Below are 72,089 nucleotides of genomic sequence, written 5' to 3'. Positions count from 1 at the left end.
TTGAGAGTTTTCAACATGTTTAATTTTATAGAGAGCCTTTTCTACATCTATTGAGGATTTTGTCTTCAGTTCTGTTTATGTGATTAATCACATAATGATTTGTGTATTTTGAACCAACCTTGCATCCTGGGGAAAAAAGCCTGTTTGATCAATGATCATGGTGGATTAGCATTTTTATGTGCTGCTGGACTCAGTTTGCAAGTATTTTGTTGAGAATTTTTGCACCGACATTCATCAAGAACAGTGCCTGAAGTTTTCTTTTTTTGTTCTGTCTCTGTCAGGTTTTGGTATAAAATAATTCTGGCCTCATAGAAAGAGTTAAGAAGGACTTCCTTCTCCTTAATTTTTTGGTATTGTTTCTGAGGAATGGTACCAGCTCATCTTTGTATATCTGCTAGAATTTAGTTATGAACCCGTCAGGTCCTGGGCTTTTATTTTTTGGTTGGTAAGCTATTTATGATTGATTCAATTTCAGAGCTCATTATTGATCTGTTCAGGGAATCAATTTCTTCCTGACTTGGTATTGGAAGGGTGTATGTGTCTAGGGATTTATACATCTCATCTAGGTTTTCTAGTTTGTGTGCCTAGAGGTATTCATAGTCATTTCTGATAGTTGATCTTATTTCTGTGGGATCAGTATTAACACTCCCTTTGTCATTTCTAACTGTGTTTATTTGGCTCTTCTTTATTAGTTTAGCTAGTGGCCTATTTTATTCTTTTTTTCAAAAAAGCAACTCCGGGATTCATTGATCTTTTGAATGGCTTTTCATGTCTTGCATTCCTTCAGTTCACCTCTGATTTGGGATATTTCTAATCTTTTGTTAGCTTTGGGGTTGATTTGTTCTTGCTTTTCTAATTCTCTCACTTATGAATTTAGCTTGTTAATTTGAAATCTTTCTAACTTTTTGATGTGAGCATTTAGTGCTACTAATTTTCCTCTTAACACTGCTTTAGGTGTGTTCCAGAGATGCTGGTATGTTCTATCTTTGTTATCATTATTTTCAAAGAACTTCCTGATTTCTGTCATAATTTCATTATTTATCCAAAAGTCATTTAGGAGCATGTTGTTTAATTTCCATGTGACTGCATGGTTTTGGGTGATTTTCTTGGTCTTGGCTTCTATTGTTATTGCACTGTGGTCCAAGAGTGTGTTTGGTATCATTTTGGTTATATTACATTGCTTGAGGATTGTTTTATGTACAATTCTGTGGATGATTATAAAGTATGTGCATGTGGCAATAAGAAGAATGTATATCCTATTGCTTTTGGATAGACAGTTCTGTAAATGTCTATCAGATACATTTGGTCTAATGTTAAGTTTGGTCTTGAATATCTTTGTTAATTTTCTGCCTGGATGATCTGTCTCATAACATCAATGGAGTGTTAAGTCTCCCACTATTATTGTGTGGGACTTTATGTCTCTTTGTAGTTCTCTAAGAACTTGCTTTATGAATTCAGGTGCTCCTGCATTGGGTGAATATACATTTTGGATAGTTAGATCTTCTTCTTGAATTGAAACCTTTACTGTTCTTTGCCTTTTTTTTTTTTTTTCTTTGTTAGCTTAAAATATGTTTTATCTGGGGCCAGGTGCAGTGGCTCATGCCTGTAATCCCAGCACTTTGGGAGGCTGAGGAGGGCGGATCACAAGGTCAGGAGATCAAGACCATGGTGAAACCCCATCTCTACTGAAAATACAAAAAATTATCTGGACGCAGTGGCGGACGCCTGTAGTCCCAGCTACTCAGGAGGCTGAGGTGGGAGAAAGGCATGAACCTGGAAGGCGGAGCTTGCAGCGAGCCGAGAATACGCCACTGCACTTCAGGCTGGGCGACAGAGCAAGACGCCGTCTCAAAAAAAAAAAAAAAAAAAAAAAAAAAAAGTTTTATCTGAAATTAGGATTGCAATCACTGCTTTTCTGTTTTTCATTTGCTTGGTAGGTTTTTCCATCTGAAGAAAGGATACAATCGTGTCTTGCTTTTTTATTCACCTGCCACTCTGTGCCTTTTAAGTGGGTTAGCCAGTTTATACTTAAGGTTAGTATTTCTACATATGGTTTTGATCCTGTCATTGTGCTGTTAGCTGATATTATTATGTTGACTTTTTTGTGTGTGGTTGCTTTACAGTGACACTAGTCTGTGTGTGTAAGTGTGTTCTGTATTAGCTGACAGTGGACTTTCTGTATTTGGTGGTCCTTTCAAGATCTCTTATAAGGCAGGTCTGGTGGTAATAAATTATCTCAACATTTGCTTATCTGAAAAAGATTTTATGTCTTCTTCACTTAGGAAGCTTAATTTGGCTGGGTATGAAATTCTTGATTGAAGATTTATTTTTAAAAATGCTGGATATAGGACCCCAGTCTCTTCTAGTTGGCAGGGTTTCAGCTGAAAGGTCCACAATTAGCCTGATGGGGTTACCTTTGTAGGTGACCTGCCCTTTCTCTCTGGCTGCTTTTAATATTCTTTCTTTCATTTTGACTTTGGAAAATCTGACAATTATGTGTCTTGGGATAATCTTCTTGTGTAGAATCTTTCAGCAGTTGTATTTTGTGAATTTTGTTGTTGGGCTCTCAAGCAAGGATGGGGAAGATTTTACAAATGATATCCTTAAATGTGTTTTCCAAGTTGTTTGCTTTCTCCCCCTCCCTTTCAGGGATACCAATGACTCATAGATTTGGCCTCCTTACCTAATCCTATACTTTACTTCCAAGACGTTTTTTTCATTCCCTTTCATTATTTTTCTTCATTTTTTGTCTGTCTTACTTCAGAAAACCAATCTTCAAGTTCTGAGATTCTTTCCACAGCTTGATTTATTCTGATGTTAATACTTGTGGTTGCATTGTAAAATTACTGTATTGTGTTATGCAGCTTTGTTTGACCCGTTAGGTTCTTTTTTATGCTGCATATTTCATCCTTCAAATCCTGTATCACTTTATTGTAATTCTTATTTTCCTTGGATTGGGTTTTGCTGTTCTCCTGATGATCTTTGTTTCTATCCGTATTCTGAATTATCTTCCTGTCATTACAGCCAGTCCAGCCTGCTTAAGAATTCTTGTTAGAGAACTGGTATGGTTGGTTGTAGGCTAAGTTGGTTGTAGGCCGTAAAACACTCTGGCCATTTGAGTCATCAGAGTTCTTGCATTGGTTCTTTCTCATCTCTGCTTTTGGGTGTTCCTTTAGCTAAGTTGCTATTGGCTGGATAACTCTGGTGGAGTATGGTTGGGGCCCCATACTCCTGAAAGACCTGTCTGGTGAGGAGATATGGAAATAAGCACCCATGTAACAGTCTTGCCACTTTTCCATAGGGCTGTTGCAGTATGCTTGAGGCCCACTCCAGTCCCTAATCACCTTGGATTTTCCAGTATCCAGAGGTATTACCAGTGAAGGCTGCAAAATGCAAATATGGCAGCCTGCCTCTCCCTGTGGGTGCTTCTTCCCAGGGAGGTACAGGTCTGTTGCTAGCCCCAAAGCACCTGTAGGAGGTGACTGGAGACCCCAGTTAGGAGGTCGCATCCAGTGAGGAATAATGGGATTGGAGACCCACTTAAAAAAGGAGTCTGGCTATATTTTAGCAGAGCAGCCGTGCTGTGTTGTGGGTTTGCTTCAGCCCGTGGTTGCCTCAGACCCTCCACAGCCCAAATACTGGAATAGCTGAATTTCCCAAACAGCAAAGATGGTGGTCTGCCCTGTCCTCTGTGAGCTCCATCCCAGGAAGAATTCAAATCCCCGTTGGCCAGACAACACTGACAGGTGTGGCTGGCAGCCTGCTTGGGAAGTCCCACCCAGTGAAGGGGAATGGGATTGGGGACCTGCTTAAAGAAGCAGTCTGGCCACATTCTGATAGAGAACTGGGCTGTGCTGGGGGGGTCTGCTTCAGCACCCAGTCACCTCAGACACTCAGCACCCAGACACTCTGAAGTCAAACAGCTAAGCTAAGTCACCCAAGCGGCGAAGATGGTGGCATACCTGTCCCTCTGGGAGCTCCGTCCCAGGGAGAATTCAAATCTCTGTAGTCTGGAGAACACAGGCAGGGGTGGCTAGAGGCCATGGTTGGGAGGTCCCTCCCAGTGAGGAGGAATGGGATCAGGCACCTGTTTAAAGCAGCAGGCTGGCCACATTTTGGTAGAGCAGCTGTGCTATACTGGGGGATCGCTTCCAGTCAGCTTGGACTCTCCAAAGTCTGAAGGCTGAAACAACTAAGATACCCAAACAGCAAACATGGTGGCCCACCCATCCCCCTGGGAGCTCCTTTTTAGGGAGGTGTGATGCCACTACAGGTGGCTGGCTGGAATTTAAAGCCAGTGGGTTTTACCTGGTGAGTGGCTGTGGAATTGGGGCCTGCAGGCTGTTGCTGCTCAGCACCCTGGATTCAGCCTCTTTTCTGGGGTATGTATGGGAGTCTAACCTCCCACTTTGATAGAGCTGCAACTACTTTTGCTGGAAAGCCCCAGTTTCTAAGGCTCCAGGGTGTCCATGTATACCTGAGCTGCTGCTCTGCCGGGACTGCACGTATGTCTGTCTGTCAGAATGAAGACCCTGGTGAAGTGGGTTCATAAGGAGATCTCCTGACCTGAGGGTTGCAAAGATCCATGGGAGAAGCATGGTTTCCCAGGGTCACACATTCACTCACCACTTCCCTGGGTGAAGGAGGTTCCCCTGGCTCAGTGTTGCTCCCTGGTGGGCCATTATTCTGTCTTGCTTTTCTTTGTTCTTCGTGGGTCTAGTTGTTTCCTTGATAAGTTGCAATGCGAGTACCTGGGTATTTCAATTGAAGGTGTTGTATTTACTTGCCTCTTCGGTGCCTCTTCATTAGAGACACACACATTAGCTGCTTCTAAGCAGACATCTTGACCAATATGTTTTAAGTTTGGTGGAACATGTGTTCTATTGTGGCTCTTTATACATAATTTTCTTGCCTGCTTATTTTTCTTTTTTTTTTTTTAATTTATTTATTATTATTATACTTTAAGTTGTAGGGTACATGTGCATAACGTGCAGGTTTGTTACATATGTATACTTGTGCCATGTTGGTGTGCTGCACCCATCAACTCGTCATTTACATCAGGTATAACTCCCAATGCAATCCCTCCCCACTCCCCCCTCCCCATGATAGGCCCCGGTGTGTGATGTTCCCCTTCCTGAGTCCAAGTGATCTCATTGTTCAGTTCCCACCTATGAGTGAGAACATGCGGTGTTTGGTTTTCTGTTCTTGTGATAGTTTGCTAAGAATGATGGTTTCCAGCTGCATCCATGTCCCTACAAAGGACACAAACTCATCCTTTTTTATGGCTGCATAGTATTCCATGGTGTATATGTGCCACATTTTCTTAATCCAATCTGTCACTGATGGACATTTGGGTTGATTCCAAGTCTTTGCTATCGTGAATAGTGCCGCAATAAACATACGTGTGCATGTGTCTTTATAGCAGCATAATTTATAATCCTTTGGGTATATACCCAGTAATGGGATGGCTGGGTCATATGGTACATCTAGTTCTAGATCCTTGAGGAATCGCCATACTGTTTTCCATAATGGTTGAACTAGTTTACAATCCCACCAACAGTGTAAAAGTGTTCCTATTTCTCCACATCCTCTCCAGCACCTGTTGTTTCCTGACTTTTTAATGATCGCCATTCTAACTGGTGTGAGATGGTATCTCATTGTGGTTTTGATTTGCATTTCTCTGATGGCCAGTGATGATGAGCATTTTTTCATGTGTCTGTTGGCTGTATGAATGTCTTCTTTTGAGAAATGTCTGTTCATATCCTTTGCCCACTTTTTGATGGGGTTGTTTGTTTTTTTCTTGTAAATTTGTTTGAGTTCTTTGTAGGTTCTGGATATTAGCCCTTTGTCAGACGAGTAGATTGCAAAAATTTTCTCCCATTCTGTAGGTTGCCTGTTCACTCTGATGGTAGTTTCTTTTGCTGTGCAGAAGCTCTTTAGTTTAATTAGATCCCATTTGTCAATTTTGCCTTTTGCTGCTGTTGCTTTTGGTGTTTTAGACATGAAGTCTTTGCCCATGCCTATGTCCTGAATGGTACTACCTAGGTTTTCCTCTAGGGTTTTTATGGTATTAGGTCTAACATTTAAGTCTCTAATCCATCTTGAATTAATTTTCGTATAAGGAGTAAGGAAAGGATCCAGTTTCAGCTTTCTACTTATGGCTAGCCAATTTTCCCAGCACCATTTATTAAATAGGGAATCCTTTCCCCATTTCTTGTTTCTCTCAGGTTTGTCAAAGATCAAGATGGCTGTAGATGTGTGGTATTATTTCTGAGGACTCTGTTCTGTTCCATTGGTCTATATCTCTGTTTTGGTACCAGTACCATGCTGTTTTGGTTACTGTAGCCTTGTAGTAGAGTTTGAAGTCAGGTAGCGTGATGCCTCCAGCTTTGTTCTTTTGACTTAGGATTGTCTTGGAGATGCGGGCTCTTTTTTGGTTCCATATGAACTTTAAAGCAGTTTTTTCCAATTCTGTGAAGAAACTCATTGGTAGCTTGATGGGGATGGCATTGAATCTATAAATTACCTTGGGCAGTATGGCCATTTTCACGATATTGATTCTTCCTATCCATGAGCATGGTATGTTCTTCCATTTGTTTGTGTCCTCTTTTATTTCACTGAGCAGTGGTTTGTAGTTCTCCTCGAAGAGGTCCTTTACATCCCTTGTCAGTTGGATTCCTAGGTATTTGATTCTCTTTGAAGCAATTGTGAATGGAAGTTCATTCCTGATTTGGCTCTCTGTTTGTCTGTTACTGGTGTATAAGAATGCTTGTGATTTTTGCACATTAATTTTGTATCCTGAGACTTTGCTGAAGTTGCTTATCAGCTTAAGGAGATTTTGGGCTGAGACAATGGGATTTTCTAAATATACAATCATGTCATCTGAAATATTATAACAAAAATCTGGTTATTTCATGATGCTACACTGATCGAAAGCTATATGCAAACACTGAATTTAGAAAACATAAAATTGAGTAGAGTTAGAATTACTAACCTGTCTCAAAAATTTTTTTCTGAGGCCTAGGTTACATACTATATCATATCTCATAATATCTGCCTTGGGATGAATTCTTTCTGCTGTGAAAAAATTTAGGTGTTGTGGATGGTATTTATTTGATAACTAAACCACTCTTTGTACACATGCTCCCTGTTCTCTATGTAGATGTTCAGTATGATCCGGTGGATATAACTGAAATATTTTTTGTTACTTGGAAACAGTATTTTCTTCCTTTTTTCTACTTAATGCAATTGAAATAATTCAGTACTTAATATATTCTGTCACATTTTTAAAGTATCTCACACCAGAGAAAGAAAAGCCAAACACATCCCAAATACATCTCACACCCATAGAAGGGAGGATCATTTTGTAGTTGTTTTATTGTTTTTTTTTTACTCTGATTAAATGGAAGTATAATAGAGAATCTCTGAAAATTGAGAGGAAATAAAATTCTCATCCTTTGTGACAGAGCTCATTGTTAGATGTACTCATTACTGAAAAAACAGGTGAGAATTAATCAAATTCATGTTCACCAAACATCATTGCTTAAGATGAGGCAACAATTGTTTAAGACCTGCAGTGTATTATTTTCAAAAATCAAATAAATAAGAGGAGTAGATGGATAAGCAAAAAGATGTAACATTGAATAAAGATGACTAAATTTTTGCAACAATGTTAGTTAAATAGAGATCAATTTAATTTGAGACTGTATATTGCTAAAATAAAGTATATTTCCTACAGCTTAGAGCTCAATGAGTACTGATTATTCCATTATGTTTATTAATCAAATGAAGAAAAAAACCCTGACAGTTAAGGGAAAGATGTATTAGCTTAAGAAGCATCTAACTGTACAGATTACATTTGTTCTGTTACAGGATTTCACTACTTCTATTTGTGCTTTCTTAAATTCCCAAGATCAATGTTCATAGGTAGAAGCAGAAATGTAGTTTTGGAAGTCACAAAATATAGCTGGAATCAGAAACATCCAACTGAATTAAAATCTACTTCACAAAGGAAATGAAATTACCAGAAAAATAAAGATAAGAAAAGAAAAATGGGAGATTCTCTTTATTTTGTCTCTAGTCTACTTTGTTGACATTGGTAAATAGGATAAAATATAAGCACCAAAACCTCAAAGATTTTATTTTCACCTTGAAGTAAAAGTAAAAACAAGATAATGCTAGATATTTATTTGGTTACACCAGTAGAAAAATTGAATCCAAGGGACATTAAAAATTACAATTGTTGTGACAAATTAGCCTTGAACACAGATTTCCTAATAACAAATACAATAACCTTTTGACTATTATATTTTAGGTTATAAACAAGGAGGTGAAAATAATCTTTCAAAGCAAACATAGTTATTAAGAGTAGAGAATAAATTAGTACAAGTATAATAACCAACATTGGTTTAGTCATGAATTAATTATTTATGATAGTAAAGCTAAGGCAAGGCAGAAACAGATGTTTTTAAAACATAAACAAATGTTTTTAAATTTGAATGAAACATTAATGTACCTGTAAATCTATCATGTAAAGATTTTTAAAATTCATCATAAATACTCCTGCCAAAGAACCTAGTCCCAACTAAATGATCTTTAAGTACAGTTGCCCCATGAACATGACTGTTTAACTTGTCAGTTCCAATTATAACTTCTATAAACAGTCATAATTAAGTAAAATCAGATCAGGTGGCTTGCCTAGGTGCATTTTTTTTTTTTTTTTTTGTAAATGGATATGAGGCAAATAAGCAAAATAGAAACTCATTCTTATTTTGCATACATTGAGTTTTTTCAATAACAAGTTGTTATGAATCATCAATCTAAAATGAATTTTTTAATAAAATGAGTTTTGAGGAAACATCCTAAAAGCATAGCAACTATATTATAGACCATTTTCCCCACTGGTCAGTGCTATTCAACTGCTATTCAAATAGAATCCAGTCATGAGAAAATATTTGCTGGGCACACTATCTGAGGTACCTTTTAAATTATTTCTTGAAACTAGAGGCATGTATGCATTTTGTTTCAAACAGCTCTTTGAATCTGGTAAGTAAAACATACAAATATTATTTTTATGTCAGCTTGTTTTGGAGTATAGTCACTAGAGCTGTTTATATTTTAAGTATACCTCAATGGCATATAATTATGGTTTCATGGGATATTTGATATTTACAGGCAGATTGAGCTTTCCCCATAATAATGGCACTTTAATTATTAGTGTAACAAAACATTGAAAGAAAAAACACTCAGTTTCATCATTCCTTTGGCAACTGTCCTCAGAAATGAGCATCTTGTCAAGTTCCGTTCATGTCTCTTCAAATAAGGAAAGGTTTAAAACATTCCTCCCCTCATTCACAAAGAAGGAATCACTGCATTAAATCTACATTACTAAAAACTAACTAGTGACCTTGAAAACATGATATTTGCTTTTTACAATGGAAACTATAATGCTTCAGAAGAAAAGCAGCACAGCAACCTTTTTTTTTTTTTTTTTTTTTTTTTAATAAGCTTGAACCACAAAGCACTTAGCTTATTAGCATTCTGTTAGCAGTCTTTCAGTTACAACAAATCAGGAAAAGAGATAGAATATGGGCAGACAAAAGCATTTGACAAGCTAAATGGAGAGAAAGTTGAATCTGAATGTGAATCAAGGAAAATAAAATATTTCTCAACACTTATCATATTCTGAGGTTAACAGTCTCTTGTAAGAGCAGCCTTCCAGCACCTGTTTCTCTCCCAGTGTGACTTTCTTAACTCACAAAGAGAAATAGATGCTATAAAGGCAAATTGAGATACATTTTCAGTGGTTCCTTTGACTTCTATGAGCATTAAATGTATTTTGCTTTTCATTGAGCATGAAATGATTTTCATCACCTAATAGCCACAATTATTGAAAATTCAGAAAAAAGTACATTATGATATTAAAAGACTGTAAAACGAGAGCAATGCATTCAGTCTGTGAAAGTGATCATGATATTATTTACATTAGTCACTACAGAAGGAAAGTAGATTGGTTGTTTCCAGGGGATATTGTAGAGGGATGTGGAGTTACTGCTAATAGGAATGAGGTTTCTATTTGTGGTGATGAAAGTGTTGTGGGATTAGATAATGATGGTTACATAACCTTGTGAATATACTAATATTACTAAATTGTACACTTCGAAATATTAAATTTAATAGCATGTGAATTATATTTCAAAATAAATCTTTAGAAGACTTTCTGCCTAGCTGAAATTTTCTATGAGGCACCATAAATCTTTTTGAAGTACAGTTTTAGTATCCCTTATCCAAAATGCTTGGGACTGGAAGTGTTTTGGATTTCAGAATTTTCCAGATTTTGGAATATTTGCATATACACAATGAACTATCTTGAAGATAGGACCTGTGTCTGAAAATAAAATTTATGATTTATGTAGATATCATGCACATAGGCTAAAGATAATTTTATTTTTCTGGGGACACTGAACAAATTGTTTGTTGTGTGACTGCATTTTAACTGCTATGATCTGTCACGTGAGGCCAGGTGTAGAATTTTCCACTTGTGGCATCAAGTCAGCACTTATCCAGTCTCAGATGTTGGAAAATGTCTAATTTTGAATTTTTGGATTCGTAATGCTCAACCTATAGTAACAAAGGTGGGTCTTATAACTCCATCTGGGATTTGATCTTTGCCCTGAAGGCATTTCTTTTTTTGCTATCTTTTTATTCTTAATACATGATAATTGGTTTTTAAAAATATTTTAACTTTTAGTTTAGGCTCAGAGGTACATATACAGGTTTGTTATATAGGTAACTCATGACTAGGGGGTTTGGTGTACAGATTATTTCCTTCCTTACCCAGATATTAAGTATAGTACCTAACAGTTTTTCCTTCTTTCTTTTTTTTTTTTTTTTTTTTGCTAAACCTCTCCCTCCTCCAACCCTCTTCTTTCAAGGAGGATCCTGTCTGTTGTTCTCCTCTTTCTGTCCATGTGTTCTCATTATTTAGCTCCCATATACAAGTGAGAACATGCAGCATTTGGTTTTCTGTTCCTATGTTAGTTTGCTAAGGATAATGGCCTCCAGCTTTATCCATGTTCCTACAAAACACATGGTCTCATTCTTTTTTATGGTCGCATAGAATTCCATGGTATATATGTGTCACATTTTCTTTATCCAGTCCACTGTTGATGGGCATTTAGGTTCATTCCATGACTTTGCATGAAATAATGCTGTAATGAACATGTGTAGATGTGCCCTTATGGTAGAACAATTTATATTCCTTTGAGTGCATACCCAGTAGTGGAATTGCTAGGTTGAATGGTTGTTCTATTTATAGTTCTTTGAGGAATCGCCACACTGTTTTCCACAAGGGTTGCACACATGAGGGTATAAATTAGTGCAACTTTTGTGGAAAGCAGTGTGACGATTCCTCAAACAACTGTAAATAGAACTGGTGTGAGATAGTATCTGACTGGTGTGAGATGGTATCTGACTGTGGTTTTGATTTGACTGATATGAGGTGATATCACAATGTGGTTTTAATTTGCATTTCTCTAATGATTAGTGATATTGGGCATTTTATCATATGCTTCTTGGATGTATGTATGTCTTCTCTGGAAAAGTGTTCATTTCCTTTGCCCACGTTTTAATATGGTTGTTTGATTTTTTGCTTGTATGTTTGTTTGAGTTCCTTGTATATTCTGGATCTTAGGCCATTATCTAACGTAGAGCTTGCAAATATTTTTTCCCATTCTGTAGGTTATCTGTTTACTCTTTTGATAGTTTCTTTAGTTTAATTCAGTTTTATTTGTTTATTTTTACTTGTGTTGCAATTGATTTTGGCATTTTCATCATGAAATCTTAGCCAATTAGTAAGTCCAAAATTGTATTTCCAAGGTTATCTTCCAGGGATTTTATAGTTTTTGGTTTTACATTTAGATGTTTAATCCATCTTGAGTTGTTTTGAATATGGTGTAAGAAAGGAGTGCAGTTGATAACTTCTGCGTCTTCTTCATAGTTAACTAGTCAATTATTTGAGCATCATCTATTGAATAAGGAGTTGTTTCCCCATTGCTTGTTGCTGTCCACTTTGCTAAAGATCAGATGGTTGTAAGTGTATGCCTTTATTTCTGGGCTCTCTATTCTGTTTAATGGGTATATGTGTTTGTTTTGTAAACCAGTACCATGCTCTTTTGATTACTGTAGCCTTGTACAGTTTAAAGTCGGGCAATGGGATTCCTTCAACTTTCTTCTTTTTAGCCTCTTTTTTGGTTCTATATGAATTTTAGAATAATTTTTTTTTAGTTCTGTGAAGAGTGTCATTGGTAGTGTGATAGAAATAGCATTGAATCTGTAAATTGCTTTGGGCTGTATGGCCATTTTAACAACATTGAGTCTTCCTATCCATGATCATGGGATGCTTTTCAATTTGTTTGTGTCATCTCTGATTTCCTTGAGCACTGTTTTGTAGCTCTCTTTGTAGAGATCTTTCACATCCCTGGCTAACTGTATTTCTAGGTATTTTGTTGTTTTGTGGCTATTATGAAAGGCATTGTGTTCCTTAATTTGTTCTTGGCTTGAATGCTGTTAGTGTATAGGAATGCTATACACTGATTATTGTATATTGATTTTGTATCCTAAAACTTTGTTGAAGTTGCTTATCAGCTCAAGGAACTTTTGGGCAGAGACAATCGGGTTTCCAGATATAGAATCATGCTATCTGCAAACAGAGATAGTTTGACTTTCTGTCTTCCTATTTTGATGTCATTATTTCTTTCTCTTGCCTAATATCTCTGGCCAGAACTTCCAATACTATGTTAAATAGGAGTGGTGAGAGTTGGCATTCTTTTCTTGTTTTGGTTTTCAAAGGGAATGCTTTCAGCTTTTGTCCATTATGTATGAGGTTGGTTGTGAGTTCATCACATGTAGCTCTTGTTATATTGAAGTATGTTCTTTCACTGCCTAGTTCAATGAGAATTTTTCTTTCTTTTTGTTTTTGTTTTTGTTTTTGTTTTTCCCCCAGTCTTGCTCTGTCACCAGGCTGTAGTAGAGTGGCACAATCTCAGCTCACTGCAAACTCCACCTTCCAGGTTCCAGCTATTCCTCTGCCTCAGACTCACCAAGTAGCTGGGACTACAGGCATGAACCACCATGCCCAGCTAATTTTTTGTATTTCAGTAGAGACAGGGTTTCACCATGTTGGCCAGGATGGTCTCGATCTCCTTACCTTGTGATCCACCTGCCTCAGACTCCCAAAGTGCTGGGATTACGGGCATGAGCCACCTCGCCCGGCCTATTGTGGGTTTTTTTTTTTTTTTTTTTAATTATACTTTGAGTTCCAGGGTACATGTCCATAATGTGCAGGTTTGTTACATATGTATACTTGTGCCATGTTGGTGTGCTGCAGCCATCAACTCGTCAGCACCCATCAACTCGTCATTTACATCAGGTGTAACTCCCAATGCAATCCCTCCCCCCTCCCCCCCCCCTTCCCATGATAGGCCCCGGTGTGTGATGTTCCCCTTCCCGAGTCCAAGTGATCTCATTGTTCAGTTCCCACCTATGAGTGAGAACATGTGGTGTTTGGTTTTCTGTTCTTGTGATAGTTTGCTAAGAATGATGGTTTCCAGCTGCATCCATGTCCCTACAAAGGACACAAACTCATCCTTTTTTATGGCTGCATAGTATTCCATGGTGTATATGTGCCACATTTTCTTAATCCAGTCTGTCACTGATGGACATTTGGGTTGATTCCAAGTCTTTGCTATTGTGAATAGTGCCGCAATAAACATACGTGTGCATGTGTCTTTATAGCAGCATAATTTATAATCCTTTGGGTATATACCCAGTAATGGGATGGCTGGGTCATATGGTACATCTGGTTCTTGATCCTTGAGGAATCGCCATACTGTTTTCCAGAATGGTTGAACTAGTTTACAATCCCACCAACAGTGTTAAAGTGTTCCTGTTTCTCCACATCCTCTCCAGCACCTGTTGTTTCCTGACTTTTTAATGATCGCCATTCTAACTGGTGTGAGATGGTATCTCATTGTGGTTTTGATTTGCATTTCTCTGATGGCCAGTAATGATGAGCATTTTTTCATGTGCCTGTTGGCTGTATGAATGTCTTCTTTTGAGAAATGTCTGTTCATATCCTTTGCCCACTTTTTGATGGGGTTGTTTGTTTTTTTCTTGTAAATTTGTTTGAGTTCTTTGTAGGTTCTGGATATTAGCCCTTTGTCAGATGAGTAGATTGCAAAAATTTTCTCCCATTCTGTAGGTTGCCTGTTCACTCTGATGGTAGTTTCTTTTGCTGTGTAGAAGCTCTTTAGTTGAAAGAGATCCCATTTGTCAATTTTGGCTTTTGTTGCCATTGCTTTTGGTGTTTTAGACATGAAGTCTTTGCCCATGCCTATGTCCTGAATGGTACTACCTAGGTTTTCCTCTAGGGTTTTTATGGTATTAGGTCTAACATTTAAGTCTCTAATCCATCTTGAATTAATTTTCATATAAGGAGTAAGGAAAAGATCCAGTTTCAGCTTTCTACTTATGGCTAGCCAATTTTCCCAGCACCATTTATTAAATAGGGAATCCTTTCTCCATTTCTTGTTTCTCTCAGGTTTGTCAAAGATCAGATGGCTGTAGATATGTGGTATTATTTCTGAGGACTCTGTTCTGTTCCATTGGTCTATATCTCTGTTTTGGTACCAGTACCATGCTGTTTTGGTTACTGTAGCCTTGTAGTAGAGTTTGAAGTCAGGTAGCGTGATGCCTCCAGCTTTGTTCTTTTGACTTAGGATTGTCTTGGAGATGCGGGCTCTTTTTTGGTTCCATATGAACTTTAAAGCAGTTTTTTCCAATTCTGTGAAGAAACTCATTGGTAGCTTGATGGGGATGGCATTGAATCTATAAATTACCTTGGGCAGTATGGCCATTTTCACGATATTGATTCTTCCTATCCATGAGCATGGTATGTTCTTCCATTTGTTTGTGTCCTCTTTTATTTCACTGAGCAGTGGTTTGTAGTTCTCCTCGAAGAGGTCCTTTACATCCCTTGTCAGTTGGATTCCTAGGTATTTGATTCTCTTTGAAGCAATTGTGAATGGAAGTTCATTCCTGATTTGGCTCTCGGTTTGTCTGTTACTGGTGTATAAGAATGCTTGTGATTTTTGCACATTAATTTTGTATCCTGAGACTTTGCTGAAGTTGCTTATCAGCTTAAGGAGATTTTGGGCTGAGACAATGGGGTTTTCTAAATATACAATCATGTCATCTGCAAACAGGGACAATTTGACTTCTTCTTTTCCTAACTGAATACCCTTGATTTCTTTCTCTTGCCTGATTGCCCTAGCCAGAACTTCCAACACTATGTTGAATAGGAGTGGTGAGAGAGGGCATCCCTGTCTTGTGCCAGTTTTCAAAAGGAATTTTTCCAGTTTTTGCCCATTCAGTATGATATTGGCTGTGGGTTTGTCATAAATAGCTCTTATTATTTTGAGGTACGTTCCATCAATATCGAATTTATTGAGCATTTTTAGCATGAAGGGCTGTTGAATTTTGTCAAAAGCCTTTTCTGCATCTATTGAGATAATCATGTGGTTCTTGTCTTTGGTTCTGTTTATATGCTGGATTATGTTTATTGATTTGCGAATGTTGAACCAGCCTTGCATCACAGGGATGAAGCCCACTTGATCATGGTGGATAAGCTTTTTGATGTGTTGCTGAATCCGGTTTGCCAGTATTTTATTGAGGATTTTTGAATCGATGTTCATCAGGGATATTGGTCTAAAATTCTCTGTTTTTGTTGTGTCTCTGCCAGGCGTTGGTATCAGGATGATGTTGGCCTCATAAAATGAGTCAGGGAGGGTTCCCTCTTTTTCTATTGATTGGAATATTTTCAGAAGGAATGGTACCATCTCCTCCTTGTACCTCTGGTAGAATTCAGCTGTGAATCCATCTGGTCCTGGACTTTTTTTGGTTGGTAGGCTATTAATTATTGCCTCAATTTCAGAGCCTGCTATTGGTCTATTCAGGGATTCAACTTCTTCCTGGTTTAGTCTTGGAAGAGTGTAAGTGTCCAGGAAATTATCCATTTCTTCTAGATTTTCCAGTTTATTTGCGTAGAGGTGTTTATAGTATTCTCTGATGGTAGTTTGTATTTCTGTGGGGTCGGTGGTGATATCCCCTTTATCATTTATTATTGCGTCTATTTGATTCTTCTCTCTTTTCTTCTTTATTAGTCTTGCTAGCGGTCTGTCAATTTTGTTGATCTTTTCAAAAAACCAACTCCTGGATTTATTGATTTTTTGGAGGGTTTTTTGTGTTTCTATCTCCTTCAGTTCTGCTCTGATCTTAGTTATTTCTTGCCTTCTGCTAGCTTTCGAATGTGTTTGCTCTTGCTTCTCTAGTTCTTTTAATTGCGATGTTAGAGTGTCAATTTTAGATCTTTCCTGCTTTCTCTTGTGGGCATTTAGTGCTATAAATTTCCCTCTACACACTGCTTTAAATGTGTCCCAGAGATTCTGGTATGTTGTATCTTTGTTCTCATTGGTTTCAAAGAACATCTTTATTTCTGCCTTCATTTCGTTATGTACCCAGTAGTCATTCAGGAGCAGGTTGTTCAGTTTCCATGTAGTTGAGCGGTTTTGATTGAGTTTCTTAGTCCTGAGTTCTAGTTTGATTGCACTGTGGTCTGAGAGACAGTTTGTTATAATTTCTGTTCTTGTACATTTGCTGAGGAGTGCTTTACTTCCAATTATGTGGTCAATTTTGGAATAAGTGTGATGTGGTGCTGAGAAGAATGTATATTCTGTTGATTTGGGGTGGAGAGTTCTATAGATGTCTATTAGGTCTGCTTGCTGCAGAGATGAGTTCAATTCCTGGATATCCTTGTTAACTTTCTGTCTCGTTGATCTGTCTAATGTTGACAGTGGAGTTTTGAAGTCTCCCATTATTATTGTATGGGAGTCTAAGTCTCTTTGTAAGTCTCTAAGGACTTGCTTTATGAATCTGGGTGCTCCTGTATTGGGTGCATATATATTTAGGATAGTTAGCTCTTCCTCTTGAATTGATCCCTTTATCATTATGTAATGGCCTTCTTTGTCTCTTTTGATCTTTGATGGTTTAAAGTCTGTTTTATCAGAGACTAGTATTGCAACCCCTGCTTTTTTTTGTTCTCCGTTTGCTTGGTAAATCTTCCTCCATCCCTTTATTTTGAGCCTATGTATGTCTCTGCATGTGAGATGGGTCTCCTGAATGCAGCAGACTAATGCGTCTTGACTCTTTATCCAGTTTGCCAGTCTGTGTCTTTTAATTGGAGCATTTAGTCCATTTACATTTAAGGTTAAGATTGTTATGTGTGAACTTGATCCTGCCATTATGATATTAACTGGTTATTTTGCTCGTTAGTTGATGCAGTTTCTTCCTAGCCTCGATGGTCTTTACATTTTGGCATGTTTTTGCAATGGCTGGTACCGGTTGTTCCTTTCCATGTTTAGTGCTTCCTTCAGGGTCTCTTGTAAGGCAGGCCTAGTGGTGACAAAATCTCTAAGCATTTGCTTATCTGTAAAGGATTTTATTTCTCCTTCACTTATGAAACTTAGCTTGGCTGGATATGAAATTCTGGGTTTAAAATTCTTTTCTTTAAGAATGTTGAATATTGGCCCCCACTCTCTTCTGGCTTGGAGAGTTTCTGCCGAGAGATCTGCTGTTAGTGTGATGGGCTTCCCTTTGTGGGTAACCCGACCTTTCTCTCTGGCTGCCCTTAACAGTTTTTCCTTCATTTCAACTTTGGTGAATCTGCCAATTATGTGTCTTGGAGTTGCTCTTCTCGAGGAGTATCTTTGTGGCGTTCTCTGTATTTCCTGGATTTGAATGTTGGCCTGCCCTACTAGGTTGGGGAAGTTCTCCTGGATGATATCCTGAAGAGTGTTTTCCAACTTGGTTCCATTTTCCCCCTCACTTTCAGTCGCCCCAATCAGACGTAGATTTGGTCTTTTTACATAATCCCATACTTCTTGCAGGCTTTGTTCATTTCTTTTTCTTCTTTTTTCTTTTGGTTTCTCTTCTCGCTTCATTTCATTCATTTGATCCTCAATCGCTGATACTCTTTCTTCCAGTTGATCGAGTCGGTTACTGAAGCTTGTGCATTTGTCACATATTTCTCGTGTCATGGTTTTCATCTCTTTCATTTCGTTTATGACCTTCTCTGCCATAATTACTCTAGCCATCAATTCTTCCACTTTTTTTTCAAGATTTTTAGTTTCTTTGCGCTGGGTACGTAATTCCTCCTTTAGCTCTGAGAAGTTTGATGGACTGAAGCCTTCTTCTGTCATCTCGTCAAAGTCATTCTCCGTCCAGCTTTGATCCGTTGCTGGCGATGAGCTGTGCTCCTTTGCCGGGGGAGACGTGTTCTTATTTTTTGAATTTCCAGCTTTTCTGCCCTGCTTTTTCCCCATCTTTGTGGTTTTATCTGCCTCTGGTCTTTGATGATGGTGACGTACTGATGGGGTTTTGGTGTAGGTGTCCTTCCTCTTTGATAGTTTTCCTTCTAACAGTCAGGACCCTCAGCTGTAGGTCTGTTGGAGATTGCTTGAGGTCCACTCCAGACCCTGTTTGCCTGGGTATCAGCAGCAGAAGCTGCAGAAGATAGAATATTGCTGAACAGTGAGTGTACCTGTCTGATTCTTGCTTTGGAAGCTTCCTCTCAGGGGGATACTCCACCCTGTGATGTGTGGGTTGTCAGACTTCCCCTAGTGGGAGATGTCTCCCAGTTAGGCTACTCAGGGGTCAGGGACCCACTTGAGCAGGCAGTCTGTCCCTTCTCAGATCTCAACCTCTGTGGTGGGAGATCCACTGCTCTCTTCAAAGCTGTCAGACAGAGTCGTTTGTGTCTGCAGAGGTTTCTGCTGCATTTGTTATTGTTTACTGTGCCCTGTCCCCAGAGGTGGAGTCTACAGAGACAGGCAGGTTTCCTTGAGCTGCTGTGAGCTCCACCCAGTTCGAGCTTCCCAGAGGCTTTGTTTACCTACTTAAGCCTCAGCAATGGTGGGCGCCCCTCCCCCAGCCTCGCTGCTGCCTTGCCGGTAGATCACAGACTGCTGTGCTAGCAATGAGGGAGGCTCCATGGGCGTGGGACCCTCCCGGCCAGGTGTGGGATATGATCTCCTGGTGTGCCCGTTTCCTTAAAGCGCAGTATTGGGGTGGGAGTTACCCGATTTTCCAGGTGTTGTGTGTCTCAGTTCCCCTGGCTAGGAAAAGGGATTCCCTTCCCCCTTGCGCTTCCCAGGTGAGGGGATGCCTTGCCCTGCTTCAGCTCTCGCTGGTCAGGCTGCAGCAGCTGACCAGCACCGATTGTCCAGCACTCCCTAGTGAGATGAACCCAGTACCTCAGTTGAAAATGCAGAAATCACCGGTTTTCTGTGTCGCTCGCGCTGGGAGTTGGAGACTGGTGCTGTTCCTATTCGGCCATCTTGCTCCGCCCCCCTATTGTGGGTTTTTAACATGAAGGGATGTTGAATTTTATCAAATGCCTATTGAGAAAATTATGTGGATTTTGTCTTTAGTTCTGTTTATGTGATGAATCACACATTGATTTGTGTGTGTTGTATCAACCTGGCATCCCAGGGATGAAGTCCACTTCTTCATGGTGGATTGGCTTTTTGATGTGCTGCTGGATCAGTTTGCTAGTATTTTATTGAGATTTTGTTTCTATGTTCATGAAGGATATTGGCCTGCAAAGTGTGTGTGTGTGTGTGTGTGTGTGTGTGTGTGTGTATGTGCTTGCCAGGTTTTGGTATCAAGATGATGCTGTCCACATAGAATGATTTGGGAATGTGTCTGTACTCTTCATTTTTTTTTTTTTTTTTTGAAATAGCTTCAGCAGAAATGGTACCAGGTCTCCTTTATACATTTGTTAGAATTCAGCTGTGAATCCACCTGGTCCTGGACTTTTCTTTGGTGGGTAAGTTATTCATTATTGACTCAATTTCGAGCTCGTTATTGGTCTGTTCAGGAATTTAATTTCTTTCTCGTTCATCCTTGGGAGGATATATGTGTCTAGGAATGTATCATTTTCTTCTAGATTTTCTAGTTTGTGTGCATAGAGGTGTTCATAGTGGTCTCCAATGGTTACTTGTATTTCTTTGGGGTCAGTGGAAACATCACCTTTGTAATTTCTAATTGTGTTTATTTGAATCTTCTCTCTCTTCTTCTTTATTAGTCTAGCTACTAGTCTATCTTATTAATTTTTTAAAATAACAAACTCCTGGGTTTGTTGTTCTTCTGCATAATCTTTCATTTCTATCTCTGAAGACATTTCTTAGTTTAAAAATGTTTTGCCAAGAGAGACTGGTGAAGAGAGATCATCTTATTTTTCAAATTGAGAAATTATTTATTTGTCTTCATTTTTAATTATTTATTTATTTAATTTTTATTTATTTTTAGAGACAAGTTCTTGCTCTCTCTCACCTAGGCTGATGTGCAGTGGCATGATCATACTTCATTGTAACCCTGAGCTCTTGGGTTCAAATGATCCTCTCCTGTCAGCCTGCTTAGTTGTTTGGACTACAGGCACATGCCATTATGCCTGGCTATATATTTTTTTTTTTACTTTTTACAGTCATGGGATCTTGCTATGTTGCTCAGGCTGATCTTGAACTCCTGGTCTCAAACTATCCTTCCAGTTTCGTCTCATCAAATGTTAGAATTACAGGCATGAGCCACAAAGCCTGGATTTCACTTTAAATTATTATCAGAACTGTACATTAAAAATCAGTTCTTCATTCTTTTAAAATTTTTTTATCATATGCATAAGAAGTAAGGCTTATGTTATTTTCCACTCTTTGCTAGTAAATCTGCATAGACGTATACCTGAATTCATTAGATACCTTTTCTATTTCCATGTTACTGTATGAGACAGTGTTACCAAAGTTTCTGCCTTTACATAGAAGGTGTTATTTTATGGTCTTCGATAACATTGTCTCATCTTGGTATTGTCTCATGTTCATGGTTATAAACTGTCTCCTTCAGGCTCATCCAGCTTTCAATGAAAGTCATCTTAGGGCTCTTTTAGGTCATGCCCACTGCTCAGCTTTAAAGGCAATGCCAAGTGTTTTAGAGTTTTTGATACATTGACTCCCCAGTCCCAGGTACCAAATTTCATTCTGGTTATCTATTCATGTGTAACAAACTTCCCTAAAGCTTAAAGCAGCAAACCAATAATTTGTTATATCACAATTTTGTGTGGCAAGAATTCATGTTGAGTTTGGCTGGGATAACCTCTTGCTTAATATGTCAACTGCAGCCATTCACTGGTACTTTTTAGGTTTGTCTGGAAGGTCAAACATGGCTAACATTCATGGCTGGCTGGGCACCTCTCTATAACAATGAGTCCCTCCACGTGTTCGTTTGGGCTTCCTCACAGCATTGTGCTCTCACAATAACCAGACCTTTTTTCATTGCAGCTGGCCTTGAATAGCATTCCAATAGTAAAGCAGTGACCTCAATATATTTTTCTTAACCGACTTCATAGATCATATGATTTCTCTTCTAACACATTACATTCTTTACAAGAAAACCACAAGAAAAATCTAGATTTAATGGCTGAGGATCATTGAAGGCCATGAATATGAGATATATGTTTCATTTGAATAGGTGGGCTACTTTATGAAGATTAGCAATGGTAGAACTTTCTGACAGAAATTTACTTATGTGTATAATTTGATGGCATAATCTTACAGGTGTATATGCATATGGACATATAACTTCCTTGAGCTAACTTCTTAGCTTCTTTATACTTGGCAGTTGCCTTCAGGACTGAATATTGTTGGGTTCCATTTTGAAATCTATGCCCTACTCAATTTCTTTATATTTGTGGTGTGATAGCGATTAATCAAAAAGCAAAGTAATCTAAATGTCATTTTATTCTAGTTCAATGTTATAGATTCTCTGTAATGTCCAAACAACAAATTTTTATTTATATCAATCTTTAGGAGGGAAATGTTAGCTTTCTCAAATATAAGTTACAAAATCCTACAAGATACATGCAACTCATTTAAATGATCTATTTTACAACAACTTTAAGTTTTGCCAAGGTCCTTATTATAAATAGTGCAATAAAATATAGTTAAAGTACAATATATTTAATCACATAACCTTTTTTATTGTAGTTTTGATACAAAAGAAAATACATTATGTCATTATCCAAGAAAAGGTCACTTGTGTCACAGGTGGATTTTCTGTTGTTTGGACATTTTCTTATTTTTGTTCTTTGTCTCATCTGACCTTTAGTACAGAGATAACTTTTGGTCTTTTGCTTCTACTAGTTTACTAAATAGTCATCGCCAAAAATAAAATAGTAGCACATTGTAGAAACTGGTATATTAATATTTAGGAAAATGTAGCAATGTAAATGTAATGTAAAAATTACAGGAGATATAGAAATAGATAATTATATACTGTTACTACTACCTAAATGATTCCTGGATGGCAGAAAGTATAAAAACAAATTTTACTCAATATTTCTTCCTGATGCTTGTTTGTGTCATGATATGTTAATAATTCTGTGGGTTTTCTTTTGCTAAGTTAATTGAAATAAGGATCCACTTTTAAGGTCACTCACATGGTTGTTGGCAGAAGGGCTTTCTTCCTTACCACATGGGCCTCTGCATAGGGTAACATGGCAGTCAGCTTTCTCCAAACTCAGTTATGAGAGACAAAGACAAAAAGTGCAAAAGGGAATTCGTAGTGTCTTTTATAACCTGATTTAGAAATTATATCCCATCACTTCCGCTATATTCTATTGATGACATAACACAGATCAACCATGATAAAATGTGGGAGAAGGCTACAGAAGCAATGAATAAAAGCAAACGAGTGAGTCACTGGGAGCTATCTGGAACTTAGTTACTATAATCTTCCCCCATAATTTAAAATGAAATACATATATTTAAGTCTTTCTAAAATCTTTATTTTACTCAATTGATTTTCTATAAATATAATAAATGATTCAAAGATATATTGTGATGATAGCTATAAATATATATATACACATTATATATACTTATAAAATGCTCATGTTTATATATATGCATTTTATGTATCTATGTGTATGTTTATTGTCCACTGTTAAATTTTACTTTCATTATGTGTTTTCATGTTTCACTTTCATTTGAAAAAAGAAAAATAATGGAAGTTCTTATTATATAAGCTTTTACATTCCAATAGAAAAATATAAACTATAGTTTGCTTAATACATATACTTACTGAAAATCATTTCTCAAGATCTGGCAATTTTTTAAGAATGGGATTTATATTTTATTTCATTTTCTTTCTTTTTTTTTTTTTTTTTTTTTTGAGACGGAGTCTCGCTCTGTCGCCCGGGCTGGAGTGCAGTGGCCGGATCTCAGCTCACTGCAAGCTCCGCCTCCCGGGTTTACACCATTCTCCTGCCTCAGCCTCCCGAGTAGCTGGGACTACAGGCGCCCGCCACCTTGCCCGGCTAGTTTTTTGTATTTTTTAGTAGAGACGGGGTTTCACCGTGTTAGCCAGGATGGTCTTGATCTCCTGACCTCGTGATCCACCCGTCTCGGCCTCCCAAAGTGCTGGGATTACAGGCTTGAGCCACCGCGCCCGGCCTTTATTTCATTTTCTAAACAGATTAAAGTGATAAAAGATTAAAATTTCCTCTAGCATACATAAAAATATTCTAATACAATAATATTTCAAGTAACATATTTTAATATAAAGTCACATTTTATAAGTGATAATCTCACAGGACATTCAAAATGGACAATCAGACATATTTGTCATTTTTAGGCTCTGTTCAACAATAAACTATTTAATAGCTCCTCTTAATTATTTCTAAATCTCATGGAGATAAACATCCTTCTTTGAAGGATGATTTTGTGCAATTTTGTTGAACTTTAAGGTATGATAAATTAATTTTAAGCTAGCATATGTCTAAGTTAATTAGCTTGTACTTTATATCATTGCATTCACAGGTTCATTTAATTTTGAGATAATTTACAGAGGTGACATTAAAACATATCTTGAAGTATGTTTTTTTGTTTCATGAAATCAGTTCTTGGATGCTTTTTTTTTTTGGCCACGTTATTATCATATATCAATAACTTAAATATTTACTTAAATTATAGCAGTCAATTATTACTTAATTCTTTGTTAGGCATGATTCAAATTTTATCACCTATATTGCCATACTCTTTCTCACATTTAATAAGATTATCTTATGTCTTAAATGGAGTTAGGTATTGCTGCTCAGGGAGTAATTAGTGAAATATACTACTTTAAATTAGTTTTCTCTGATCTACATTTTTCTGCTTTTTTGTGTTGAGGGTCATTTTATATAAATAAGGATAACATTAGTGATATTGAGTTACAGTTATCTGGAAAAAATGTTTATTACTATATAATTGTATATAATTTTACTTATTTATTTGTACATTGGCTTGTTCATTTTAGGAGCAAAAATTAATTGCAACTCTATGTTAAAGTAAACTGTCATTTTTAGAATTAATTTTTATTTCTTCCAAAACATTATTTTTAAAAATTTTAGACATTTACAGTAACAAAATGTATTGTTTGAATGTTACTGCGTGGCACTGATATGATTATAGAATCTGTAATAAACATGTATAAATACCTCTTTAAAGAATCCATACTGATAGAAAAAAATATTCATTTCAAGACCTTTAAACTAAATTAAATTGTTAGCTATTTCTGCAAAATTATCTTCTTTTATCAACTCCAGCAATCCCTGAGTCAAGTGACTTACTCAGGACTTATAGCCAAGAAGTGGTAGAGACAAAAAGAGTTGCTATTACTTTTATCAGAATTTTCAAAATTTCTGTGATAGAAAACCTATTATAGAAATGTCTCCATTGTTTAAAAAATAAATGCATTTTCCAGCTTCAAATGACTTCAGCTTACATCATTCCATGAGAACTCTCTCAAGAAGGTAAAACATACCTTTTTAAATCCTAATCTTACATGACCTTATGTTCGGCATAGCCAATAACTCTCTACTTCTTGAAATTTTCACCTCTCTTGTCTTCTGTATTGCATTTTTTTTTTTTTTTTTTGCCATGATCTCTTTTACCATCTCTTTGACAAGTTATCTTACTGAATTCTGCTTTTATAAGTTGTAGCTTCCTAAGGTTAGGATTGTGTTATTTTTTTCCCCTCTAATTCTGTAAACCTTCCTTAAGAACAATTGGTTTTGCATCAACTTCTGTTTTTCCTTTAACAATATTACCACTTTTGTTTTTTAAATTCTTTCAGAATAGGTATGAGAAAAGAAAGAACTTGTTTTGTGCTCCTTGGAATGTGCCACAATTTTAAAGAATATATCTTTTTTACCATTTCCTGGTTTATTTGGAGACAGCCTACGTTGGTAATGCACTACCCATGGCAAACATATATCTTTAGACTTGTCTCTCTGGACCTTATCTATAGCCCTAAAGGATCTACCTAAAGGTAGATCATCTATCCAATGATCTACCTTTTACTTTTTCAGACCTCTTACCTCTTCTGCTATATGATACAAGAAACTACTATGCTGTTTTTCTGCTGTGTAGCCTGTATCTTCTTCAGCACATGCTCTTAGAAATGGAGTGCTTCCTAGGTCCTAGCCTTTACTCTGATCCCAGAGGTTGCTTCAACCAACCTTTTGCAACTTAGGTTCTTTTGAGACGTGACTCAGACACTAGTCTACCTTGTCTTCAAACTGAAAGATGAGCATAAACAAATAATAGGATTAAAGCTTTTTTCTCTTGAATTCTATTTATGATGCAGCATTCCCTAGCCCTTTCCCTTGGAGGGTGCAGTTCTTAAACTCTTTCTAAAGAAATGTTCTTTAAAAATAACCTCTCAGACTTTACTCCTTTTACCCTTTCTTACCCTTTTGGGAGTGAGAAGTTATAAAGTTATTTAACCTCTGTTACCTTGTTTCATGTGTTTTGTATCTTACATTGCTTTGGAATGTGTCTTAGGTAGCTGATATCTTCATTTTAGCGTTTCATTATAATGAATGAAAAAAATCTCTGAATGAAGTTATCTCTGGAATTTATGAATTCATTTCTCAATTCTTCCTTTTGTGAGTGGCTTTTAAACCTTTTTGTTTGAAGTAGTAAACAAAAGACTTTTCTGTCAGTGCTAAAGATTTTCAGGATTTGCTAATCTTTTAATTTAAGACAGCTATAGTACCAAATCTGAAGTGGAGCACAGGAGGTGAGGTTTGAAATGGGGGTGGGTGTGAGGACTTAGAAACCACCAATTAGAAATTCAGGAATTCCTGAACTTACATGAGAACGTATAAATTTTACTCACAGTTACCTAGTTTTTACTTTTTCATAATTAATATTTACCTATGATACAAAAACGTTTCAATAAAAATTAAAACAATATTTTTACATTTTGATTAATAATTTTGTTCATGTAAAAGCTAATTACCATTTCCTGGTTTATTTGGAGACAGCCTACGTTGGTAATGCACTACCCATAGCAAGCATACATCTTTAGGCTTGTCTTTCTGGAACTTATCTATAGCCCTAAAGGATCTACCTAAAGGTAGATCATCTATCCAATGATCTGTTGGATCTATCCAATGATCTATCCAACGAACTGTTATGTATATATAACAGTTGAAACTAACTCTAGGTAAGTAGGCAATTAGGCTCTATTATTATTATTAACCTCATCATCATTGTACCACTTTCAATTGGATATATAAATAATATAAAATACAAGGCATGACAAAAATTAATGTGCAAGGAATAGATGTGCTTATTTGGTTTTGCCCTTAATAGCAATATATCACAGAGTACTTCTCTCATGCTTTCATTTATTCAGTCATTTTTCTAAGAAAAAAGTCCAAATGCTATAATTTGGAGTCGATTGCCTAATTAGTATGACTATATATTTAAAGATAAATAATAAAAGGACAGATTCTCATTATTGATCTTTTGTCAGAAGCTCAGCTAAGAGCTTTGTTAGTATTACCTTAACTAATACCACAACTCCATGAAATAGTGACTTGTATTATTTCAGTTTTTAAATGCGCAAATTGTGGCTTAGTGAAATAAGAAGTTGCAAAAGATCTCACATGTGGTTGAGTGGAAAAGCAGGATTTCCTACCTGTTACAAAGTGCATACTCTTAATTATAATACAGTGAATATGATAATTTCCTATAACATTTGTAATCCAGAGACACTTCAAGTTAATGTTTTGAGGATTTTTAAAATTGAATTTACACTCATTTTCTAAACAATTTTATCAAATTGTGTGCATAATTTCTTTAATAACCACAAATCAGAACTCATGTTATCTATCTGTGTACCTATATATACATACATCTAAATAAACATATCCTGATAACACTTTATTTTATTTATTTATTTTTAAAATTCAGGATAGTGAGAGAATGTTGAGCTGTTACTATTTAAAATTGAAATAAATATATTGATTAATCAAATACCCTAATTATCCTGAAATTATGTATACATTGGCCCCATTAACACTGACAAGAAATACAAGATGAGGAAAATATGATTTGTTGAAGATTGTGCAAATGAAAAATTAAGATCTGTTTCAATCACTTGAGCTGAAAGCATTTACCAGAGTTCTAATAATACGTGCAACATTTACATATGATCAGAATTATTTTTAGTTCTGGTGTATAAAGCAGGAAATCAATGTGATATTACAAGGGAAAAATCCACATAATGAGTGATCAAAGAGCCTACAGGGCTCCTATTATGTGTCCTGGATTTCATTTTACCTCTCTTTTATGTGTAGCAATGAGGTGTGAAAATTGTTCTTTGGTTGTCTTAAGTATCAGTAAACTGCATCGTACTACACTTATTTAGGACTTAATGGGAATGGGTGAGATTTACTTTACAATTAATTCCAGCATTTAAATGAAAAAGGCAATATTCAAAATGGTGTTGTACTTCCTGTTCAAGTGAAGTTTTCCAGTGAATGATTCATTAGCTCTTTCAAGTCTAGTTAGCAATAACTTCTTTCCTAAGATGTTTTACATTGAAGAGCTTTCCAAGTCACTACATCTTTGCACAAATTACACTCAGTAAAAATTAAATTCTCATGAAATACGTTTTCACTTGAGTGGTAGCTAGCCAGACCCATATCCAAGTGATGATATTTCTAAGCTCTAGTTCTAACATCTAGGAATATTAAATTCTCATTCAACAAAGGCTAAATAAATACAATTTTTTAAAGTTGTTATTAATAAATATTTAAAGTTTTAATTCCATCTAACTCCCTGGAAATAGGAGGTTATTGAATTTTTGAAGTTTATTGACTCTTTTAGTCCAAAAACGATTGCTATATATTTTCTGTATTATTGAGCACTTTGTTCAAAGACAATTAGGATTTCCAACTCCTGACAGTTTAGCTTCCTCCACTTCCACAGTTATGTTGCTCACCCACCCGTTTGCTGTGTTGGCAGATATAATTAATTAGATTTTGAGAATCTGAGTAACAGTTAATCTCTATCAAAATTTCTTCAAAAATAATTCAAAGAAGTCAGTACTTGGCAAACCTATCTTTTTTTCCAGGAGGATTTTTCAGTTTATTTATTCACCGAAAAAGTCTTGCTAAGATCATATTTGATACAGGTGCTTTATAATGTTTATGTCTCATATGCCTGAAAAAGGTTAAATTATCACCTTAAAATGACAAAATGCTTCCCATTAACAGCAATAATATTGATACTTTCATTCCTGTATCTTCTCATTCTCTTCTATTTTCATAGTCTGACTAAAATTAAATATTACATATTATCTTTGACTATGCTAATATAGGTATATTTAGTGCATTGATTTGTTACAGGCTAAAAAGGACCTTTTTTAAGTTATTGCAACTTAAAAGTATAATCAGAAACGTTTGCAAGCCTTTCTAGTGACAACATAAATTTAACATGATGTTCTCAAATTACTGCCTTTTTCCACCCTTTGCTCCAAATATCCTTGTGATTAGGTCTAAATTAGAATTACTTGATTCAAGAGAATATTTTCCTTGTCAAAAAAGTGACCTTCATCAAGTGTCGAATAAGTAAATTCTTTGGAAGAGGAATTAAATTTTTTTTTCTAGGTTTCTTTTCAAGGTCCTGCAGTACCCTTATAATCTGAAATTTTATAAAATATTATATGCTGTTTCTCAAAACATACAGTGTGCCATCTTTAAAATGCCTGAAGATTCTTAAGACTCATATATAATGACTACATATATATTTGAACCATTCTCACTAGTAACAATTCATATTTTGTTGAACTTATTTGGAAAATAAAAAATCATTATAAATCAAGCCCACAGAATAGAGTTATGCTGAAGAGAGAGACATTTGTGGGTAGAAATGAGAAATGGCAATATAAATTATTTTTCTCCATTGCACCATGAACAGTCTTTTCCTTAATTTAGAATAAGAAATGTTACATTTAAAAATATCAAAGAAGCCGTTTTTCACACAAAGTTATTCAGAAATAAATATCAACTCCCATTTTTGTCACAATGCATATTTATAGCAAACTCATTATTCTTCCTTTAGTTACAGCTTAGGAGTTAATCATAAAAAGGGACACATTGCCCCACTGCTTTCTCAAGAACTCTTTTCTTAGCCCATAACATGAGGGTTAATATAATTAATTTATGGCTTTGAATATATCACCACCAAGATTCAAACTCTGCATCATTATTTAAATATTAAATTCTGATTGTATACAACATGCTAATTATGCTATATCAATAATTACAAATAATTTGGGGAAATTATAAAATACATTACATGTATTTTACTGGTTAGTTAAAATAGGCTCTTTCTAAGACTTTCTATTGTGGTAATATATTATTTCCTATTATAATTATTCAAAAATCTGCATAACATTTGGGTATCCTCTTCTTCTGTCACCAGACACATCAACATTCTACTTTTTCTCCCTACTCTAGTAATGAAAAATACCCTTTTCACTGCAGAGGCCCTGTTTCCATGCTCCATCCCAATCTTGCATATGTTGTAGGTTTAATGTTCACTGTTTGCACCATTCATGAGTGATAATGAAAGTGTCCAACGTGTAATAATGTGTGGTTTTGCTGAAACCCCAGTTTGAGTCATGCACACCATGAACTGGTATGGTAGAGCAAGTGCCTGGGCTAGTGACAGTGTTTAATGGAGTTCTCAGCATTTGAATGTCATAGAAAATTTTTGATTCTTTTCTCCTATAACCTGAAATTCCCAAATTTATGTTTGCAAAGACAGAAAAGGAGAACTTTGATTCTTTCTTAATATAATTATAAAATGAGAACTAAAAGTTAGTTGTTACTATAAAATAGATGTACTTTTGACAAAAATTAAGTCAACTTCCATAAACCACTAAATTTGATTCCTATCATAGTTCCCTAGGACCTAGCATTTAGTTAAATTGCTCAGTCCTTGAAATAATTGGATATTTTGCTTTCATTGGAAATGTGGGGTTGACTTCTTCATCATCAAATTAAAATTGTTTTCTTCATAGCAATCTAATAAATGAATTATACCTGTGTACTCTAGTTGTCCCTAAGAGAAGCCTTGGAGGAGCTTTTATTGTGATGCTGAGCAATCAACCCATCACTTGCTTCACCTTTGTTAACTTAATCTGTGCTCCCTTTTCTTTTCCTGAAAAATTATTTTTAACTAAATTTTTCCAATATTTAATTAATTTATTTTATCATGAATTACTTATATGCTGAAATTGATTCTGAACATGTTTGAAGCTGGATTCAGTAGAACTGAGAAAATGTTTGACAAAAAAATGGACTAGGAATATAAAATGAGTCATTGCTTCTCTAGAACAAATTGTTTTTCTTTTTGTCTCCGAATGATGTCAGTAACAATTTATCCAAAACAGAGAATTTGATGACTTAGTTAACACAGGTTTCTACTTGGGGATTTCCATGGAGCATGTCCTATTTTCATCTCTTGAACAAATCTTGTACTTTAGAAAAAAAATACCCGCCCCCGACAAAAAAACAGAAAATAAACCCCATAATGATAGAAGAGAAATATATAGTAATGACATTTTCCATAATTTTGATAAAATAGGGGCTAATGATATTGACAGAATTTCCCATATAGATGTAAAAATTATAAACCTGTAGTTATATGTATTTTTTAAAATAGTGCATGATTCTTAATAACAGTGATAAATATAATTAATGCTAAATAACTGTATAAAGTAGCTATCACTGCCTTCATCAACTTCAAAAACAACTCATTTGCAATATTTAGACATTTGCCAGAATGACTTTTGAAATAATTGTACATAATAATCATCCAGTTAGAAGCTTCTTACACCTGACAGGGTCAAAAAGAAACTGGTAGTAAGGGTGTAAAATTTGGCTTTTGGAAATGTGCGTGGATTTTTGTGTTCCACTCCTTAGCTTCATTTTTCTTGCATGCTTAGGTAGGAAAAAACACTGGCTAAGTTAATCAAGGGAACCTGAGAGCAAAGCCAGTATTTGAGGCAAAAAAATTGAATTTTTAATTTCTGAAGAACTGAGCAGCAATATCTTATAGAAATGGCAAAATTTTACTAAAGATAACTTTCAGTGGAACGTTCCAAATAAAGAACAGCGCACTGAGGTACATTTAAAAAGGAGGGCTCCAAAATTTGTCTCATCTAGGGATGCCTATTCACATGCAGAGGATTCTAAAAAGATTACAATATTTTTATTTTAGAAGTTTATGAAAAACAAATAAAAACCTTAAATGACGAATTGATTAAAAAAAAAAATTAAATCTGCCTTGCACTCTTTTCTGACAGCTGTTGGTGAGAGGATTAGGCATATACGGGACCATGGAACATGGGGGACTTTTCCTTCCCAAAGTGGGAAACTTGAGAGCTGATGGGATTGTTGGAAAAGATCCCTGTGCCATCAAGAAGCAGCAGCCTGAACTTTTGATTCAGTATTAGTGCAATGGGTGGGTCTTTCTCTGACTTGCCCAAGCTCCTTACCTTTCCCAGCCTGCCATTAGCAATGCTTTCTGTCTCTCTCTCTCTCTGTCTCTCTCTGTGTGTGTGCATGTGTGTGACTGAAAATGGTAAACATCACTGTTTATCTCCTCTGCAATGGTTTGATTAGTAGAAAAAAACATTTATAAGACTAGTCCTAAGCTTTAGCATATCTGGTGTACTTTGTGCTATTAATTTGTTTTTCTGTGTCATTCTGTCATAAAGAGAGGTAACTTAGGATAAGGCATGGACTTAGGATCCCATAAGTCTGGCATTCAAGATGGTACAGCATGCTGGCCAGTAAGAAACTTTGCTGCAGGTCCCTGAAACAAACAAAAAAAACTGGATAAGGTCTCCATGTTGTTTTATGTCCTTGATAGGTTGACCATGTAATCATCTGGTGGTACTTTCTCTTGGTCTCTGTCATGCAGGGAACAGGAATTTTGGAGTTCATGTTATAGTTAGCTCTAAAATTGTCTTCAGTAGTCAAAAGCCTTTGCAAACTCAAAACTGACCATTCTTGGCTCCTGGGAAGAGCAATGGAAATTGCCCAGTGCTTTAGCTTAGTAGCTAAGGCTTTGTCTTTTCACAGTGGCAGCCCAGGTTCAGGATTCAATTCTTGGCTTAAAGAATGAGTCCTTTCTGGTTTAATATCTGTGTGACCTTTACCACTTGCTGGTTTTCTTCCTCTACAAGAAACATCTTGAATTTTCCTTTATTTGAGGTACCTTTGGAGATTCTATATCTGGTAAAAACTGCTAACCACCTGTTTGAAAATACCTCATTCACTTGTGGTTGAGTTATAACCTTAGTTAATGCTTGTTGGTTTCACCTGAAGAGGTTACTTTAGGTAAGATTTAAAAGTCAGAAATATTGACTGTTTGGCTGGCTAAAGTAGGGTAATAGGAAATTTAGATGGATATTTTTTAAAAAGAGCACTATGGTTAAAGGTACACTTAATGGATATCCAAGCTGTACATGAATCTGAAAGGCCTTTATGTTTTTTCTCTTCTTGAATTTGTTTTTCTGGTAAAAATGTTTGGTCTTCTGAGCTAACTGAATTGTTTTTCTCCATTTCATCTCGCCACTCTTGATGAACACCTGAGAGGACATAAAAGAATTTCTAACAGCTTGGGAGTCTTTAGGAAAAAAGATGAGGTGCCATAGACCTTGTTTTAGAAAATAACCTCTGTTTTCCTCATGAAACACCAGGAATTGAAAGCAGAGAGATCCCTCTCAAAATCTTAGCCTAATTATACTTTTAGGGATGGCAAATGGCAGTTTTTGACTAATTGCACATTTGGATCAGAAAAGCATGCTCTCGGCCATCCAAAAAGTATGGAAATGTCCCTATCCCCACTGAGATAAGCCTATCATGGGGGATGGGCTAGTCACAGGATGGGCTGATTGGGTTTGGGTTGCTTAGCAATGAAATGAATGGTAAAAGTTTTGCACTGTCTCCTCCCATAGCATTTCCTTCTTTTTGGGGGATCCAGGAGATGATATAAAAATGGGGCCCTTAATTTGGGGGATCTGTTTTTGCTTTCCAGTTGTGCCTGTTTATTAGGCCCTAGAAACCATATGCTTTCCTGGCCCTGTTTCTTGAAGATCTCCACCCTGAAGCCAATAATCCAATTAAGAAAGTTAATAAATGGCAAATGAAAAATTCTACAATACTGGATCTTCCTCTGTCTATCTGTGTAGTTATGTATGTGTTGTGTGTAATATTTATACAAAGCAGTTGTAATTAATTGGCTTAAAGAAAAATCAAATCTTTTATTAGAAAAATACAACTAATGCTTTTTAGTTCATGTGAGATCATTGTTAGGAAATAAAGAGTTTTAAAGATTATTGGTAAAATAAAGACATTTAGTCTAAATTAGGCAGGTCAAATATTAGGTTAGACCTGGGAACATGTGAAATTAGCCATCCCCCTAACTATACTGGAAAGAGTCAGACCTTATCAGCACTTCAGTCTGATGTTCTAGGCTCTAAACCTAGTACACAATTAAATTACCTTACTAACCAGATTTTTCACCAAAAGTTGCTAAGAGTTAACAGTGTAACATGTACTTGAAACTACAAAAGAAACAGTTTTACATGCAAGGTGTGTAAGGAAACTAAAATATTATTTTACTAAAAGATTATAAGAAGGCATGTGAATATAAATTTTTGCCTAGGTTAGAGGGTTAAATAATTATTTTAAATTAGATAGGATAAAGCTAAATGTTTGTGCAGATTGTGTAAGGTTCATGAAAAATTAATTGTAAAAGAGATTCTGTGTATGAACATATTGGCTAAATTTTAAAAAGTATTGCTCATTTTTTCCCCATAAATTTAACTTTGGAATAAAAGCATAACAGGGTTTTCTTGCAACACTGATATGCTCCTTAGCAAAAGTTTGTAAAGGGTTGTACAATGTTTATGAGAATCTCACCTTATGGGCAAACTGATTAAGATTTGATAGATTATTCTGTAAGGTTTTATTAAAAAATGGGACAACATTAATAGTACACTAATGCAAGGGTAAGATTTGGCTTTATATCTTGAATAAGATTTTCATGTGATATTAAAGAATAACAAAATATTTTTGTTTGTCTTTTCAATAAACTACAGGAAAAAGAAGGTAAAGACAAGAGACAGATGTTTTGGAAAGCTAAGTCTTCCCTCTATCAATGAGGAAAGGTTTTTGCCTTTCTTAAGATTTTGAGTTATCATTTTGACTAAATGAATGACTTACGTTGACCTCGAATTCTATTTTATTATATGAAGCATTGTAAACTTTTAACACATTTGACAGGCTTCCCAAAATGAAATTTCAGCTTCAAAATTAAGTGTTTTAAAATCTCTAACTTTGAGTTGCTACGAAAGACCCCTGAAGCATCCAAAAGAGAGGTAAACATAATTATTTGACATGTTAAGTTACGTAGGAATCATCAAAATAAAAAATAATCTTTAACCTTATTCTGGTTATATTTTAGTGAATGATGTTAATATATATCCCAAAATTATATGAGATTTCTAAAATTCTAATGTCTATGGATATCCTATAAATCATAACTATGGTTATTATGTTAAGTTATTGAAGACCACAGAAATAACCAAATTTCCTTATCAATTATGTCTTTATGACTACTTAAAGTCATTCCACAGTTAATTGCTTAATGCTGATGCAGTTTCTGAAAACTTCACAAGCATGCACAATTTTAGAATATGCCGTCTTTTAGGAGGTTCATGAAAGGATGGAAAAGATCCTGAAAAGCACTCTCAAATAAAAGTTTTTGATAACTTTAGAATCATATCATTTGGACTGGGTAAGAATTCCTGGAACTTTAAAGAAAAGACTGACTGGTTTATAAAACTGCTAACCCAAGTAGAAAAATTAATTGAAGACCAAGAAAATACTTTGCCAGATTTCCATGTCAAATCAATCAATATTGAAATTATTTAGATGTACCTTTTGAATGAACTCCATAGTTTAAGTCAAATTATCTATTATAACTCATTAGTTATCAGTGCTACACACCTAAATTGGAGAAACAACTGGTGTTCAAGAGGGCATAAGTCCAATGTTAAGCATGGACTCATGGAGAACCAGGATGGCTGCCTTGTCCTTTCTTAGTTCTGCATTCCATAACCATTATGAAAAAAATAAAATGATCCCAATTAAATATATATTGGTGTGGTGACTTCTCAATTACTAAAATCATTTGCAACAAATATTTAGTTTCTCAAACACATATTCCTGGGAAGACAATCAAAATTTCAGGTACATTTGGCTACCAGATGGGACATTTAAACATTTATAGGGAGGGTTTCATTTGATTGTCATTTTCAATATATATTTTCTGGTGGTATAAATGCTTTTCCATCCAAGAACACTGATGTTATAACAGTATATTATTATGCCACGGTGTGTGTTCACCACATAAAGAAAGCTTTTTATAGTTCACTGACTGAGAACAATCAAACCCTTTGCAGTCTGGAACCTGAAGCTTGGATCTTCTGAGAACATCAGAGAAAGACTTCCCTTACCATCCACACTGCAAAAAAACTTCACGACTTGAAGCTAGGCTTCATAATCTCACAAGTGAGAAGGGTCCCTCCACACTCTTGAAACTGTACACCCATTGGAACTCTTAAAGTGAAGCTAACCAGGGAAGTTTCTCCCCAGAGGAAGATGGCATCCTTGATGTAAACCGCTTTTTCCAAGATCATGGATCAAGACTTATCTACTATCATGAGACTGTTATCTTTAAATATTTTTTTCACTTGCTTATTCCTCTATAAACAATAGAAGTGAAAAGGAGGTCTGTTGTGTGCACTTATGGGGTATACTTTTATTTGTGAAGGATTTTGCTGCCAGCCTTATAAATGGATAACCTTGTATGTTGACAGATAAAAGATGAAGACCCAGTATAATGAAAAAATTGTAATGGTATGTACGTTGCCTCATAATCAGTCAGAAATAGAACATTAGTTACTCTTCTTAACCCATATCATGGGTTAAAGAGAACGTTGGCAGGAGACCTTCACTATCCTAGAAGGGCATCATTTTTTAGGACCTTTTTTCATGGTTTGGAGTAAAAGAGACAATTATTAGAAATGTATCTCTCATGAGAGACTCTATAGCAGATTTGACTGTAAAGGCTATGGTTTCACAACGACTTTAAATTTTCTTGTAAAAGTTATGCTAAATAATTGTTCTAGATTACATACTGGCTAAACAGAAGTATCTGTGCAGCTGCTGGAACTTGTGGCCTATGGAGAAAACATCTGGTATTATAGAGATTCAGTTGTAGGGGATTAATGAAGAAACTGCTTAAGTAAGTGAGTAGATTCTTTATCTAGCTCTTTATTTGATCATTTATTTTAGTTGGTTTTGTTTATGGGAACCCTGGGTAAAAAGCATACTCCAAGCTCTTGTTATTATTCTCCTGATAGTCATATTAGTAGTCTCTCTGGTGCACTGTATTCTCTCAAAAGTTTTAAATGTTTGCATGCAGCCTTCTCTAGAATGTCAAATGACCTATCTTCAACTGTTAGGAAAAAAGCTGAAAGACATGTGTGGCCTTAAGGACATCATAACCTATGAATGACATGCTGAGGCTGGAAACCCAAAATAATGGTAACCAAGAGTGGCGCTACAGTTGTAAGTTTTGGTCAAAGTCTAACCTAAGTGATAACCTGATCAAAAAAGGAAATATTTTTTGAACAAAATTATGGGAAGCCATTGTTTTGGACTGAGCTCATGCACTAGGCCATAACAGACCAGACCAAACCAAAATAGAGTCACTCATGTTAAGTGTGATATAATCCAACAAAGACTTAAGGAAACACATAGATCCTGGAATGGATCTGGTTTTGTTTTTCTCCTATAAACAGGACATGGCAGCATAAGGAGGTACCTTCCACTCAGTTCTTGTTCCAACGTTGCAAAACCCACTGTTACACTGTTTCCAAGTGGGTTTCAAGGCCAGTGGAGATAGTCACATCAAAAACTAAAGTTTTGGTCAGTCTTTCGAAATTAAGAAGATGATGAAAAGGTGGAAATTGTTAAATGATGTTTAGCCTAAAGCTCTTCCTTACTTATCTAAGTTTGGCCTAAAGGTTTCTCTGTATATCATGAAATATGACAAGCGGAGGTGCAACCAGACTGTAGCCTACAATTGTACCAATAACCGAATTATGGCCAATCATATGCCGCCAATTGTTCAAACCATGTTCAAATGAGGCAATATCGAACTGTAACCAATCTAACTGTTTCTGTACCTCATTTCCGTTTTCTGTACATCGTTTTTCTTTTTCTGTCCATAACTTTTCTTCTTCCACGTGACTGTCCTGGAGTCTGTGAGCCTACTCTGGCTTAGGAGGCTGCCCAATTCGCAAACCGTTCATTGCTCAGTTAAACTCCTTTAACATAATTCAGCTGAAGTTTTCTTTTATTAAAGGACATTGTGTGATCGGCTGGTATGTTTCACTATTTATGAATAATCATTTTGGCTGTGGTGCATTCCCACTTTACTTCTACAGTGGAAGCTACCTGACATTGCTTTTTAAATTTTATTCTTTTTTTGTTGTTGTTGTTGGATTTTTCTACCCAGTGATTCCATAATCCATATGATTTACATTTTTGAACAGTAAGCACTCTTGGGAACTCTTCATGCTCCTGCATCGAGGAAAGGGATATTTGAGCTTTCTAATGGTGGCAATTATACATGGCTGATAAACCAACCAGAAATTGTGTTTTATTGCTACACATTCCGGTTGTTATTATGGATAAATTATTTAAGAAACAAAGAAGGAGTTCCAGCTTGCGTAACGTCAGAGCCTAGTCATGAGATTGGTCATTGTTGGTGGAAGAGGGAAAAAACCTATAGTCAGCTACTAACTAAGTGGCAGGCGTGAACAGAGAATATAACTGGAAGAGAAAGTCAGAAGTCATTTTTCTTTAAATGTAGGTTTTACTGTGTTTTTCATTATAGTGTTCCTAATATTAAAAATGGTGCTTTTTTAATTTTCAAAATTGTGTTGTCTTACCTCTAAGTGACAGTGGTGAATTTTTAAAGGCCTTTTTTTAGGAGGTGGTTCAGTTCTATATAACCATTGCTTAGGAGTTCTTTGAAGAGTCTCCCAAGCTTGGTATCATTTACAATATTAGGAGTCATCTTATTCAAACTTCCATCTACTTCTCAGAATTTTGTATTGATTCCAACTACTTATAAACTGAAACTGATTTGATAGTTTGATGACAGTATAATGTAATATTCTTCAATGTCAAATTTGTTGAGGAAATCCTTACCAACTGCCAAGCTTGTTATAATTCCAGATGGGTTTATAGATATTTTGAAATTCTTTTCTTTTTTTGAGGTGGAGTCTTGCTGTGCCACCCAGGCTGGAGTGCAGTGGCCCGATCTGCACTCACTGCAAGCTCCGCCTCCCGGGTTCATGCCATTCTCCTGCCTCAGCCTCTCGTGTAGCTGGGACTACAGGCGCCTGCCACTGCGCCCGGCTAATTTTTTTTTGTATTTTTAGTAGAGACGGGGTTTCACCGTGTTAGCCAGGATAGTCTCGATCTTCTGACCTCGTGATCCGCCCGTCTCGGCCTCCCAAAGTGCTGGGATTACAGGCGTGAGCCACCACGCCCGGCAATATTTTGAAATTCTGTCATTAATATGTTCAATTCTTTTGACCATTCTTATGATTCAAATAATCTGCATGTAACTTTGGATCCATAATTATAGTTTAAACTGTAATTTAAATGTTACAGCATTTAAAACTGAAGAAATGATAAATGATAATAAAAAGCATAATAGACATTTCAGAGTTTTTTTTCCTATTGTGGAATACCTGAATTTAAAAAATTAAAATATGTATTTTTAAACTATGGAACTATCTCTAAATTAATGAGACACAAATTTGCTAGGAAAGTTTAACAATTTTATAAGTCATTTAAAAAGCAATATTAATAAAAGAAAAATATATTGTTAGTATGTGCCAGGCTTATTTTCCAAAACACTTTTTCTGTGAACATCTGGGACTTTGAAAAAAGCCCCACATTCTACCTTCCCCTTCTGTGTGAGCAATAAATTTATGCCTTCACATGCAAAGCCTTCTTGCCTGTTATAAAAACAGTGCCTCATTGAAGTTAAGAACATGGACTTTGAGTCAGGATGGCTATTATTAAAAAAATATTTTAAAAAATCACTAATCATCAGAGAGATTCAAATAAAAACCACAATGTGATACCATCTCACATCAGCATAATGGCTATTGTTAAAATAACAAAAAATAAAAGATGCTGGTGAGGTTGTAGAGAAAAGGGAATGTTTATACACTGTCAATGAGAGTGTAAATTTGTTCAACTATTGTCAAAAACAATGTGGTGATTCCTCAAACAGCCAGAACTTCCATTCGATCTAGCACTACCATTACTGGGTATATACCCAAAGGAATATAATTTATTTTACTGTAAAGACACATGTATGTGAATATTCATTGCAGCACTTTTCACAATAGCAAAGATATGGAATCAACCTAAACGCCTATCAATGACAGATTGGATAAAGAAAATGTGGCACCTGTATACCACAGAATACTATGCAGCCATAAAAGAAAATGAGATCATGTATTTTCTGGGAACATGGATGGAGTTGGAGGCCATTATTCTTAGTAAACTAAGGGAGAAACAGAAGATCAAACACTGCATGTTCTCACTTACAAGTTGTAGCTAAATGATCAGAACACATGGACACACAAATGGGAACAACAGACATTGGATTTTACTTGAGGGAAGAGGGTGGGAGGAGGGAAAGAATCAGAAAAATTAATGAGTACTAGGCCTAGTACATGGATGACAAAATAATCTGTACAGCAAACACCCATGACACAACTTTACCTATATAACGATCTTGAACATGTACCCTTGCACCAAAAATAAAAGTTAAGAAAAAAACAAACATTGGCTTTGACAAGCACTCAAGTACTTCTGTTGTCCCTCAATATCCTTTTCTGTAAGCAGTGATAATAATACCACTCTATAACTTGCTGTGATGTGACAAGGATTATATTATATGATACATCTAAAGAACTTAGCATATGCCTTACATATTTGTGTCCATTTAAATAATGGTAGATATTATTAAATTATATTTTTTCCATGGGTGTTAATTGCTTTGCATATTTTGAAGGAATTTACCACATCAACATTCTGGTTTCCAAATTAAAATAATTTACTAAATTTCCCAAATTGCATCATATCTCAAAATCAATATAAGATTGGTCTATAGGAAATGTATTCTGGATATTTTTCTTTTCACATGAAAAAAACAACCATTTTAACAGTCCAGCTATGTCAATGCCTTTTATTATTTTCCCAGATCCAAATTATTGCTTTAGAAAGATTGCATCACATTTATACTGTAATTTTGCATTCTCCAGAGCAAATGATCATATATTTTTGAGGTGAACTGCTCTATTTTTATAAACAATTTTAATTTTAATTTTAGACTCAAAGGGTGCTTGTGCAGGCTTGTCACATGGGTATATTAAATGACGCTGGGGTTTGGGGTATGCATCAATGAACATACAATTCTAAAGGTAGTTTTTCACCTTTGCCTTCCTCCTCTTCTTCCCACTTTTAGCAGTCCTCAGTATCCATTGTTCCTATCTTTATGTTAATACATATCCAGTGTTTAGCTCCTGCTTATAAATGAGAACATGTGGTATTTGGTTTTCTGTTTCTGTGTCAATTCTCTTAGGATAATGACCTATAGCTACATCCACATTGCTTGAAAAGATATTATTTCACATTTTTAATGGCTGTGTAGTATTCCATGGTATATATTTATCATATTTTCTTTATTCAATCTACCGTTGGTGGGCACCCAGGTTAATTCCATGTCTTTGCTATTGTGAAAAGTGCTTCAATAAACTTACAAATGCTTGTGTCTTTTTTTATACAACAATCTGTTTTCCTTTGGGTATGTACCCAGCAATGGGATAACTGGGTCAAATGCTAGTTTGTTTGAATTCTTTGAGATTTCTCTCAACTTCTTTCCACAGTGCCTGAACTAATTTACATTCCCCCCAATAGTGTATAAGAATTCCTTTTTTCTATAGCCTCACCAGCATCAATTATTTTATGTCTTTTTAATAACAAGCATTGTGAACGGTATGAGATGGTATCTCACTGTGGCTTTGATTTGCATTTCTCTGATAATTAGTGATTTTGAGCATTTTTTCATGTCTGTTGTCTACTTGTATGTCTTCTTTTGAGATGTGTCTGTTCATGTTGGCCTTGTCCAGTTTTCAATGATTTTTGTTGTTTTTGTTGTTGTTTTGCTTGTTTAAGTTCCTTAAAGACTCTTTATAGTAGGCCTTTGTTGGATGCAAGGTTTGTGAACATTTTCCCTCATTCTGTGAGTTGTTTCTTACTCTGTTGAAAAATATGAAATGCTTCATGAATTTGTGTGCTATTCTTGTTCAGGGGCCATGCTAATTTTCTCTGTGTCATTCACAATTTTAGTATAGGTGCTGCCAAACGAGCACAGCTATTCCATTCTGAGGGATAAAGGGTCAGAGTAACAAAGGATGAAAGTGCCTTGAAACTTGTTCTTAGTTGGAAAATCTTTTTTAAAAATCTAGATTTGGATATTCCCAATGTATTAGAGGAAAATAATTTCTATCATTGAAATAGCAGAATGTAAAACTTAAAAGAAGTAGACTATAAAAAATGTTTTGTGATAACAAGTGGGTTAACTATTTAAAAATGGCAGGTTTCAATAAATGACATTTATATTTATTTACTGTTGACATTAAAAACAACTTTTCTTACACAGAAATGTAAGTTTTTTGAAAAACATTGCATGCATACAAATTGTGACTAACATTTTGAGAATTTGTAAGGTATCTAATATTTGACAATTGCCTGATTATTCATTCATAGGTATTTTATTGAAAAAAAAAAAGCAACCGTAAGAACATTGTAGGTGTTATAGAGAATACAAGGATGGAATAGGCATGACATCTATCTTAAGTATGTTATAGTGTAAAAAAATGAATAAGTACAGAAATAATTATAACACAAAGAGTAAAAGCTGGAGAAATAAAATATTAATTGCAGAGGACAAAAATGATTCTATTTAGATGTTTAATTTTAGCTAGGTCTTAAAATTGCTATAGGGAAGTCTATATAAGGATGGAAAGGTATTTGAGGCAAATAAGTGGGAAAAAAACCAAAGGTTTTGAAGTATGTATCTATGTGGGGATTTGTAAATATTTCACTTAGCAAAAATGGAATTATTGGAGTCACCCTATGAAGACAGCTTGAAATTAAATTGTAGAGAACATTAAATGTTAGACTAAGGAATTGTGATTGTTTTGTATTCAATAGGAAGAAAATTTAGTTGTATCTTTTCAAATGTTTTAATCATACTGTTTTCTTCTATTGGAAAATGATACACATTCATTGTACAATACTGAGAAAATAAAAATAAACAAAAAAGGAAAATTGCCACATATAGATCTCTGTGGTCACTTTGCTTTTCTCATCTTCTTCAGGGCTCTACTCAAATATGACCTTATCAGAGAGAATTATCTTGACTATTCTATTTAAAATACAGTAACCGTCACCTATCCTGTATTTTCTAACCAATAACTTTCTTCATTTTTATTTACTTTAGTTATTATTGATAAACATAGAATTTGTGTACTTATTACTGATTTATTATTATTATTATTATTATTATTATTATTATTATACTTTAAGTTCTAGGGTACATGTGCATAACGTGCAGGTTTGTTACATATGTATACTTGTGCCATGTTGCTGTGCTGCACCCATCAACTCGTCAGCACCCAACAACTCGTCATTTACATCAGGTATAACTCCCAATGCAATCCCTCCCCCCTCCCCCCTCCCCATGATAGACCCCGGTGTGTGATGTCCCCCTTCCCGAGTCCAGGTGATCTCATTGTTCAGTTCCCACCTATGAGTGAGAACATGTGGTGTTTGGTTTTCTGATCTTGTGATAGTTTGCTAAGAATGGAACGTACCTCAAAATAATAAGAGTTATTTATGACAAACCCACAGCCAATATCATACTGAATGGGCAAAAACTGGAAAAATTCCCTTTGAAAACTGGCACAAGACAGGGATGCCCTCTCTCACCACTCCTATTCAACATAGTGTTGGAAGTTCTGGCTAGGGCAATCAGGCAAGAGAAAGAAATCAAGGGTATTCAGTTAGGAAAAGAAGAAGTCAAATTGTCCCTGTTTGCAGATGACATGATTGTATATTTAGAAAACCCCATTGTCTCAGCCCAAAATCTCCTTAAGCTGATAAGCAACTTCAGCAAAGTCTCAGGATACAAAATTAATGTGCAAAAATCACAAGCATTCTTATACACCAGTAACAGACAAACAGAGAGCCAAATCAGGAATGAACTTCCATTCACAATTGCTTCAAAGAGAATCAAATACCTAGGAATCCAACTTACAAGGGATGTAAAGGACCTCTTCAAAGAGAACTACAAACCACTGCTCAGTGAAATAAAAGAGGACACAAACAAATGGAAGAACATACCATGCTCATGGATAGGAAGAATCAATATCGTGAAAATGGCCATACTGCCCAAGGTAATTTATAGATTCAATGCCATCCCCATCAAGCTACCAATGAGTTTCTTCACAGAATTGGAAAAAACTGCTTTAAAGTTCATATGGAACCAAAAAAGAGCCCGCATCTCCAAGACAATCCTAAGTCAAAAGAACAAAGCTGGAGGCATCATGCTACCTGACTTCAAACTATACTATAAGGCTACAGTAAGCAAAACAGCATGGTACTGGTACCAAAACAGAGATATAGACCAATGGAACAGAACAGAGTTCTCAGAAATAATACCACACATCTACAGCCATCTGATCTTTGACAAACCTGAGAGAAAAAAGAAATGAGGAAAGGATTCCCTATTTAATAAATGGTGCTGGGAAAATTGGCTAGCCATAAGTAGAAAGCTGAAACTGGATCCTTTCCTTACTCCTTATACGAAAATTAATTCAAGATGGATTAGAGACTTAAATGTTAGACCTAATACCATAAAAACCCTAGAGGAAAACCTAGGTAGTACCATTCAGGACATAGGCATGGGCAAAGACTTCATGTCTAAAACACCAAAAGCAACGGCAGCAAAAGCCAAAATTGACAAATGGGATCTAATTAAACTATTACTGATTTTTGTGTGTGTTTTTCTGTTTGTAATTTATTGAGAAATTCAGGAGGATGTAACTTTTATTCATTTTTGTATTGCCAATATGAATAAAGTGTATGTTGTAGTTGAAGTTCAATAAATATTTTTAATAAGTGAAAAATAAAGTCATATTGTACTTATTGATTTATTTGCTTGTCTCTCACACATATAAATTATCTAAAATGAGCCAGGTTACTATGTACTGATAATACAGTGATGAAAGCAACAGACTATATTTCTAGCTTTCATTTATGTCTGGTTCCTGTACACAAATGTTACTACACACAACTGGAACATCTGAAAAAATACCTACTGCTATTCAGAACCTTACAATAATGGATATTTTTGTTTATTTTAGTTCATTACCATACGTTTGGATGTAAAAATAATAACAAATTTAAGGATAAAAACCACTAATCCTTACTTAATACTAGAGCCATTAATATCATCTTTGCAAATTTGCCCACCAACTGTTTAACGTCTGAGAACAATCCGCAACATATATATATATATATATATATATATATATATATATATGTTGCATAGTGTATTGTCTTTACTTACAGAGTTTATCACCCATACCTCCTCGTTAGAATATTTTAAGATTTCAGTTAGTTTTGTTACAACTGTTGAAAAGACTATAATGTATTCCGGCTTACCTTGTTTCCAGAGATATAATCTACACAATGTGAAAAGACTGCGAGCAGAGATATATTTCCTAAGTATTGGGGTAATTCATCAGTGTGCATATACCACTATTTATTAATTCCTGCATTTGAATACCTCCAATATGAGCTATAAGGATGATGGTTCTTTGGCCCCTTCCATTTGGAAAGAGGGCCCAGGTCATTTAGGTTGGCATCACAGTTCTCTGGTGCGGAGGAACTGAAAAATGGTTAGATTTTGCATGAGGATGGTGAATATCTGCATGCATAATAACTTTTTTCATTCTACACACATGCCAGAAATAGCATCACAACACTTTCCCAATGAACACAGGCGCTTCAGAGTCACTCTCCACAACTACCACACATCTGCCAGAGTTGATATGTGGTAAGTGACTTGAAACTTATATTCCCCTTCTTTTCTGGCTAGGTTAATTGACGATCTTGACTACATGCTAGCCAAATTATCTGTTTGGTTCATTTTCATTACCAGCAGACTCTATTCTAGATGAGTTGTTTGTAGTGGAATCTCATAAAGTAACATCAAATGAGTAGAAGGAAGTTTATACCAGTTAAATATGTGATATAATTATGACAACCTAGTTATAAGTTCTGGGAAGTATTTCCAAATCTAGTACAATGTTATGGAGGAAATTGTAACACCTTGGAATTGAAATAAACCTCATATATCACGTTTTCATTTTTTATATGAGGAAGCAGGGATTTAGAGAAGTTCAGTGGCTTTTCCATGGGTTCACAGGTAAAGAATGGCAGAGTGTTGTGTGCCTATTAAAACATTGCATGATCCATGATAGTACCAAATAGCAGTTAGAAAGCCTGGACTATATATGATGATTTTTCAATCCTTATATTTGAAAACTGCATTCTCTCAGACTATGACACAAATTTAAACTGAAGGCTTAAATCAAAAGTGATCTCAGAACAAATTGAATGCACTTGGAAATATGGATTCTGCTCAGGCCTTCAAAGGTATTAGACAGGAGTATGATGAATGCTGGAGTTTCATATAATTTCTCAGACAAGAAATGACAGGCTATTCCTAATCTGCTACATATGAAATGGCTAGTGTTTAGTCTTGTGCCATTAACATAATTTGTAATTGTTTTCAAACAGTTAATATTCATTTATTTATTATTTTTTTCACACATTCCCTAACTGTAGTACTTACCTTCATGGTTTTGTCCATTTGGCACATTGTAGAATATTTATTAGAATTAAATAAGTATTTGTGGAGTTTATAAAGATTTAAAAACTATATGTCAGTGTATAAATAACAGTACTCAAATATGTCTTAGTCTTTGGGATTTCAATTTAAGATGATAGTATGATATAAAAAATAAAGGAAGAACATTTTTCTCTCCACAGCATGTACTTTCCTCCGTCAACATGTGTCCCCACATTCAAATGAAATATGTTCTCTTAAAGTGTTGAAATAAAATTGTAAACATCTGAAAATTATAAAAATGCAAAACATGAGAAAAATCAACAAAAAATATGAAAGGTCATTGAGCTTCTTCTTTCAGAACTGTCTGCAAAATGCATCAGGATAGAAACCTAATACAACGTTAAATTCTAAATGCTCAGCCTATAAGATATGCCCCCAAACTGTCTACTTTCCTCCATCTGCATTGCCACTATTAGCTCTCAGCTTTCTTATGGCAATAATATTTTAAGATATATTTTTCTAAGATTATTCCCCACCTATTTTAATCCACTCTTCTTTTGAATTCAGATTCATTTCTGCTCTTCTCTCACTTAAAACTATACCATGGATTCCCACTGTCCTGAGAGGGAAATTCAGAATCTACCACGTATTTATCACACGGTCCTACATTAAGCAGTCTCTATTTACTTCTCTGACTTCATCTGGTAGCCATTTTCTTTCCTTCACTGTGCTGCAATACTAGCCGCCTTCTTCTTCTTCTTCTTCTTCTTCTTCTTCTTCTTCTTCTTCTTCTTCTTCTTCTTCTTCTTCTTCTTCTTCTTCTTTCTTCTTTCTTCTTTCTTCTTTCTTCTTTCTTCTTTCTTCTTTCTTCTTTCTTCTTTCTTTCTTCTTTCTTCTTTCTTCTTTCTTCTCCTTCTTCTTCTCCTTCTTCTTCTCCTTCTTCCTTCCTTCTTCCTTCCTTCTTCTTTTTTTTTTTTTGGAATTGCCAAGCCCCTTCTTTCCCTATGAACTTTGTACAGACATTCTCCAAGATTTTCTTGGCATAGACTTCTTGTCATTCATATGTAGATTAAATGTTTCCTCCTCATTGGAGCCTCCTTGGTCATCCTATCTGAAGTCATCTTCACCGTATCTTGCTTTTTTCTTCAAAACATGTATCTCAATGGAAATTATCTTGTATAATTATCTGTTAATTGTTAATTATCTGTCTGTTCATGCCTTAATTAAGCTCCACAATAGAACTTTGTCTTCTATGTATACAGGTATGCCTCATTTTATTTTGCTTCACTTTGTTGTGCTTTGCAGATATTATTATTAATTTCTGCATTTGAATACCTCCAATATGAGCTATAAGGATGATGGTTCTTTGGCCTCCTCAATTTGGCCTCCTCAATTTGGAAAGAGGGCCCAGGTCATTTAGGTTGGCATCACAGTTCTCTGGTGAATTTGCAAAAACTTTGCAAATTCAAAGTTTTTGGCATCCCTGCATTTTACAAATCTGTTGGTACCATTTTTCCAACAGCATATGCTCACTTAGTGTTTCTGTGTCACATTTTGGTAATTCTCCAAATATTTCAAACTTTTCATTGTTACTGTATCGATTATGGTGATCTGTGATCAGTGGTCTTTTGATGTTACTATTATAATTGTTTTAGGACAACACAAACCACACCCACATAAGACAGCAAACTTAATTGTCAAATGTCTTGTGTATTCTGACTGCTCCACCCACCAGTTGTTTCCCCATCTCTCTCCCTCTCTTTGGATGTCTCTATTCCTTGAGACACAACAATATTGCAATTAGGTCAATTAATAATTCTACAATGGTCTGTAAATGTTCAAATGAAAGGAAGAGCTGCAGGTCTCTCACTTTAAATCAAAATGACTTAAGAAATGATTGAGTATAGAAAGCTGAGATGGGCCAAAAGCTGGGCTTCTTGTGCCAAACAGGAAAGTTGTAAATGCAAAGGAAAAGCTTTTGAAGGGTTTTCAAAGTGCCTCCTACTCCAGTGAACACAGGAATAATATGAAAGTGAAACAGCCTTATTGCTGATATGGAGGAAGTTTAGTTATCTGGATAGCAGATTAAACAAGCCACAGCATTCCTTAAGCCAAAGCCTAATCCAGAGCAAGGCCATAACTCTCTTCAATTCTTTGGAGTCTGAGAGGTGAAGAAGCTGCAGAAGAAAAGTATCAAGCTAATAGAGATTTGTTTATGAGGTTCAATGAAAAAAGTCATCTCTACAACATAAAAGTGCAAAGTGATACAACAGGTGCTGATGTAGAAGCTGTAGCAAGTTATCCAGAAGTCTAACTAAGATAATTGATGAAGGTAGCTATGCTAAGTGGTAGATTTTCAATGGAAATGGAATAGACTACTATGGGAAAAACATGCCATCTAGGACTTTCATAGCTAGAGAGGAGAAGGCAATGCTTGTCTTCAATGTTTCAAAGTATAGGCTGACTCTCTTCATAGGGGCTGATGCAGCTGGTAACTTTAAGTTGAAACCAATGCTTGTTTACCACTCCAAAAGCTCTATGGTCCTTCAGAATTAAGGGAAATCTATTCTAGCTATGTTCCGTCGATGGAAGAATGAAGCCTGAATGACAGCACATCTGTTTACAGCATGGCTTACTGAATATTTTAAGCCCATGATTGAGATCTACTGTTTAGAGAAGAAAGAATTCTTTTCAAAGTATTATTGCTCGTTGGCAATGCACCCGTTCACCCAAGAGCTCTCAGGCAGATTTCATTAATGTTGTTTTCATGCCTGCTAACACAGAATCTGTTCTGCAGCCCATGGATCAGGAAGTAACTTCTACTTTCATGTCTTACTATTTAAGAAACACATTTTGTAAAGCTGTAGCTGCCAAGGTAGTGATTTTTCTGATGGATCTGGGCAAAGTAAATTGCAATCCTTCTGCAAGGGAATCACCATTCAAGATACCATTAGGAACATTCATGATTCATGGGAGGAGATCAGAATATCAACACTAACAGGAGTTTGAAAGAAGTTGATTTCAACTTCCATAAATGACATTCAAGATTTTAATACATTACTGGTGAAAGCAACTGGATATGTGGTGGAAATAACAAGAGAACTGGAGTTAAAAGTGGAGCCTGAAGATGTGACTGAATTGTTGCAAACTCATATTAAATCTTGAAAGGATGAAGAGTTGTTTTTTATGGAAGAGCAAAGAAAGTAGTTTTGAGATGGCATTTACTCCAGTGAAGATGTTAGAAACACTGTTTAAATGAGATCAAAACATTTAGACTATTACAGAAATTTAGTTGATAAAGCAGTGACACAGTTATAAAGGATTGACTCGAATTTTGAAAGAAGGTCTACTGTGAGTAAAATGTTATCAAACAGCATCACATGCTATAAAACAGTATTTCATAAGGGGAGGAGTCAATCAATGTAAAAACTTCATAGTGTCTTACTGTAAGAAATTGGCACAGGTACCTCACCTTTCAGCAACCACCACCATGATTAGTCAGCAGCCATCAACATTGAGGCTGGAGCCACTACTGTTACAAAACATTATATACAATTAACTGAACATTCAGTTGATCATTAGCATTTTTTATCAATAAAATATTTTAAAATTAAAGCATGGACACTTTTAGACACAATATTATTGCACACATAATAGACTACAGTATAGCATAAACATAACTTTTGTGTGTATCAAGAAACAAAAAAGAGTCATGTGAATCACTTTATTGAGATATTCACTTTATTGCAGTGGTCTGGAAACCAAACTCACAGTATCTCTGAGGTGTGTCTGTACTACTGTATCCTCAGGGTCTATATCAGTGCTTAGCACATATGAAACACTCAACTGTTTCTTAATATTTGTAATGGATATCACCATCTCTTAATCCTTAAATTTTATTCTACTGCCCTGTGAAGTAAATCTATGTAAGAGTGATGAAGTGTGTAGTTTTAGAAATAGTACAGAAAATGATTGTTTTAACATTCGATATTATCATTAATACATTTTCAAAATTGTTGATAATGGACAGAGGAGGAGAATAAAAACATTGATAAGTTATGTCAAAAAGTAACTCCTGGTTCTTCTTTTTTCGTTATTGTGTGCATGTTATACAGACAAATGAGCTTTTGGAAGCTATATTTACAAGGAACATAAGGGTAGAGAAAGGTCAGGTCTTCCAGCTGAGTAGCTTGAAAGGAAAAAATAAATAAATTGCAATTTCTTCTCCTTATTTTCTGGCAGTCTTTCCTTTTAATACTTTCTTCTGTTGTATATATTTTTTTCAGTTTGTCAGAGGTAATTTGTGAGTCATTATTATATTTAGAATACAATTTGATTCAAGGACTGCATGAAATGGAGAATCACACTATTAGGTAATCAGAAATCCATTATAATAGCATATTTTCACAAACTTAAAACATACTCTTCAAGCCTATCACGGGGAGGGGGGAGAGGGGAGGGATTGCATTGGGAGTTATACCTGATGTAAATGACGAGTTGATGGGTGCTGACGAGTTGATGGGTGCAGCACGCCAACATGGCACAGGTATACATATGTAACAAACCTGCACATTATCCACATGTACCCTAGAACTTAAAGTATAATATAAAAAACAAAAAAAACAAAATTAACTTTCAAACAATTTTTTTGTATTCTGTGTTATAAATACATAATTTTTAAGGCCTACGATTACTAATGTTAAGACAAGGTCATCTCCCACACATAAAACTTACATAGTCAGTTTTCCACTCTTGTATTTGATTTCTCTAAGGACTGGATTCTTTAACAGACACTACAACCTCCTAGTTATTTTGAAGCTTTCTAACATTACCAAAATTCTGCATGTATTAATTTGATTAAATGTTATTTTTTCGAGCTAATATTTTGTTATTAATTTTGAATAAAACCTTTACTGAATCCAGACAATGAGCATAATATTTAACAAGTGACATAAACACCATGAACATGCATATTTTACAAAGAAAACCTCATAATCATTTTATGGTTGAAAACAATTTTGTGAAGGTTTATAGGAGAGAGAAATGCATGCACTAAGAAATTATAGATTATTCAAATTCTTGTCTGTGTTTTCATGAAAGAGGACTTTGGGGCAGTTTTTGTTAATTTGTTTTCTTGTTTTATTATTATATTGATTATTTCGGTCTTGAATCATGTAAATAAGCATTTTAATTTTCTAGTTTGTATTTCTGCCATGTATAAGTAAGTTGCAAAAATCTTTTGGGTTCACGCTCAGTGCAATAATCTGTGTTAGAAAAAAAGTGATTATGATATAATCAGTTTTCTCTCATGATAAATTAGTTGCATTTAAATATGAAGTGAGGGAAAAATCACAGAGTGATAATGTTAAAATTGTAGTACAGATTTTCAAAAATTATAGGATGCTATAAAAGTGGGTAACTGTGAATGTTAGTAAAGGAGATCTCTTAAGATGAGATCTTGAAGATCTCTGAGAAGTTGAAATTTAAGGTGAGTCTGGCATAATGACAGGAGTGAGCCATGTCTACTTCTGGGGAAAAAGCATTCGAGGTAGAAGAGCCAACACTTTAAAGTCTCTAAGACAGTAAAGCTATGTACAGACTCAAAGAGCTACATGAAATGAGGGTGGCTAGACCATAGTGAGTGAATAAGGGAGTGTGGGATGAGATTGTGTAGATTAATAGAGCCCACAAAGATCTGTTGGCAATTGTAATATGTTTAATTATGTGTGTGTGTGTGTGTGTGTGTATACACCTATATGTATATAGGTATATATAATAGTCTAATACTTCTATGGAGAATGAATTGGGATGAAAGGAAAAAAAATTGAATAATACCAAGGTCTTTTACAAAAGAAATCATAGTGTCTTGGTATAGGATTGTGGCAGTGGATATAGAGAAAAGTGAATGGGCAGTCATTATACATCTGTGGTAAAACATAACTTGATGCAAGTTGGGAGTAGAAAAGAATAACTTGAATATTTTTCACTCAGGCCACTCAAAGATTAGAAGAGCACTGATTGCAGTGGTTAAAGTCAACAGTTTAGATCTGAGCAGTTTGAGCTCAAGTATGAAGGTATATGTATCTAACAGGATCAACTGTAGATTGAGAAACAAATCTGACAATTTTTTTTTTTTATATCATGAGAATTAGACCATCTGCAAAGGCAGTGGTCTTTTAGAGAGAAGATGGGGCCTGGAGCAAGAAATGACATCTTGAGATCTGGCTAACATGGAGAAATTTGCAAAGCAGTGTGTGAAAGAGCAGGCATTAAATATGTGGACAATCAGAATTATATATTGGTATAGAACATGAGAGAAAAAACAGTTTATAAAGCACAGAATCATCTGTTTAATGCTGCTGTGTTATTAAATAAATATATAAAAATATACTTATGACTTTGAAAAACTGAAGGTTGTTAGTAATTTCATTTGAAATAGATTCATTGAAGTGCTTGTTGAAAGTCACTTGGAGTGGTATGAAGAGCGAATGCAATATGACAAAGTGGGGAGGGGAGATGTATGCAAGGTTTTGGAGAAGTTTATGGAAGTATTTTGTTAATGAATAATATAAATTCAAGAAAAGCGAAGATAAATTCACCTGAGAAATAATAGAGCAGATTTATATGCTGATGAGAATAATCTAATAGGGAGATGCTGATAGTGAGGAAGAAAAAGGAAAGACCCAGGAAATGAAATACTATATTGACTCTAATGGAGCAAAAGATCTACCTATGATAGGAAGATAAACATTTGGTTCATTGAAATAGAAGGGAGGATGCTGAAGCAGAAAACAGACAGTGGAGTGTTTGTAGATTTTGTCTTTGGGGAGATGAATGAGACTTATTCTAAAAGTTTATGTTTTCTCAAGTATGTAGAAAGCAAGGTCAGTGGCGGAAAGTAAGAGTAGGATCGATTTAGAGGGATGAGACTCTAGGAGACAGAGCTCCTTAGATAAATCTGAATTCATAATGACATTAGTAATTATTTAACACCCAATTTCACGATACTGTCTGATGACATATCGCCATGCAGACTGTTAGCAAACTTGACTATAGCGGATCCACCGAAGTGGAAGGCAGGTGGGCTATAGTGGTGTGAGCATAAAGAACATGGCATGAAAGGCTAAGTTGACCCAGTTGTACTAGATGTTTTAAAGTTGGGCCACAGTGGTCTAGAAGTCACAAAACTATTAGCACCCTGGGTGTGATTGCCTCTACTACGATCTCGATATATTTAAGCTGCATGCCTCCAGAATTATTAATGAACTATCTAAAAAGAATCAATATATTCTAAGTATCGCTGCTTCTGTTTCTACACATTTTTTCCTATACTCATAACTTCCAATCTTTCCTGAAAATATCTGGGAGTTTGAACTAGGAAAAAAAAAGTGTGTGTGTACATGTATATAGTGATCCAGTTTTTTTGTATTGTTTTACTTCTCATTTCTGCAACTTCATTAAAGTTTTTCTTCAAATTCTGGCATATTATTTTAAAATCAGTTCTCTAAATAACTGATGAGAACTTTGCAGCATTCAATAATCAGATTTCTGCCTGTTTATTTCTTGTCTGTTTTCTTTTAGGCAATTGTAACTTTCATCTGAATATGTTTTTTACTAACACCAGGTGGCTTCTATTGCATAGATTCAATGCATTTGTGTATTTGAAAAAAACAAATTGGATTTTTTCTCCCGGTTTTCTTTTCTTCCTTTGGGTACTATTACTTGATAGAGAAATTGTTGACTCAGCTCTTCTCAGGGATAATTTTAGCAACACTGTGACAGAGCCTCCATTTTGAATATTGCATAATCTCTGGCATATCATGGCTTGGAATGCTTTCCGAAACTTTGTAAGACAGCTGAAGAGTTACAAAGTGCTTAAAGTTACTCAAGTCCTTCACTTTTCCCTATTTACATTCTCTCTTAAACCTTGCTTCTCCAAACTTGGAAATTTTCTGGGCTCTGTTGGAGAATATTCTTAATCTCAGGCTAACCCATTCCTTGTCCACAATGAACTGGGCTCATATTTCTTCTTCTCTCAATCTGATCCTATCTACACGTTATCTTCCAGAAAGTTTACCTTACTAGATATGCAATCTGTTCTACTTAATGCAATAATTGTCTTCCTCCCAAATGGTCAGGTAAAGAGAAATTGTATTAACATTGCTTTTGTTATTATCTAATGGTTTTATTTATTTTGTTCTGATGTGTTTGAAAGGATAAGAGCTACTTTTGTAATTTGGCTGCGGACAAATTCAGAAAATTTTTATAGATTATGCTAACACATATATGGATTAAATGAGGTAATGATATCATATTTTCACTATTGTGTAGGATATATTTGCAACACTGAGTTTTATTCTGAATGGCCTATGTAACAAGAACATTGACAAAGTGGACTGACTATATAGAAGTTGATGTTTGGCATAGTTGAGGATAAGGCTGCCTTTACTTGTGAAGAATTGCTAAACGAAGTAGGAAGGTCTGAGATAGTTACATGAGTGTGTGATAAGAATGAGAACTATGATGAGAGGCTGAATATTACTTGAAGCTAAATTTGTTTTAACAGATGAAAACACATGATTAACACTGGAACTCCCTAGCATTAAGAATGAGCTGTCTTAGAATGGTGAGCTCTTTGTACTGGAGGGGCATTCAGTTGGGGATGTGCATCTGTCAAGTAGGATGTGAGGTGGTTGGATTGATGTTCCTTTCAAATCTAATAGCCTATGATTTTGTGAGGGTCAAATTGAAAATGCCATCTCTTAAAGGATTACCTAGTATTTCCTGAGATATATCAATATTTGCTATTTTGAACCTAGAAAAACAATAATAGTTTATAACCAGAAGGACACAACAGATTGTAAACAACATAAACTATAAGAAGAAATAAATATTCAATACAAAAAGCAAAGAAAATACATACTAAATAATAAAATCAAAAGAAATATTGAAACAGTTAATATGAGTTGACTGAACAAAGAACTAATCTCTTTCAGGTAAATAAGGTGAAATCATCCACTTAAGATGAAAGATCATTTAAATTAGAGTATAAAGCAAAACTTAATCACGTATTATTTGTAAGCAACATATCTATAAAAATGACTTGGAAAAGTTAAAAAAAAAAGTGAAAGAGCAAAGCTAAATGAATAAAAGTAAACAAAAATTCACACTTAAGGAAATTAGGGGTTACCTTCTTAATAATAGGTTATATGGAATTAAGAACAAAAACATTAAAAATGATAATAATACATAGTATAAATCAAAATGGTTATATATCTGTTATGACTATTTTTGCTCCAAATAATAACACACTATTCATTTGCGTATTGTGCTCTTTTCATATGTCAGCCAATATTCTAGGCTTTAAGGTCATATAATAAACAAAAAGGACACATTTTCTTTTCTCATAAAGCTGATATCCTTACTGGAAAAATAGAAAACAAAGGGAATGGATAGTATTTTGATGAAAATCTAACACTGAAGAAGGTAGCACATCTTACTAAGACTTTATTTCATGTCTCTTAAGGCATGACAATTCAAATAAACCAAAAGCAATTAAAAATGCAGAATGTTTACATAATAACAAGGTAGAACTAATTTTTGTATATTGAATTTTATATCCTAAAGGCAGACAACAAACTATTTCTTCTCTTAAATGTTCAAGGAACAGACACAAAATTTAAGAATACCTCAGTAATAAACATGGGAATATGACACAACTATTTTCTGTTTCTAAAGTTAAAAAAAAGTTTATAATATGTTTAAGTTAGGAAAAATATATTATTATATGAAACAAATAAATAAAATTTTAGTATAGACAGAAATTTTGTTTTAGGATATACACAGGTTATAAAATTTTCAAAGATATAGATATTAATAGAAATGACAATACTATATTTTCAAAGCCAATGAGATTTTTTTGAAGCAGTTATATAACAGAAAATAAATGAATTTAGCACTCATAAGTGTTATAAAGAAGAAGCAATAAATTTAGAAAAAGCCTAAAAGCAAAAGGTTTTGGACAAATATCAAATGGATATTAATAGATTGAAATAAAATGGAAGAATCAGTAAGTTGATATATGAGTTGGTTCATTTTACTAACAAAAAGTAAATAAAATGTGAGCTCACCAAACAAAGAAAAATATAGAAATCATAAATAGTGTAACATTATAAATGAAAATACAAAAATAATCACAGATATAAGAAATTAAAATGATAAGTCATTTTGTTCAATATTTTTTTATAAAAAGTGATATCATCGATGAGGAGGTGTAGAATATTTAATCAGACAAATTCACCCAGAATTTATAGAGAATGGCTCTCTGTATCATCTTAATTCTTGCTACTTTCCTGATGTTATCTCCTACCTTTTTTCCTCTTTGCTCTTAGGCTGGCCCTCATACTACTTTTTTTGTGCAGAAAGCAAGGCCGCACCGCAGGCTCAGGACCTTTGCACTTCCTAGTCTTTCTGATGTGGAACATTCTTTCCACTGATAGCCACTGCATTCCCTTATTGCCTTAACTTTTAAGCTCAAATGTCATCCTATCAGAGAGACTTTTTCTGACCACCCTTTATAAAATATACCGCACTTCATATCTCTGTTATGGATTGAATGTTTGTGTCTCCCCCAATTCTTATGTGCAAGCTCTAGTCCACAATGTGACAGTAATTGCAGGTAGGATCTGTGTGAAAGTGATAAAAGTTAAATGAGATCTGAAGGTGGGGACTGTAATCTGAAAATATATCCATAATTATTAAGTATAAAAACAGAATCATGTCTAATAGTAAAACCTTAAAAGATATTTCATTATATTTAGGCTAATAGAATGTACATAATCACAACTATTTAGCATCATTTTGGAGGCTAGATAAGATAATCAGACAAGAGAAATAAACAGAAAATAATAAAAATTGCATTGAACTTAATGTCATCATTATTTGAAAACTATAAGTATATTCTCCTGGATTGTACACTTAAAATGATTGTACAACTAGTAATTCTGAAATTTGCTTGAGGACAGTATTTATATAGTGGAAAATTTGAGATTGGATAGTGTCATGAGTTCCTGCTTTAGATTTTCTTTTACTAAATAAGGATAAACACAATCTAAAATTAATTTAAACAATGAAATGAAAAGACAGCCATTTTCCCCAACATGATGATTGTAACTGCATGAGAAAGGAAATGGAAACACACAATATTAAACGGTAAGAGGAGTTGTATCAGAACATTCAAAAATGCTAACCACATTTATACATACAAACAAGTGAGGAGTCACATAAGATATAGATGCTTTCAAGAAAGCATTACTGGGAGCGTAATCCAGCACGCCCCCCAAAAAAATCCAGACAATCTACATCATTATAACTTTGTTTTGAAATTAGAAGGTGAATCCCTAAGATTACCAAGACCATCTGAGGAGAAACAGAGCACATTAATTATTTATCTCACAGAACAGAGGAGAAAGAAGTGATTGCTGTATAGGCAGCCAGAAAGAACTGAGGTAAAAAATTTTAGCAAGTAATTAAAGGCCAAGTATGGGTTGGCATATTAGTGTGGGAATGCTAGAATTCTAAGTTACAAGGGAGGCTGGCATTCACTTCCAAGTTCCTTTCTGATCTCTCTTTGGTTGTATGAACAAGGAGGCCGGTTCCTGGGCATAGGACCTCTACAGTTACTTAGGTCCCACACTTAAAAGAGCTCTGCATTTGGTTTAGTGCTCTGCTGTCACTATCTTGAAATTATTAATGATTTTGGAACAAGGGGCCTCATATGTTCATTTTATACTTGGCCTCACATATTATGCAGCCAGGCTGGCATGCTGGAGGTTATTGGTGGCTGGTGGAAAGTGGATAGGAATCCTATTTCTCCATATTCTTTCCTCTTACAGAGCAAGGCCCAGGCAAAAAGCCAATTTTTCTGCAGACAGAGTAGAGGCAAAATTTCTGTGCATCTTGTGGAGGGATAGGAATACTCCCCTATCCATAATATAGTCAAAGATCTACAGCTTCCAGGGAAGTAGTAGAAAGAAAAGACTTCTGCTCTCAGTGTAGAATAATTAACCATGTTCATGGATAAAATTTGATTGTTGCTAAAATGTCAATTGTCCCCAATTTATCTAAGAATACAAAGTAACCCCAGTGATAATTTGTGAAGGTTAATTTTAGGTGTCAAGTTTACTGGGTTAATGGGTACTCATATGTCTGGTAAAACATTATTTCTGCATATGTCTGTGAGGATATTTCTGGAAGAGATTGACATGTGAATTAGCAGAGTGAATAAAGAAGATATAGATTCAGCCAATGTGGATGAACACCATCAAATCACTTGAAGTCCAGGATAAAACAAAAAAGCAGAGGCAAAGCAAATTTGCTTTCTCTTCTGGAGTTGGAACATGCATACAATCTAAGTCTTGAACATGAGAACTCCAGGTTGTTTATCATTTGAATTCTGGAATTCTATAAGTACCCCCTCCTCCTACACACTCTCAAGCCTTCAGCTGCAGATAGAATTACAGCATTGGCTCTCGGTTCTCAGACCTTCTGACATGGACTGAAGTACACCAGCATTCCTGGTTCTCCAACTTGCAGACAGCCCACTGTGGGACTCATCAGCTTAGAAATAAGGGCAAGGTGGCTCACGCCTGTAATCCTAGCACTTTGGGAGGCCGAGGTGGGTGGATCACGAAGTCAGGAGACTAGTCTGGTCAACATGGTAAAACCCCGTCTGTACTAAAAGAGAAAAAAATAGCTGAGTGTGGTGGCACGCACCTGTAGTTCCCGTTACTCAAGAGCTAGGGCACGAGAATCAATTGAACCAGGGAGGTGGAGGTTGCAGTGAGATGAAATCCCGCCACTACACTCCAGCCTGGGTGAGAGAGTGAGACTCCATCTCAAAAAAAAAAAAAAAAAAAGTTTCCTTTAGAAATATTTTAAAACTCCTACCTAGACACAACAGTGTAATTAAAATAATAATTCATCATAATCAAATAAAAGTGAGGATCATTTAGCATTAGAAAATATGTTGGGGTAATCTACTCAATTATGAGCTGAAGGAGAACAAAATCATAAGATTATCTAAAATAATGGAGAAAAGACATATTACAAAAACAAAAGTGGTTGTAATAAAGGGTCTAAACAGTAGAGATAAAGCCTACCTAAACTAAATAACGAAAAGTAAACATCATACTTTATGAAAAAATGTTAATTCTCTTGCAAACAAGATAATACCTGGTATCATTTCTTATAAATGATAAATGCAAAACTGGAAGCTCTGGCTTGTCAAGTAAATAAAGCAAGAAGAAATTAGTTTGAGATATGAAAAGTAAAGGTTAATAGTTTTCATTGTTTGTGGATGAAATGAAGATCAATGTAGAATAGTTACTGTACCAGCAAATAGCAAAACTAATAAATGTTGCAACAAGTTTGCCAGTTATGAGAACAACATAAAAATATTGCTAGGAAATAAAATAGAGTAAGATGTGTTAGCATATACATATTTATAAATATACATTGTCATATAATTATAAATAACATATAATTTCTGTGTAATATCAACTAACAATGATTCAGTTAAGAAATAACATGTGAATTTTTTATTAAAATATTAAAGTTGTGTTAAATACTAAAAACTGAATAATTTGAGAGGTGTATAATGTCTATTAGTGGTTCAAATCAATCTATTTAATTTAAATTTCAATCAAAATTCTAAATACATTTTTGAGACACTAATTATTATTCTAAAATTAATATGAAGGACTACAACTCTGAAAATATTCAGGTCAACTTTAAGTATTAAGATCAAAGTAGATCATACTAATTGCAAAAGATGGCAGCAAACAATACTTACGTTAGAGAAAATGAGTGAAAACTACTTTTTGCAGGGCGAGAGTGAAAACTGGGGTGGATAAGGCAGACTTAAAAATGATCCCCTAAGTGCCCCTAAAAATAAACTCTAAGAGAAATAAACAAAAATAGACTTTAGTATATAACTATTAAATATTTATGGTCAACAAAAATTATCAGATAAAAATTAACAAATGGATAATAGACTGAGAGAAGTTATTCACGATGTCTGTAATTTGCAAATGATTAGTATACAATTAATCTCTGAAAATGAACCAACCAAGTAGAACAAAGTTCACATAAGATGATAATAATTTATATAACAAAAAAGCTGAATGGCTAAAATGCTTATGAAAACATACTCAAGCACAATTGAAGTCAGAAATATATAAAATTTGAGTAAGATTCTGTGTAAGAGGTATGAGGTTGACCAAAATGAGCAAGTCGTATGATAACAATTTTTAAACACTGAGGAAGCAGCAGTCTTAATGCATTGCTAATAGGTGTGTAAAGAGATCCAGAAATTCTAAGGCATCGTCAAAACTATTCAGGGAACGTAAATGCTTATACATCTTGCCTGTAAATACAGAGAAAATCTAAAATTGAATCATAAAGAGGTATGTTAGAAGAGGTGTGCCACTTAGTTATCCTAAATTAAGGAAACAGATAATTTTGTGAGGTGCAACTGATGCCTGTGTAAACTAGTTTACGAGAGGCAGAAATGAGAAACTAGATGCAGCTAAGAAATCATGAATAAATCTTAAAAATATCCTATGGACAAAGAGTAAGAAAGAAATCAAGTTTGATGACACAACATCTACATAAATTAAAACACATGCTTAGAGATTTCTTCTGTAATGTAGTGTGAAAATATTCATGACAAATGTTCCTGCTAAATTAAACTAAAAAATAGCTTGTGTTAGAAAAGGTCATAGTTCCGCTGAAATAAAGAGAATGAGCAATCTTAAACCTGAGAGAAACAAGAAATGGGGAAAGGATTCCCTATTTAATAAATGGTGCTGGGAAAATTAGCTAGCCATAAGTAGAAAGCTGAAACTGGATCCTTTCCTTACTCCTTATACGAAAATTAATTCAAGATGGATTAGAGACTTAAATGTTAGACCTAATACCATAAAAACCCTAGAGGAAAACCTAGGTAGTACCATTCAGGACATAGGCATGGGCAAAGACTTCATGTCTAAAACACCAAAAGCTACGGCAGCAAAAGCCAAAATTGACAAATGGGATCTCATTAAACTAAAGAGCTTCTGCACAGCAAAAGAAACTACCATCAGAGTGAACAGGCAACCTACAGAATGGGAGAAAATTTTTGCAATCTACTCGTCTGACAAAGGGCTAATATCCAGAACCTACAAAGAACTCAAACAAATTTACAAGAAAAAAACAAACAACCCCATCAAAAAGTGGACAAAGGATATGAACAGACATTTCTCAAAAGAAGACATTCATACAGCCAACAGACACATGAAAAAATGCTCATCATCACTGGCCATCAGAGAAATGCAAATCAAAACCACAATGAGATACCATCTCACACCAGTTAGAATGGCGATCATTAAAAAGTCAGGAAACAGCAGGTGCTGGAGAGGATGTGGAGAAATAGGAACACTTTTACACTGTTGGTGGGATTGTAAACTAGTTCAACCATTCTGGAAAACAGTATGGCGATTCCTCAAGGATCTAGAACTAGATGTACCGTATGACCCAGCCATCCCATTACTGGGTATATACCCAAAGGATTATAAATCACGCTGCTATAAAGACACACGCACACGTATGTTTATTGCGGCACTATTCACAATAGCAAAGACTTGGAATCAACCCAAATGTCCATCAGTGACAGACTGGATTAAGAAAATGTGGCACATATACACCATGGAATACTATGCAGCCATAAAAAAGGATGAGTTTGTGTCCTTTGTAGGGACATGGATGCAGCTGGAAACCATCATTCTTAGCAAACTATCACAAGAACAGAAAACCAAACACTGCATGTTCTCACTCATAGGTGGGAACTGAACAATGAGATCACTTGGACTCGGTAAGGGGAACATCACACACCGGGGCCTATCATGGGTAGGGGGGAGGGGGGAGGGATTGCATTGGGAGTTATACCTGATGTAAATGACGAGTTGATAGGTGCTGACGAGTTGATGGTTGCAGCACACCAACATGGCACAAGTATACATATGTAACAAACTTGCACGTTATGCACATGTACCCTAGAACTCAAAGTATAATAATAATAATAATAATAATAATAATAATAATAAATAGGCACATACACACACACAAAAAAAGATTCTATAGTGTGGAGAACCACTGAGATTTCAGCTGATCATCTGCAGTCACTTTTTTAATTTAAGGGCATTAGCTGACTCTGGGTGCCATCAAGGGGTTAAAAATTTTGAGTAAAGTCTTTGAATTTAGATTACTCCCCACAATGCAATATATGTTCAAAACCCGCCACCTACTATGTTAGGATATGTGGTAGGTAGAATAATGGCCCTCCATTAAGTCTACACCCTGACCTCTGAAACCTGTGAACATTTTACCGAACATGCAAAAGGGAATTTGCAGATGTGATTACAGGTATAGACCTTGCAACAAGTACATTATCCTGGATTATACACATGGGCCCAATATAATCACATGAAATCTCCAAATTGAGAAACATTCTTGGATCATAAGATGTATGAGATGAAAAAATAAGTAGATATTTGAAGTATTGGAAGAACATGATATTGCTGCCTTTGAAAATGAAAGAAGGCCATGAGTCATGGAGTACAGCAACCTCTAGATCCTGGGAAAGGCTATAGCCAGTAGCCAACAAGGAAGTTATGTCTTTGGTCCTACAATCTCACAGAGCTGAATTCTGCTAACAATCCAACTAATCCTGAAACATTCCGCTGGAGCCTCTAGAGAAAATTGAAGCCCACAGACACCTCAATATTTGTCTGGTGAAACCTGTGTTGGACTTTCAGACTCCTGACCTACTGAAATGCAAGCTAAAAAATGTGTTGTTCAAGCCACTAAATTTGTGGTTGTTTGTAATGGCAACAATAGAAAACTGATACTAATACAGAGAATATTCAGTTGATCATCTTTAATGTGTTTCAGGACTGTGCTAACTTTGCACATCAGTTTCATTTTTTATAACTATAATTCATGTACATCCTAGAGCTTTCTAATAAACTATTTAAATGAGTGACTACTGGAATATATATTTAAAGACACAATGCATCATTTCAATTTACAGGAACCAGAAGATTCAAATTTTTGCAGTGTTTATTATAGAAAGCATTTTAACTAAATCTTGGTGATTAAATTTATGCTAGGCTATGTATAATACACTCAATATCCAACAGCAATGAATGCAAAAGGTGGGGGGATTTTGTGGAAAAAATAGATTTCTCATTTTTATATGCAAAGTTATTAGAAAAGGGTCTAGACTGTGCAAGTACAATGAATATTTTAATAATGCATTATTTTAATGTCAATTATAAAGCTGCTTTAATAATATGATTCATATGAAAAAAAGGGGAAGAGAAATAAAAAAAGATTTAATTCAATACTTTTTATTTTATACTACTAAAAACTTTAAAAGGATGTTAATGGTTAATCAACACAAATTTAATGCCTATCATTTTAGTCTGACTAGGCAGTTATTTTAATGACTGTCATTATCACAACATCTCTCTGTCAATATGAGATCTGTAACAGGCAATACAACTCTCTTAATCTGATGCTTCAGAGAGTGAATGCCTTATATAGATTCAAATTTCTGATGAAATCTGTATAAATGGTGGCTCATGGTGTTTAATAATCTGTTTCTTTTTGTACTTAACATGTACTAAAAAGCACCATTCTTATAAAGGTCTTTTATTTCTGGCTCTGTATATTTTACTTCTTGTCAAGCTATCTATTATTCATGCCTATGTCTGGTGCATAACTCTTACTACAGTTCCTAAGCTCAGTACACTAAATGGTGACTTAGTGGTCTCAAAGAGTTAACGTAGTTCCCTCAGCATCTAATTTAGTACATGAGAGTGACTTGGGTACTGATGATGAGCTAGCTCAATATAAATGATAGAGAATCAGTCATCTTGTGAAAGCAGCGGTTAAATACACTTTAATTGAGATTCTTGTTACAAGTGGGAAGTTTTAAAAGTGCTGATGAATTAAGAATTCCATTTAGAGTCAGAGTTAATGTTTGGCTATAGGGCTAATGTCTAGGGTATATTTAAGGCACCAGGAGAGCAGATGTAGACATAAGTAGGAATAATTCATGCATCTGATGGATAGTTGGACTAGATGACTTTAAAGTCCTTTTTAACTCTGGTAGTGCATGATTCTATGCATATTAGAAATCTAGCCCTGGAACAAATATGCATGAGCAGTCACACTATAAAATCAGAGCATAAAGAGGAAACTATAAAAATAACCAGAGTGTGGGGGAAGATGGACAGTTAAAATAAGAGTCCTGCTTTGAATCAAGGATTTAAAATAACTATGAAATGCTTTGATTTGAATGTCTTTTGACTAGTGGTTTACAGGTTTTTAGGATAAAGACTTGTCTTAACAGCTAATTTTATTATCTCCTAAGATGAAAATATTGTATAATGATAAAAAGTCATGCTTTTAAATGATTTTGAATGTTGTTAATACTCACATGTATAATGTATTGCTTATTCAGTCATCAGCCAACTAGGCTGAGTATACATCTGGGTTTGGAGAAATAGCTCTGTGAGCCTATAGGAGTCCAGGGTCACAGATCATGAATCACTTCTTTAAAGTATAATTTCTTAAGAATGCAAATTTCTTAATAATTGAGATCGGTTCTTCAGATGAAATGTAGAGGTAAGTCTGAAGTTCCTAGGGACATGACATATTCTGAATGAATATGTTCTGAATGAAAAGAACACACATACATAAAACTCAACAACTGGAGAAGATAGCTAATATGATATGTTTCTTATAACACATTTGCCAGAAACAGTGTGAAGAGCTTCATTTTTAACCTCACAAAACCTTAAGAATCATTATTACGATAATTTTACAGATGCCAAAAAATAAGACAGATGTTAGATAACTTGATTAATGATAAGTTGATTTCAACTGCAGTCTATCTGTTCCCACATTGTGTTCCTTTCATTAAATAATGATTTCTATAACACATAGTGAAGTAAAACGAATATTGGAAAATCTACATTAATACATTGGAAAACTTATTTTATTTACAAACACATGAAGTTTAAATTGTCAACTTTCAGTATACTTTTGGTAATATAAGGCTTTTGATTTTTTTCATATCATATAGTAATCTCTTTGTTATTTCTAGTAATTTATATAACACTTTCCATTTGCAAGCAGGGATTATTTTACACATTTTAAAGCATTAAATTATCACACTGACACTTGAAATTAGAAGCTCATTTCTTCTTCATTTCACACATGAAGTTTGTCATGTGTGGCATAAAGAGTTGTTCAATGATGACATCTTCTACCTCTTATACGTAATAAGTGGCAGAACTCAGAATTTGAACTTAGGTAGTCTAATTCTGAAGTCAGTTATCGTACTTTCTTACTTGTTGCTTTAAATTATCACACAGAATGCTTGATCAAATAGCAAAAATATGCCTAAGAGCATACCTAAAAAGAAATGGAAAAGGCTGGTTTCCAATAAATCCTGTTTAACACCATCTGGCTTTGTGATCAAGGGCTATATAGTGGCTTGCGTTGGATTAAAATTTTCCAATTCTCAAGTAATTTAATATACATTATAACATTTAATTGCAACTTTTTGAGAGTGATATGTCTCCAATTACAAATAACTAAACTAAAACTAATAGAGACAAGGTCTCACTATTACAAAGTAGCAGACCTTCTCTGTTGGCAGGATTTATTCCCACTGAAATCTTCAATACATCAGATAAGTTACATAAATATTATCTCGGCTATTTTATACATTTTGATATCTCTGAGATTTGCAATTCTAAATTTGGGGTTATTTGAAATGAAAAACTTTTGGGAGAACGAATTTGACTGAATGTTCTGGGGCACCAAGTGTTCCAAAATGAAACAAGCAATAAAATTAATGACATAACTACATGTATACAGATGTGACAACAGTAAGATCTACATTAAAGTGTAAGTTTTCCAGATATATTTTGTGTCCCTCCTTCACCCTGGCCAATTCCTACACACATTGGCCTTCTAAGAAAAAGTAATTGTTTTTGTAACTAGACTTTGATGAATTAATAGTGCAATTAGTGGAGATATGGAATCAGGAAGCCGAGAGAGGCAAAAAATCTATGCCTGAAGGAAATTAAAAAAAAAGAAAGAAAGAAAGAAAGGATTTAAGATGGGAGAAGACACTAAAGACGGCCATTAGAATAGGAATAAGGCAGGAATGTGAGAGAACAACAGACAGAGGAAACAGGTATCTATCCAGCAGATAGAGGAAAGATTTTTGAGATACAGCTGAGAGAGACAAGAAAAAAGGAGATATGAGTATCTTCTCTGAAAAATAATTTTGAGGGAAGAGAGAGAAAAGATTCACAGTTGTTCATAAATGCTTTGGAAGTTTAAGATGTGCGTGTAGATGTGAGTTTGTGCATACAGGGTTACAGTATTTTTTATGATTTTACGTGCTTTTTGTAACACGTGACAATTTTTGAGCTTACCTTAAACCTAAACCTAGGTTTGTTTTATTTCTGTTAAAATTATGATGGGTATGGCAAGAGAAGATAGTTAGGAGTTGCTCTAATTTGTTCTGTCATCTGTGTCTACTGATCTCTTGATGTCTTTGCTTCCCTGGAGAGCAGTAGAATTGCCATGAATTTTTTTCCCAGTATACTGCAGAGATAAATAAATCCTCTAAATTCATATTCTTGCTTTCAAAGTATATTGCTTTGTGATTAAATATTGTTTCATATTCCCAGTCAACCAAACAGTGCAACTGTAAAGATTGTTCAGTATGCAAGATGCTAACCTGGTTTCAGTCTTTACTAATTGCAAGGCAGGGGCACTGCTTTGTCTCCTTTTGATAAAGAAGATGTAATATCTTGTGTACAGGGAACAAATTGACCTTGTTAATGCTATAGTTAATTAAATGAGGATCATAACTGAATGCCAGTTTTCACTAAAGGAAATGTTTTGCCACCTTCTGAGATTCATTTAAGAGCAATGAGACAGTCAATGTGTAGGTGTTTATGGGCTCTACATTAGGTCATTGCAAGTGTTCTATTAGCAATTACTGGCTTTCATATTCTGCTTATGAAGAGTCTTAAGTTTTCATCTTTCTTGATGTGCATATTATTTAATATTACATAAGGTATGCTGAGTATGGATTTACAAGCTACTTTGCATTCAAATGACCCGTGACAACTAAGTGGTGGATGTTAGAATAGCTTCTCAGAAAAACTACACATACTACAATTGATAGGGCATAAACGTTTGCCATTTGCAAGGTGTCCTATTGGTAAAAATAGTGAATATGTATGTTTTCATGCTAAGCAATATTTGCATAAGTCGCTACAGCTTTGTTTTCTAAGATTTTTGCCTATTAGCGCTAAATAAGGATGAATAATTTATATTATTTTGTTTAGGAACCCTGCTACCTCTTCCTATAGAGTGTACATGTTTATGATAATTTTGGAGACTAGACTCTCACTTTAAGAGATATTGAACTTTGTCTTGAGCAGGTAGATTTTGTCACCAGTCACGCACAACCCAATTGTATCAAAGAAAGATGATAAGAAGGTTACAGCTAAGAAGTAGTTTCTGAAATTAGTCTTAAAAATGCATTAAATGTTCAACTGTGGCCTGTTGGTGAGCAAACTGTGTACCAAGTTCCCATATAACTGTCCCCAAAATGAGCAAGAAGTACCACTTTGGCTTTCATGTCCACTCAGAAATTTGATCTTTTCCTCTATTATACAGAGAGCTGAAAGCAATGTTAAATGTATTTAAATATAACTCGTGAATTGTGGAGTGACAAAAAGATGCTCAAAATCTTTTGAACAATTTATATCACTAAACTTTCTAACATTTCTACTTTCCCTTACATATTAATTAATGTAATCAAAATGTCATCTGGCCTGGAGAATGAGTCAGATTAGTCTAAATCATTCTTAACTATCGAATACACTCTGAAATATTACTGGTCAAAGTTTATTCCTCTAGGAGAACTCCTTTTCAAGGGTTTTTGTTTGTTTTGTTTTGTTTTTTAAAATCCTATCTTATGGTTTTGCAGTATAAACCTATAGTTTCCAGGGTCACTGTCATGCTTTGAGCAAACAAAGAAATAGAGCCGGGGCATCTCAGTGTCTCAGCCAAGAAGTGACACTTGTGGCTTTTGCTTGAACTCTGTCAACTGGAACTATCCACATTAACCTGACTAATTGAAAGACTGGAAATTTTTGTCTTCTGGGTATCCAAGAAGGAAAGGAGAAATGAATATTGATGAGAGTTGGTAATTGCTTCCACAGGCAGAAGGGCATCATTCTTAATTATGAACAGATCCCAATAAAATTGCATATGATCTTTGCTCATTGTTATCTAAGTTTATTGGTCTTCAGAGCTTTTGAGCCCACAGATCTAAGTTCTATATAATTAGGAAATCTTGGTTTTTTTATTAACTTCCTTGGGATACTTAGATCCTGTTAATTCCTAGTTATTGAAAACTTGATTCAACAATTCAATCTCTAAAATTGCTTTGCTTTCGGTGTCACTGGAAATAGGAGATACAGTCAGAACATTTCTGGCAGAAAATTCATATGAGAGCTAATTTCATATTAGGACATGTGTAAGAGGACAAAAACATGTGTAAGAGGACAAAAAAAAAATGTCTATCATCATTAGCTGCTAACATTTGATGAGTACCTACTGAGTGTTTGTCATTTTAAGAAGCCTACCTATAGTGGTAGGAAGTTTTACAAGCCTCTAAGCTATATATATATATATAGAGAGAGAGAGAGAGAGAGAGAGAGAGAGCGCTTATATATATAGAGAGAGAGCTTAGATATAGATATAGATATATATAGCTTAAATATATACACACATACATATGTGTGTGTGTGTGTTTGTGTGTGTGTGTGTGTGAAATGTACTTTTTTAGGCCAAGGATTCTTGGCTTGGATATGTGAAACTTTATAGAGCCCAATGGGCTTTGGTGGGGTGTATGAAAGCTTTAAATTATATGTACAACTATGTAGGTATATGTATTTTTGCATTTTTTATAAATAATTATTGGTCCAAAAAAAAGGTTAGAAATGGTGATTTAGGAGAACATCTTAATTTTGCATTCAGGATCATAGGAGCGATACAGAGCAAATGTGATATGAAGTAAAAAATGTGAATGCTTATAAACATCTTAGTTTTTCAGCTTCTATGTTTGATGTTCTATTTTTTAAGTAATCATTTTAAGGTTAATGTGTACTCAAGATATCGTTTTGAAGCTTGAGGCTTGACATTATCAATTAGGGACCTAGGATCCAAAAATATACTCCTTAAGTTTTCTGTTTTGTTTTGTTTTAAACCCAGTGATGAACAGTTTGCTTTTGGGTTACAACTATTTGTTTTATATTTTCTCCTGAGTGGTTGACTTATATCCTCAAGATAAATTTAGCAGTATTGCCATTGTGCATGAATATAACGAAATGAAGGAAAATATGTTCACATATATTTTAGGTTGTTTTAAAAATAAAGCATTTTAATACAATTATTTTTGTATTCTTTTATTATTAAAAGGTTCTAAGTTTTCTATGAACAATTTAGGAATAAAACATATGAGATGATCAGTAAGACTTCCTTGGATAACTAATAAGACAACATTTGTGAATTTGTAATAGTAAATTACATTTAGTCTTTTAAGAACCCAGAAACTGGGTTCAAAAAAATAGTACAACATATAGATAGAAATAAGGAATTTTAACACATTTTCTCTTCGAATGATTTTTTTCTTTACAGAACCTCTATTCTTCAGTTCTTGCAGCTTTATATCAGTCTGTGATTACTTTTCTTTGGCCAAATCCTACAAAGCATGGAAAAGCCTTAATTTTCAGTGTTACATCCCTGCTTTTGTTCCCAGCATGCTACTGCTTTTTAAATCTTATCTTTTGCAAAATAAGTATGGCCATTACAGCTGCTTTGGATTCAAATTGACTAGTTTATGTAAATCCTCATCAGATATAAGAGAAGCAAATATAATATTTTAGGGAACATGGTGAAGGAATGACATATAGGTAAACAAATGCATTTGGACAAAAAATTATTGACAGGTTAAAAAAAGAACTGAAAGTAAAAGTCTATTTCTAATTTAATTATTTTACTTTTTCTGAAATATATTTTTCTTTTAACCACAATTATTTCCAGAAAATAAAATATGAAACTCTCATCTAATCTAAAGGTGACAACACTCAGATATGTGTCTTTTTGGAGATAGGCTGGTCATTATTACAACAGCTGTGTCAAAAGCCAGAGCCATTTTCCCGTGTTCAGAGAACATTGTCTAGTTTTATAATTAGAAAATAAAGATTGATGAAAAGATGATCTTTAAGGCATATCTTGCCTTTTATTCTAAGATATTCTATGGTAGTTCCTAACAATAAAATGATATGCTATATGAGTTTCTCTGTATCTCTAACTTAGTATTCTGTATTGGATGCAGCCTGAATACATTTTTTAATAAAAAAAATTATAAGAGGATTTAAGTACACAAATATACCTCCCTCTCCTGTAAATGGAAATCTAAGAGCTTGGTATCTTGCTGGCTTCAAAACTGTGGGATAATTTTGTCCCTTTTGTTACAATATGTATAACAAACTATGTTGAAATATGTATCTATAGTGCAAATATTTTTCATGTGTAGTAGATAAATAGTTGAATATAACAACTGAAATATGGAATTGTATCAGCTCATTCTGGTCATTTCATGAGGTAATTCAACGTGACCCTACCCGATAATAATAGCCAAAAGTGAAAAACTTCACCATGCTGAATGAAACAACAAATTATATCCTCCCTTCCCTAACACATGCTCACTGTCTCAGTCCATTTTTTTTTGCTATAACAGAATACCTAAGACTGGGTAATTTAGAAAGAAAGAGGTTTGTTTTGGTTCACAGTTCTGGAGACTGGGAAGTTCGAGATTGGATGGCTGTATCTGTTTGGCTTCTGGTAAGTATCCCATTCATGTGGCACACGAATAAGAGTGCTGGTTATAAGAATCAAAATAGTGAACAAAAGGAAAAACCTTAAGTAATGAGAAGATTTAAATAATAAAACACTTTGAAAGAAATGAAAAGACAATTAAAGCCTAAAGAAATAACATTGTTATGGGAGATGAGGCCACAAAATAAATAAATTAATAACAATGAAAACTTCACATATTACAGTTATCATCTCCTTTAAGTGGAATAGAAAAGCATTTGCAGTGGATGGAAATTAACAACGATAAAACTGAGTGTAGGATAATACCATTTTGTAGCATCTGTTGTCACTTGGCACAAAATGAGCAATTCCTTTATATAAGGAGGTAATTGTCCAAACAACAAATGTTAGATTTCTAATTTAAGCCAATGAATAAGAAAATAAGAACAGAACAATGAACCACAG

The 72,089-nt window shown here is 34.9% G+C and overlaps 1 non-coding gene across 1 annotated transcript; it reads right to left on the bottom strand.

Annotated features, from left to right (window-relative positions):
• Positions 1-41,944: 41,944 nt before the first annotated feature.
• LOC112424835 (U6 spliceosomal RNA) lies at positions 41,945-42,051 on the bottom strand. Its single transcript, XR_003015775.1, has one exon. It is a non-coding gene; the product is annotated as a U6 spliceosomal RNA (small nuclear RNA).
• Between the last annotated feature and the right edge of the window lie 30,038 nt (positions 42,052-72,089).

This window comes from Macaca nemestrina, chromosome 6 (assembly GCF_043159975.1).
Source record: "Macaca nemestrina isolate mMacNem1 chromosome 6, mMacNem.hap1, whole genome shotgun sequence".
NCBI lineage: Eukaryota > Metazoa > Chordata > Mammalia > Primates > Cercopithecidae > Macaca > Macaca nemestrina.
This window is presented reverse-complemented; position numbering and strand designations above follow the sequence as displayed.